Source organism: Micromys minutus (assembly GCF_963924665.1).
Source record: "Micromys minutus genome assembly, chromosome: 1".
Classification (NCBI taxonomy): Eukaryota; Metazoa; Chordata; class Mammalia; order Rodentia; family Muridae; genus Micromys; species Micromys minutus.
The window spans coordinates 128,673,396-128,745,484 of NC_137969.1; the positions used below are offsets into that span (position 1 = coordinate 128,673,396).

Consider the following 72,089-nt stretch of genomic DNA (forward strand, 5'->3'; position numbering starts at 1 on the left):
TGGGCGGAGTGCACCACCGTGGAAGGGAATCTCGTGGAGAGTGTAGTTTCTGGACTGAGTGACACACTAGAGCGGCATCCTCAGGGTGAGACCCCGGGGGCTGATAAAAGGTTCAGCCATCCATTTTATTACTTACTGCAACAGCTCGCTTCCCCTGGCTTGCTCAGCCTGCTTTCTTATAGAACCCAGGACCACCATCCCAGGATGGCCCCACCCACAATGGGCTGGGCCCTCCCCCCTTGATCACTAGTTGAGAAAATGCCTTACAGCTGGATCTCATAGAGGCATTTCCCCAACTGAGGCTCCTTTCTCTGTGAAAACTCCAGTTCTGTCACAAAACCAGCCCGTACACTGCTACTCTGTGGGGGCCATACCTATTCAAAGCACCGCACATCTGACACCTGCTCGGTCTCCCCAATATTTTAAGCTATACCTGGAGTATTCTGCAATGATAGAGGGATGAAGATGGATTATATCAAATCGCTACCCAGCCAACCAAACCTACGGCGATCCAGGATATCATTAAAAGTCTTTAGGCCACTTTCACGGTTAGCGGAGAATGGCCGAGTATAGCTGAGGATGTGGAGCGAGTGGAGCCCTCATGGCTGCCGCTGACATCTATGGCATCATCATTTGGGAACACTGCTTAACGCATCATGAAGGCTGAACGTGCACTGGCTTTGGCTCTGAGATGCCACTCCTCGGCATGTGCCTAACAAGAAGATAGACCTACTTTCTCCAAAACACACACACACACACACACACACACACACAAAGTCTTAGTAGTTTAAAAGTTAGAGGAAGTACAAATATCGAGAAAAAAAAAAGTAAGCCAGGTAAGTGGGGTGGTGCCATAATGTAAGCCAATGCAGAAATAGACAAATAAAACCAGATGAAGCTCAGAGATAGAACAAAAATACATGTAATTGAGTAACAGAAGCCAGGTACCAAAGAGTACTTTCTATAGGATCCCATCCATATAGATTTAGAGATAGCCCACATTAATCATTGGTATTAGATATCATGATATTAAAACTACGTATTGCTCAGTACTGTAGCGCAGAATTCTGGGGGCAGAGGCAGGAAGATCTCTCTGAGATCAAAGCCAGCCTGGTCTACACAGTGAGTTCCAGGACAGCGAAGACCACATAGAGAATCTCTGGCTCCAATACAAAAAATAAAAATAAAAGATAAAAGAACTCTGGGGTTTGTGGTTTAGATGGGGAGCACAAGTCAATTGGGATCCTGGGGAATGTCACTTCCTGGCTGGCATCTGGCTACGCAGATGTCTGCAGCAGTATGAATATTAGTAAGACTACATCGTGGGCTTTTTCTGTCTCTTAATTTTAAACTTGTTTCTAGTCAACACAGCTGCCACACTAGGCCGGAATTCAGATCCAAGCATTGCACATCCCCTGATCTGAGAAGCTTACTGCAGTCTCTGGAAATTAGCACAGAGACCCACAACTGAACTATGTGTAGAGAGTGAGAGACTCTGGCACACTCAACCCTAAATGGGATGTGATAATCAAACCTCTCCTCTCAAGGGTCAGAGATCTGGGCAGAAGGAGAGTCAGAAAGACCATAAGAGTCAGAGACAGCACCCGACTCCAAAAAAAAGAAAGAAAGAAAGAAAGAAAATCAGCCTCTCCCAGACACAACAGAACTGATGCTCATATGAACTCATAAGACCTGCATAGGTTCAAGTCAACTGAGGTGCCAGAAGAAAAATGGACACCGTCTTACTTAGGGTCTTATTGCTGTGAAGAGACACCATGACCACAGCAGCCCTTATAAAAGAAAGCACTTAACTGGGGCCGGCTTATGGATTCAGAGGTTCATCCATTGTCATCATGGCAGGAAGCATGGCAGCATGCAGGCAGACATGGTGCTGGAGAAGGAGCTGAGAGTTCTACATCTGAATCCACAGGCAGCAGGAAGAGAGAGATACTGGGCTTGGCTTGAGCATTTGGAACCTTGAGGCCCACTCCAAGTGACACACTCTATGAGCCTATGGGGGGCCATTTTTATTCAAACCACCACAGACACAGTCCAGTCCCTAACCAAGAAGCTATTTGAAATAGATGCCTTTTGAGAAAGGAGAGATTAATGTTATTCAATAACGTTTCACTGAATATGCCAACCACAGTCCAGTGCAGGTCCAATGCTCAAAAATATATGGCCAAAAAAAAAAAAAAAAGAAAGAAAGAAAGAAAGAAAAGGATCACATTTGTTTGTGTGTGTGTGTGTGTGTGTGTGTGTGTGTGTGTGTGTATGTGTGTGTGTGTGTAATTTTTATTTTGTTTTAGGTTTTGTTTTGTCTGATTTTCTTGCTTTTAGTTTACCTTCTTTGATTTCCGTCTTTGTTGTTGTCTTCCTTTTTTCTTTTAGAGAGGAAGGGATGTCAAGTTGAGTGGGTAGTGGGTGAGAACGTGAGGCAACCTGGGAAGAGTTGTGGAAAGGGAACGGGTATGCTCAAAATATGTTATATGAAAAATCAATAAATGTTTAAAGGTTTACTTGTTAAGACATATGAATAACTATTTGCATGTATGTCTGCCTTCATGACAAAAGAGGCCATTGGATCCTATTGTAGAAGGTTGTGGGCCACCATTTGGTTGCTGGGAATTGAATCCAGAACCTCTAAAAGAGCAGCCAGTGCTCTGAACTACTGAACCATCTCTCCAGCCCCAATACATTTTAAAAGAAAAGGTATTTTCAGTCTTCTGTGGTGCTGGAAATTGAACTGAGGACTTCATACATGATAAGCAGATGCTGTTTTGTCTGAGCTCTGTGTACTTCTGTATGTGGGAGTCAAGGATAGCATAGCAAGCCAATACATGTTCCTCTAAGGCCTAGAACTTACTTAGGGGTTTACTCCCTCCCAGCACCAGTCCTTCATAAGTGATGTAAATTAAATGGCAAGGCTGGGTGCCAGACATCTGCTGAATACATTGTGGGTCCTAAGAAGTGTTTAGGTAACAGAAGGGCTGGAGACCAGTGAACTGTTGACCTCCATGGTATTCTTAAAGATGAAAACCCAGGAAGGGGATTTCTCGAATCAAGGTGAACCACACCTGATATCATCCCAAGCCCAGCAATCGCTCCTGCTCTATGGGCAGGTGAGGACGAGCATGGGTTGGCTTCATGGAGACCGGGTGTGTGTTCACAGACACAAGAGGCTGTGCATGCACTAGTCCCTCTGGTATCCTTCTATAAAACAATGACAAAAACCTGGTGCTTGATTCAATGTGTCTTGAGAGTTTGCTTGCCAGTCTGGTGGGAGTGTAAACTTGTACAGCCAGTGAGGAAATCAGTATAAAAGCTCCTCAGAAAACTGGGACTCAGTCTATCTCAAAATCCAGCTATAGCTCTCCTGGGTGTAAACCCAAAAAACGCTTCATCCGAACACAGGCTCAACCATGTTCTTTGCTGCTCTATTCATAATAGGCAGAAACAGGAAAAAACCTAGATGTCCCTCAACCAAAGAATGAATTTTTTTAAAGTACATTTACACAATAGAGTATTACTCTGTTGTTAAGAACAATGACATCATGAAATTTACAGGCAAATGGATGGGCCTAGAAAAAATATCATTCTGAGTAAAATGATCCAGACTCAGAAAGATAAATACAATACGTATTCAATTATAAGTGGATAGTAGCCATTAACTAGATGATAACCAAGCTACACTCCATATATGCAGAGAGGTCAGGTATAGAGGAAGGCACTGGGTTGGGGGGACACATGGATGTCCCTGGAGTGGGGAATGGAATGGGTTTTATGGGAAGAGTAGGTCCCAGTGAAACCAGATCAAGAGGATCAGGTGGAGTGGGTAAAGGAGATGGGGTTGAGGGAGGGAATGCAGGGAGAGATAGCCAGAATACTGCATGGTGGCCAGAGCCAAGGACCAGACAGCCCAGAAAATTAGGGTAAAACCAAATACTACCAGTTCAAAACAACTAACAATAAAAAGACTCCTAATGAGATTCTGCCATTCTCATAGACTGGCCCCTTGTGGAGTCAGCATCGGAGATTTCTCCTGATGGGAAAAATACAGAGAGATCCATCCACAGCCAGACACTACACAAAGCACGATACCTTGGAACACACAGCTCCACATGGGATGTCTCCATCGAATCTCTCTCCTCAGAGCTCAGGACACCCCACAAAAGAGGAGACAAGAAAGAATGAAAGAGCCAAGGGGATGGAGTATACCAGGAGAACATGACCCTATAAATCAACTAAACAAAGGCCGTATGAGCTCAGAGAGACTAAAGCGACAAGGATAGAGCTGACTTGAGTCTGCTCCAGGACCTTGGCATATATAGTAATAATAATAATAATAATAATAATAATAATAATATAATCATGGGACTCCTGAGTGTGTGAACAAGTGGACTCTGGTTCTTGTGCTTTCTCCTTTTTTCTTTCTGTAGGGTTGCCTTGTCCAACTTCCATGTGACAGTTTTTGTTTTACCTCATTCTATTTTCTTTCCTCATATTTGGTTGTCATCTTTTCAAGACCTGTTTTTTTCTAATGAGAGACAGAAAGGGGTGGATCTGGAGGGAGGAGGTAGGCAGGAACTGGCAAGAGTAAACAGAAATTAGGATATAATTTTTAATAAAGAAAAGCCACTAGCCACAGAGTAAAAACACGAAGTATGTTCCCTTATAACCACCATGCAGGGAGGGACAGTGTGTGAATATTGGCTCCAACCAAGTCCCCTGCGATCAGTGTGACATAGTGCTCTTCTCATGGGGTTTCTCAAGCACTTAGAGTAATAAAAATTAATTTCCAATAAATTCTTACTAAGACTGTCCAATGAACTAAGAGCTATCCTGAAACTCACTATGTAGACCAGGCCATCCCAGAACTTACCTAGATCATCCTACCTCTCTCTCAGGTACTGGTATTAAAGGGAATGGACCTGGCCTCCTGCTCATATGTAGCAGATGTGCAGCTTGACCTTCATATGGGTCATGGAGCCAGGGCCATCCCAAGAGCTTTTGCCTGTACATGGGTGTCTAAGTTACGGTCTTATTGCTGTGAACAGACACCATGACCAAGGTAAATCTTATACATAAAAACATTTAATTGGGGCTGGTTTACAGGTTCAGAGGTTCAGTCCAGTATCAAGGCCAAAGCATGGCAGCATCCGGGCAGGCATGGTGCAGAAGGAGCTGAGAGTTATACATCTTCATCCAAAGGAAGCCAGGAACAGACTGAGCATCCTCAGGCAGCTAGGAGGAGTGTCTCCAAGCACATCCCCAGAGTGACACTCTTCCTCCAACAAGGCCACACCCACTACTCCCTGGGCCAGGCATATGCAAACCATCACAGTGGGATATGATCTTTAGCTGGGGTGCCTTGTATGGCCTCAGTAGGCGAGTAAGTATATAACCTTTCAGAGACTTGAAGTGCCAGGGTTGGGAGGCATACCCAGGGTGCCCTAACCCTCCCAGAAGAAAGAATGGGAGAGAGGAGGGGGAAAGGATTATGGGAAGGGGTGATGGGGGGGGCATTGAGCATTGAGCAGGATGTAACGTAAATAAGAAAAGAAAAAAACCGAGTGTGCCACCACACTGAGATAAACTAAGATTTAACTGAGACTGTTGATAGTTTCATTTGCTTAAAGTCACATCTGGACACCTTCTTGTGGCCTCCTTATTTGGATAGAATTAGACATCTTAAAGAAGGAACCAGAGACAGTTATGATGAAACGAGATGTCTTAGGTTACTCTGTCCCACATATACAAAGGATGAGCTATCAGAACTGAAGGTTTCCCTGATAACAGCATCAGCAATAGAAATGTTACCAAGATGTGTTTAAAGAGTTCTTTGGTTTGGATTTTTAAGTGTTTAAAACTAGAATGCAAAAGCTGAGGCCCCACAATCATCAAAATAGTTTATTAAATAACACATGGTAAGATTTTAAAAGACATTTCCAGAATGTTCACAAAAGCTTCCAAAGCCACGCTTTCTACAAACATTTATACAGCCCCAAACATGAAACTGTTGGGAAGGTTTCTTTATTCTGTGAGCTGGCATGAGTTGGCAGAATCTAATTTTTCCCCTCTCTGCATGGACCACTCCAGAAGGAATGTCAGTCCTGAGGGTCTCTATCATAAAGAAGCCATTTGGAGGGCTGATATGATGTACAAATGTGAAATGAGCTCAGAAGTCTCTCTCACACCCGCACAGAGACTACAAAAAAGTCAGCGTGACCTTTGCTCCATTACTAAGAGTAGCCCGAATAGAGATGCTCCCCACATCAGTGACACCCATGATTCCACCTTATGACAGTTTTGCAAGATGACCCTGTGGGCTGGCATTCCATTTAAGGTCACCAGGTTTCTGCGATCTCTGTGAGAACTTGAAGCAGTTCAGCAAATGTTGGACGGCCTTTAGGGTTCTGGAAAACAGAAAGAGATGATCAGCTTAGCTTGCTTCTCACTCAGACAGCAGCTGTGGAACTTGCAGAGATCCTCACCTATGCTGGTTCTGCACAAATTGAAGAACAGCACAGTGGCATGATTTACGTGTGTGGAGGCATGATTTATGTGTGTATGGACAGAGCACATGTAGAACATTTCTACCCCGACAGAAATTTCTTCTAGAAGATGACAGAGATTCAGAGGTCCCCAATTCTGCCTCAGTACTAGTTCACGATACTGGTCCCGTCTAGCAGGAAGGGTTTCACATAGCAAAAGGCATCTCCTCCAGGAACTCTGTAAACCCTGGAGCACGGTCTTCTTTTTTAAAATAGTAAATTCACATTATTCCAATTGTCTCCCAATCAAAAATAGGCAGTTTAAGGAAGCCACTCAAGCAAATGTTTACCTAGTTCCAAACTATATACATCAGTGAACTTCTATACAGTTAGATTGGCCATCCTTGAGCCTCAGGACTTCACTTAGGCTGTTAGACTTCCATAACTAATTACATTTTATTCACTTACCCTCTACATAAAAAAATTACAGATAGCTACGGCAGAGTTGAAACTAGGAGAAAAAAAAACAAGCTTCGTATCTCAAAGAGTGTGCATGCATTGTTTATGCAAATGTTCTGACTGCAATTTGAGACTGTTTCCTTGTTCCTTCTGTGATCTTCCTGTTTACCCCTCTTCCTCTCTAATAAATAATATACACGATTACAATGTTCAGTGCGCATGTGCATGCTTATTAATGCTCTTTGACTTAGGACACAGTCATCTCCTCATAAACCCATTCTAAGTTTAAAATGTCATAAGCTAAAGATGCTTTTTATGCAGGGACTCTCCCAGAAACCACAGCTTAGCAACATCTGCAGTGATCATTTTTTATCCAATCTTGTGAGCTGTGGCTGTTTGGAAGATGAGTTCCTTGCCAGCATCCTAATAGAGGCTCCTACTTTATACTGTTCACCCAAAGAAAAGGCCTACATTTGATGCTCAAAATATGGCATTATAAAGTTGGAAAATTCTAAGTGAAAGCCATTGAAGCCACCATCTGCATGACCTAAGCTATTTACGTTCTGATGGGAAAGACATTCCTCCTGTTGCTACTTAGAGCTTACTTGACAGTTCTCAGGCCTTTCAAGAGTCCTTGTGGAATAGCTAGTCGTGACCATTTTCATACACTGGGATCTTCCTAAATGAAACCCTTCTCTGGAATGTGAACAGTCCCATCACTCTTGAAATCCTGGTTTCCCCAGTGTGTGTGAATTGGAAATCAAATGATGCATGTGGGTTTGTTTGTATTTCAGGCAGCAGGAGACCCCACCACTGCCACCAAGCTGTGATTTTTCTGGGCTAAGCCTGTTAACTACAGAGCAGAAGTCTCAAAAAAAAAAAAAAAAAAAAAAAAAAGCAAAAAACAAAACAAAAAAAAAATCACAGTCTGATGAGAGCAGGAACAGGGCTGTTGAATAGATGCCCAGAAAAGGAGGTGGGGGAGACAGAAACCCACCCCTCTGGCTTCATTTTTAGTCTTGGCATTTCAACAAAAAGAGCAACTCCTAAGTGATGGTTTCCCAAGTGGCTGCTCCCAGCACAGTCGGCCTTCAGTTTCTATTCTGAGAGTTTAATCTCTCTATCAGGAGTCTTACACACCAGGGGAGATGCAAGCCTTGAGTGTGGAGGTGAACAGACACCAAGTGCAGTGGTTAAAACAGCATCCTCCTTATTCTGTGGGGAAGTCCAACAAACCAGATTCTGTCTTTAGGTCCACCATCCAGTTCTTTGGGATAATACATCATCTCGTCAAGAAGAGACTTTAGAAACATCAGGTTTCTACAAGAACCAATCTCAGACAGATAAGACTTGTTTCTCGTGAAAAACAAAATGGACTTGAGACTGGGGTGGGGGGTGTCATAAGAGAAATGGTGTTCTGACTCTCAGATCAGGCAGTTTTGGCTGCCATGGTGCAGTCTCGGTAATAAGGGACACCTACCTCATGCCAGCAACTGTACATTACTCCGTATATAGACATGGGGGCCAGGTGGGGACGATACAGCCGGAACCCTTTAGAGATGGCTTCCACCACTTGCAAATTTGACTTATTTTCAAACGGCATTTTTCCTTCTGCAAAAACTTCCCACATTACAACTCCTGCAAATAAAACATGTCAAAACAAGAGTCACTTGGAACCAAAACAACAGTTTCATTCAAATTGCAAGATGTTAATCTCCTTCAGCCTCAGAAGCCAAGGTGCAAGTCCCAGAGGCCTTGAAAGTATAAAGGGAAGGGTGTGGGCTATTTTTTTTTCTGATCCAGATGTTACGTTCAAATTGTCTGTCTGGAAAGCAGAGGAGCTTCTGCATAACTAAACAAGGGAGCTTATTAAACTCAGTGATGACGCAGATCCTTTCCTCCAGGCCTCTGCGATCGGGGAGCTTTGCCTGTATTTGTGGCCAGACTTCTTTTTGCCACTACATGACAAGTGCTTTCTGGAGCAGGAAAGAACCAGAGAGCTGAGCTGCTCAGGGAGCTGCATGACTCCAGTCGCCAAAGCAGTTACAAGGAGACTTGCAAAGAATGCTACATCATGTTAAAAAACTAACTAGAAAGAGTTGCAAAGAGAAGGATGCTACTGTATTGAACCTAGCGACAGCAGACATACTCACCAAACGACCAGACGTCAGACTTGCTACTGTACTTGTTGAAATGAAAAACTTCGGGTGGGGACCACTTGACAGGGAACTTCGCTCCAGAAGAACTGATGTATTCATCGTCCAAAACGTACCTACCACCGAGGGATTCGGGCACACCGTGTTAATGGCCTCCAAGGTCTAATTACTTCAAATACTTCAAAAGCTCTAATCCATTAAAACAGTGCTTTCCCCTAGAAGGGCTTGTGCACTGTATCTTCTTGATGGCAGACAGGGAAATAGCTCTTTGTTTCCCCCTCTAGAACCAGTCTCCTTGATTTCAATGGCTCTCTGAAAACAACAGTTCTACAAAACTGGGGAAGTACTTATGTTCTCTGGAGTCCAGTCTTAATTCTGCAAAGAAACCACCCGGTGCTCTAACAGCAAAAGTAACCGACAAGGGAGTCAGTGATAAGTAGAAAGCCGAGCATGTCATAAAACTTGGATTCAAATTGGTGCCACATTTTTCTCTCATGTACTTACATTTTGTGGTGCACGAAAAAGGGGGGAAATAACAGTGTGTCATTATAATACTTCTAACATAAAATATCAGAAGTATATATTTCTTCTATATATACTATATAAAATATATATAGAATATAGAATATATATAGAATACTATATATTATATATATACTATATATACTATATGTATATGTATATTTTGCACAGATTAGGAATAACTTTTCTTCTGACTCACATGCAGGAATATGAAATGCATGGGAAAAGCAACAGTTGACTTGGCCTCTTGCGTAGATAATAACATTTTTAAGTGATCTATTATTGCTGTCTCCATGTTCCCACTTTTTTTCACACGTTCTATCACATTTTACCTTTAACCCCTCCACTATAAAGACTCCCTAAGTGAGGTTGGAGAGATGGCTCAGTGGTTAAGAACTCTGGCGGCTCTAGCAGAGGACCCATGTTCGGGTGCCACTGGCTCACAGCTGTCTGTAACTCCAGTTCCAGGTCATCTGGTGCCCTTTTCTGGCCTCCACAGGCATTGAATGCATGTGGTACACAGACATACATTCAGATGAAGCCCCCACATACAGGAAATAAAAATAGCTTCTGAAGAAAAAAAAATGTTTTTAAGTACTGTAAGGATAGCTGTACTGTCTGGTGCACACCTGGAATTTCAGCCCATGAGAGGCAGAAACGGGGTGGTTTCTTTGAGTTCTTGGCTAACATCTTCCCTGAAACCTAAAGCAGTCTGAGCCATGTGACCACGTGAACACTTGGCCCACAGGGACACCCTCCCCACAGGGACGCTCTCCTCAGAGCAGGGTAAAAAGAGGTAACAGCAACTTCAGTCCGCAAGACTGAAAATGGAAGAGTTGGTTAGAGAAATGGCTCAGAGGGCATAGGTGCTCAATTCGAAAAATTCACAGGGCACAAGAGAAAAACCGATTCCCACAAACAGAGTCCACACCATCACAGGTGTGTGCATGTCACATGCGCACACACACACAATCATTTTTTGGTTTTGTTTTGTTTTAAGCACAAGACTCCCACTTACTAGTGGGCAAAGTAGACAGACAGATGCCACATACCTTGTCATCCCAAAATCTGAGATCTTTACGACGCAGGCAGAACTGACCAAACAGTTCCTAGCAGCCTGTAGAAAGAAGAGAAGCACCAACCATGAGTCTTTCTTCCACAAATGTCTACTTTTGTTCTTCTTAGTTTCTTTACATTACCTGTCTACATGAGAGGCCATATGAACTCGTGGTGATGTCCATTACCGATACACATAACTTAATGCTCTGCTTGTATGCCATGATTTTTAATGATTCTTCGATGTCACAAAAAGTTAAAATTGAATGGTAACAATTTTTAAAATTTAATCTTTTTCAACAAGTATCCTTATAAATATGAGGATTAGTTTAATAAATGATAAGCTAAGTACTTGGTATAAAACATCTTAAGTTTTTACTCAAGTGCTAAAAGTCAGACATATATGACCGATAAGACAGCTATGTTGTATCTTTGGGCCCTTCGTTGGGTAATAGAAATTAAAAAATCATATATTAAAACCTTTCTTTCGGTGAGTAGAGCAATTCCTAATAATTTTATATTTCTTTTAAAAATATTTTTATTTTATGTTTATGGGTGTTTTGTCTGTGCAGGTCAAAAACAGGGTGTTGGATCCTCTGGACTTACAGATGGTTTAAATCTGCCACATGGCTTCTGGGAATCAAACCCAGGTCCCCTGGAAGAGAAGCAACTACCCTTAACCACTAAGCCACCTCTCCTAACCCTTCCACTTCATTTATCACAATGAACTAAATATAATGCAAAGTCAATCCGGCTGCAGTCAGAATAACTCATTTTCAACATAGTACAGAGAGGACGTCCTCATCTTGATCAGCCCCATGTAGATGAACTATTTGGTAGATTTGTTCTCTTTTCAGTGAACGTGAGGTTCAAAGTATCTGGCCACAAAAGCAACAAGCTTTAAGATGGTGTCCAGAAGAGCCAGTTTGAAAGGTACTAGGAAGTACCAGAGGCTATCTCAAATTCAAACAACAAGAAAAGTACCCAACAGGAAAGGCACCCACTGGGGGCTGATGAATTTCATAAACAATGCAGAACATGAAGTAGAATAAAGAGAAATTTATCAATTGAGGGTAGGGGTTAATCTAAGGGCAGGAGAACTTGTATGAAGCCACCTGGAGCAGACAGGTTGCCCAGGATTATGGAACCATTGAGTTTTGATTCTATTCCTTATCAGGGAAAGAAACCTTCATGGCCAGGAAAGCAAGTGAAGTGAAATGGAAAGTGTACCCATTCACTGAGAGCTTCTTTGTGCTGGGTACTGGGGGATGTGCAGGAAGGGTCACTAAACAGTGATCACCATCCATGGTGGCAACAGCAATGCTGAGCCCTTGCGGGACAGCCCCTGCTTTGGGTACTTTCACACACTGATCCATGCAGTCCTCCCAGTGGACCCACATGAAGAAGGTCATCTATGGAAAACCATGTTCAAACTTAACTGGATCTTTTGGGACCACGGAGCTAGGAAGCAAAGGAGAGAAGACTCCAAGCCGGGATGAGGTAGCTTAGAACCTGGGCTGCATACTAATGCCTCCCTTTCATTCCCAGACTTCCTGGTTTAACCAGCCTGGTTATGGTCTGGGCTTTGAAACTTTTACTCAGTGCTCCCAAGTGATACACACAGCAAAGTTGAAGTTTGAGAATCTTTCCTCTACGAGCCATGTTCTTAACACTGTTCTTACCGCTCATAGGTATAGGCTTTGACCTCGAGGTGTCCTGGGTGCAGTATTCATGTAGAAATTTAAGTAACTGATGATGCACTCATAAAGTCTCACCAATATGCCTGCCCAAATGTATGCCTGAACAAGGATGGCACCGACTTGCCAAAGATGATGAGGAAATGCCCGTGAGGCCTCAGTCCTACAAGCACAGAGAACTGTAGGGAACTGAGGAATGCTGCGAGAGGCAGAGGTGCTCTTTCCCAGGGAAAAGCACACTCATTGGTCATTCCATGCCAAAGGGTCTCCCTTAAAAACACACATAGCAATAACATATTGTTGTTTAACTTTCCATCCTAAAGGAAGTTCCTTAAACAGGACGGCAAACAACTCGAAACAGCTTCAGGAAGTCCCTGAAACTGAGCAGGTTCACTAGGCCCCTCCCTGCCGGAGTAAGCAATGAAAGCTGAGTTGCAAAGAAGATGCTTGAGATCACACCAGGATGTGTGGGAAAGGCAGAAACCTGCTGAGCCCCCTGGAAGATCAACCAAGGCACCTCAGAAGGACACTCTCCGGTCTGTTCTGCTGCCTGCAGGCTGTACAGTGGGCTCCAGGACCCCAGCTTTGTGAGCTGTCACCCATGCCTTGGTGATGTAGCTGTCTTTGAGTTATCACTGCTCCTATAAGTAGCCCATATCTGTGTAAGTAATTCGCCCAAAAAAAACTCATTGTTTCGCCAGATTGGACTTTGATGGTATCCATTCTTTGGTGCATCGTGGATTCCCTATCTGTAGGAAAAATTTTGACACACACCAATTATATGGATCGAGCAGGTTACATCTGGGAATGCATATGCAACTACATATATATGTATACATGCAATAGCAATTAACGAAAAAAAGCAGCCGTGAATTTGAAGGAGAGCAGAGAGTGGTATAAAGAAGGTTTGGAGAGAAGAAAGGAATGAAATTATATTATCTCAAAAATTTAAAAAAACCTATAAAAAGAAATCTAAGTACTTAGCTAGCGTATGAAACTAAGTAATAAAGCCATGAGTGTTCTAAATTAAAGGCAAGATAAGTCCGTTTCCCACGGTGTTCTGGGATCTGTGTAACTACACCTCCAGCCTCACCCCAAGATCCTCCGGTCTCAAGGATGAGAGCTATAACGTGATCACTCTGGGAAAAGAGAGTCCAAAAGCGCCCGATGCTATTTCTAAGAGACCGTGTCAGGGATTTGTATAGAATTCTCACGGTTTCCTTTGAGTTAAAGCAGTGTGAGTGCCTTGAAGCAATGTGCAGAGTGGTCTGGATGCGTTACTTGGGATGCAGGAGCAAGGACCCAGGGCGGTACAACAAGCATCTATTCCGGGGTAAGAGCACTTCTAAGTAGGCATGTTCTGAACATTACCCAGCAGAACCACTGGGCACTTTTAGCTGCCATCATGAATGTCCTCAATATTCCCGCAGTACTGTTACAAACCACCTCTGCACAGGGCAACTTCCCCCCTGTGGTAAGCTTCACTGGGAATATCCTTCCTAGCTGGCCTCCATCACCCAGATCGCTCAGCATGTATGAAACACTTGGAACAAGGGGTCACTGCAGGTAAAAGGTCTGAGTTCACTTCCGGGTTTGAAAACCCTTGAGACTCCCACCAATCCCTGAGCTCAAAATCCCACCAAATCCCTTGGCTTGCCCCAAATTGGAACTTTAAAATCCGGGGTCAATTTTCCACCTGGGTAATCACCACCCTTGAAAGCTCTGCCCCCCAAAAACCCTATTTAAAGGCTGCCTCCAGCTCAGCTCCCTGATGCTTCTGGCCTGAGCAGAGGCCTCTTGTGTCTTTCCCAGTACATCTCTTGGGTGAGGTTTGTTGTGCTGTGTGACTTTATGGCATTCCTTGGCTCAGGACTGCAGGCTACCGTTCTCCACCTTGCTCCGTAATAATTACAGGGACTGTCGAGTTTGACATTGGCCGAAAGAAAGAAGGGTGAAAGGAAAGAAAAACAAGGAAAAGAAATGAGGGAATGAGGAAGAGAAGAGAGGAAAGCGCACTGTAGTGATCTGGGTCATTAGTTAGTTAATTAGTGAAAAACATTTTCTAGTAATTTCCTACATAGTTACAGCGTTAAAGGGCAATTAAAAATAAAGTTTCAGGGTTGGAAACTGTAAGTCAGTGATCGTGCGCAGCCTTAACATGTGCAGGGCCTTGGCTTTAACCTCCAGCGTTGCCAAATAGATAAGAAAATTAATTAACCTTTCACAATAAAAAAATGCATGAGTTAGAAGCATGTTCTAAAATGAAGCCAAAGGCACATTCTTCAAAGTACCAAAATGGATCCCCCTGCCCTTCTGAAGCCAGGTGCGTAGAGGAAGGCGGTCTGCCCCAGACTCACCAGATCCCTGTGAATGTAGCAGCTCCTCTCCAGGTACGCCATCCCTTCACATATGTCCTGGCACATGCTCAGGAGCAAGGCCTCCGGAAGCTTGCCTTTCCTCTCCCTGAGATAGTCAAGCAGACAGCCATTTTCCATGAACTCCGTCACTATGTAGAGGGGCTTCTGCTTTATGCACACTCCATAAAGCTGGACTAACCTCGAATGTGACAGTTTCCTGCCGAAGGGGGGAGGGGGGACACAGCTGTGAACCAGAATGTCTGTGTGTGTGTGCACATATGTCTGTGTATGTGTGCATGCAACATCACAGAGGCCAGAAAAGGGCTTCCGAGAAGTTGAGCTGTAGTCACAAATAGTTGTTAGCTATTATGGGGTACTGGGATTCAACCTGGGTACTTTGTAAGGGCAACTCTAATACCCATAACAGATGAGCAATCTTTTTTTTTTTTTTTTTTGGCAATCCAGGCTTCAAACTCCCCCTTGCCCCAAATATATCATTCAATGTCTAAATGCCTTATAGGCCGCCATGAGAAAACCTTCAAGTTTATGTTCTGTAATTTTAAAAGATGTATCATAAGCGGTTCCATTGGTCAGAAATGCTGTGAAAAGTACCATGAAGGTAAAGTGAGACAGAGAGACAGAGACAGACAGACAGATGGGGGGGAGGGTAATACATTAGACATACTTTGATCTATCTCTCAAGTCTATATAAGCGTATTTCCAGCTAAGGAATACAGTTTGCACATGTGCAGAATAATATCAGGACAGCAGATCTCAGAATGAAACATTTTCAAGCCATAAGAAACCCGAGACTGTAACTTTCTGGAAGTATTTGAGAAATGAAACATTGCGAAGGATTTGCTTACCAGGGTGACTGTCAGAATGTATCTGAGCTAAGACAGATGTCTACTGGAAGTAAGGCAGAAGCAGGTAGAGAAACCCTCATGGTTCAGCTGAACAAACAGGGCAAAAACTTCACACAAGCAGAGAAGCTAATGCATAGAAATGTGTGTTCCTGTTCCTGTAATGTTTCTTTCTCTACACACGTATCAGTCCCAACTCACTGTAGGACAATTGGTAGATGTATTTAATTCCTTTAAAGTATTTTCAAATGTTTCTTCAGCTTTCTTATAAGGTTTCTGTCCTCCTGTGCCTTGCCTTGGACGAGCATCCTGAGACATGGAGCCCAGGACTTCTCCTGATATCCTTCTCTAACTCTTCTCTGCCCTTGGTGACAGAATCAGGTTTCATGGTTCTCAATATCATCTTTGGGGCCCATTCTCAAATTCATGCCTTCTGCCTTGACCTCTCTCCTGAACTTTAGCCTCTTTTACCACACACACACACACACACACACACACACACACCTGGAGCTCCATGCACAACAGTCAGCTACACTAGAGAAAATCCTTGTCCTAGCAATTCCTTACTGTTTTTGTAACCCTGTGGAGGGGCTTGTTGTGACTCTTAGAAATTCCTGGACTCCTGAGTCACCTAAGTGTTATCAGCTTCCCAAGTCTTATGAGCAGCAGGGAACATTCCGGTCCCAAAGAAATAGCTTTACTGGTTACAAATGTAAATACGTCTATCACTTGTCCTACAGGGAGTCATGACCTGTCTCTAGCCAGGGACTGATCCGTGTGTAGAGAAAGTAAGATGACATTTCTACCCACACTCTTCTCTGCCTTTGAGAAGTTTTTCTCCCATTTGTGAAACTATTCATCCTCAGAAAGTCTTGGTTCCTGAGTTCCCAACCAGGGCTGTCTAATTAAAAAAGCTCCTCATCTCCTTGTGTAAAAAAACAAAACAAAAACTGTAAGATGGCTAGAACTCGGAGTCACACGTGTCATTGCTTTCATGCGGTGTTATTTTAATCCAGTGCACACTGCTACACTTCTGTTACAGAATTCCCTCATCAGAGAGCACAGGTCAGCAAACAGGTGTCCCAGGTATGTTGTGACGATAACCACAACAATAACAACACAACCACAATGTCCCTGGGAAGCTGATTTCCCAGGACAATTGTGTGTAATTCTGCTCGGCTCCATTCTCCTGTAAACCCCCCAAGTCATAATTAGTCTGTCTCTGTGGAGAATGGTTCTAGCTCATCACTCGGGCTGCTACCTAGTCTCTGCTCATTTTGCTTTCCTTTGGGCAGAACTACGTGCTCTGCACACCACAACAGTTGAAGTGAGAACTCTTGTTTCTGTTCTACTCGGATGCATTGCTGTGCTTCTAAATAAACACCGAGCAAATGTTTAGAGAACATTGATTTGAGCCTTCCTGGTCCGAGATCAGATTATAATAACAAATCACAACCAATATATCAGTGTGTGTGAGGACAAAACGAAACACCAGGGAACTAAAGAGCACTTATTCAGAAGTACCGTTATTCCCAATTTTATAGGTGAGAACTCAGGAGACTTTAGGGTGACACAGTTCGTGCATGCCACACACAGAGAGTAAGTAATTTGCCTGGGTACACAAATGTCTTGGGCGGAGTTGTGACCCAGGTGCAGGTGTGTCTGATTCCAAAGTCCAGGGTCTGTCCAAGACCCCAAGGGGAGGGGCCATGTGTATATGAGGTGTGTGAGGGCGGGCCATGTGTATGGGGGAGGGGCCGTGTGTATGTAGGGCGGGGCCTCATACTCACATCATCACCTTGGCTTCTTCAATGAAATCTTCTTCAGACATGGAACCTTCATTGATGGCCTTGATGGCGACCCGGATGTGTGCTCTCCATTCTCCTAAGTGGACTACCCCAAACTGACCACTTCCGATCTCCTTGACAAAAGCCAACTCTGATGGATCTATCTCCCACTTTTCTAGAAAGGCAAATGACTCATGTTAAAAACAAAACAACACAACAACAAAACTACTATGGTGAAAAAAGTAAAACAAATTGAAAAAAGATTTAGAAATTATCCAGTCCTATCTCCTTTTTCTTACATAGATGTTAAAGATATACGGGTGAGGATGTGTAACTTAATATATAGTCCAAGACATCAAGGGTTAAAAGATTCTCGTGCTTTAGAAACAAGGATATATAACATTGATACTACCAAAACATATTAAACATACCTGTATACTTTTCTAAACAATACAAGACAACATAAACATTGATGTTCCCAGCCTGGGTTTGTTATAGTGCTAAGGTTGGGGTACTTCCTCTTCCTGGGGTACTTCCTCTTCCTGTTTCAGTTCCTCCTACAATTCTCATTCCACTGCTAAACACCCTTCCTGCCTTTTGTAGCCTCTTCTTAGGAATGGGTCTAATTCCTACCATACATGTCCATTGCCAGAATGTTAGCCAACATATATCTAAGCATGCAGTTAGGATGAAATTTGTGTTATTGTATATTTCTCATTTCTCATAACCAAGCCAGGACGGGGGTGGAGGGTGTTTTTAAAATAATACCCTTGAAACTTTGAAGCTTAACTTTTTAGCACCTACTTTTTCTACAGCAACACTTCCATCTGCTGGAATGTTGGGGTAATGCACTTAGCAGAATTCTTAATTCCTAATACTATGCTGGGAAGCCGTCCCCATTCCAGAAGTGAAATGCTGTTGTAAAAATGACAGGAGAAATGGATTTATGACCTTGGCAGTGGCACAGACTTTCTTGATAAAATATTATCACAGAGGAAAATACTAATAAATAACAACTCATACTTTTGTCTGCTCATCCGCAGAGACGACTCTGTGGTTAAGAGCACTTGCCACTCCTGAAGAAGAGTTCAATTTCCGGCACCCACACAGTGGCTCAAAACCATTCTTAGCTCCATTTCAAGGGAACCTGGTTCCCTCCCTCTTCTGGTTTCTGCAGGCATCAAGCATGCATGAAGTACTGTTACACACATGTAAACAAAGTGCTCTGCACACATAAGACAAAGATAAATCTTTAAAAGAAAGTGTTAAGAGTAAATCAACCAGAAAAGGCATAGAACCTACATTTAAGGACAAATATGATGAGAATTTGATCCTAAAAGAGAATATCTAAATGACCACTACACCTATTAAAAGGTGACCAAAACAACTAATCATGAGGACTCAAAATTAAACCATAAAGAAATACCACCAACACCAGAATGGCTACAGGGGAGTTAGCAAGGGGAAAGGGTAGAGCTGGTCTTCCTATACATTGCGGATGGGGTGGGATTGGCTATAGATTCTTTGGAAAATTGATTCTTCCTAGTCAATCTCACGTGACTAGCTCTTGACTCTACAAAACTACTCTAAACTATGCATTCAGTGGGGCATCAATGTAGATTTACCATCTAAACGTAAATAAGGCTTTTGTAACAATAGTATTTATAAGGGCTGAGCATGAGGGTCAGCCCTAGTGTTTGCAAAAGGAAGGTTGTAATTCTAACAATGTAGCCCTATGCCCCAATGCAAATGAGCCAGCCACACCCAACACAGCAGATGAATTTCAAAGAAGTGGTGAGAATAGGAAGAGGCCGGACCCATGAGTGTGTAGTTTCTCATCTGATTACCTAAAGTGCTCAAAACTTGGTAAAAATGAACTGTGCAGTGGGTGTGTGACTTATGCTTTATTCTGTTAATAAAAAAAAAAACAAGTTGAGCTTGTTTTAGGAAATTAAAAAGCACAACAGTCAACCACGTTGCTGATTACATACAGGAATGATAGATGTGCCCACAACACCCTGAAGTGTGTCACCCTTCCAACATTCTTGAACTGAGACCCAGAATCTCAGTCATGTTTATGCAATATAATTCTCATTGTTCCTTGGTTTTTCCCAATACATTCTGAGTCCTATTAATGAGAGGAATTCAAGGGAACAGCATTTTCAAGAAGTCCAAAAAAATGAGATTCCCCTGATTGACATTTATTCTCACAGACATGTAAATATCACACCTGCTAGAAAGTGATTTCAACTGAGGGTGGCCATTCTGTTTAAACAAAGGTGACCTGGAGCCGTTAGCAGCTCTTTCCAGTAGGTTCTCAAGGAAAGCAACGATTTCCCAGCAACCCTTGTAACCAGAAAACAACAGCCTCAGCATCCAGAGAATATAGTTATTTTTCAGAGCGGGAAGATGACAGGTCCAAGTAAGACGTGGTGAAATTCGAAGTTGAACCGTAACATTGCTACTGACTTCCCATTGCCCTGGGAGATGAATTATTCAAACGTCTCTTGCAGGAGATTTACATTTTTAAAGGAAACATATGCAGATAGACATTTCAAACAAACTGAAAATTTAAAGAATCTTTGGGGTGGTTTCTGGATGGATGGATGGATGGATGGATGGATGATGGATGGATGGATGGATTGATAGATGGATGGACAGACAGACAGATGGACAGATCCCTCAGCACATGTGTGTACTTTACCATAGCTAAAACCAGATGTGGCTGGTAAACAGCTGCCCAGGAGTCCAACAGGATATCGGAGACGAGACATGAGACCTAAGGATAAAGAAAAATGAACATATCAAACCTAGTTACTAGTTACAGAAAGAGGAAGTGGGTGTTCTAGAAGGTAGCATGGGCCTTTAAGTAATTAGGTATAATGATTCTGCGGGTCATTAGAGTTTTCTAGTCTCCTCTTAAAAGCATCTTCATAATAGATACTCAGTGTACATAAAGTTAACTCACTGGCAGTAGCACTGAGGTAGATTGAGGGAAAGTGAGTTTTGCAATGAGAATGTTAAGAAACATTCTTGGGGAAGTTCCAAGATCTGTGATGCTGAGGTAAAAAACAGCCTCCCCTCCCCCAGCTCCAACTGGCACAGATCTGGTACAGGTTGAAGACTGAGATGTGTCATCGTGGTAGATATTTCTGAGACCCTCTTGTCTTTTCACAAATGGTAGATTTGCATGAGGGGAGATGGGCGAATGACAGCCGAGGAGAGAGTTCAATAGTCTGGAATACTTACGTCAAGGTGGAAGAGAGAAAACCTGGCTTCTGTATAACTTTTGTGTTTTCTCACAACAAGAAAGACGAGAGGCTGAGGAGCCTAAAGATGATTCCCTGTTGCGATTATCTAAACAAAAGGGCAGATTGGGGGAAGCAAAGGAAAGCAGCCTCCCCACTTAGAGATTTGAAACTGTATTTCATTTAGCCCTCTGTAAACTTCCGGAAGAAATACATAACTAAGTCCCCTTGACTCCTCGGTCATCTACGGCGTTTATTCTGTAGAAATCAAGAACTGCAACTCAAGTCTTGCTCTTTAACTGGAGGGGGGGGGACATATCAATGAAAGCAATCATTGTCCAAGGAAGATTGTAATTCAAGCCCTGGATGCCCAGGGACGTTTGCTGCTGTTGGATATCTGAGACCACGAATGCCTTCCCTGATCCCCAGTCCGCCCCACCAGACCTAACCCCTCACTTACCAGCTGCATTGTACTGGTGATACTGGACCAGCTCGGGAATGGAGGGGAAAAGGTGTCTCTCGGTGACGTACCACTGTCCTGAGTCACTCTTCTTAATCTGATAATGTTTTACTGAAGACTGGGTACATCTAGAATCAATAAAAGGTCAGTTACCAGAGAAGCAAAAGACAGCTTTAGAATTAAGTCAGTGTGCCAAGCAGTGGGGCTCGGATGCTCGAGTTCTCTTTCTGGACAAACTACGTGCTGATGAAAGAATGGATGGGCTCAAGAAACACCTGCCATCCCCCCACTGTCTTACTGGTACCTCATAGTCAACATAACTTTAGGAGAGAAGCCTCATGCCCAGTAAAGCGACGCTCATGAAGAAGTCCACATAAATATTTATTGAATGTTAAAGTATGACTAAATGAATGAGAAATTCCATTATGAGGGATCGGAAGATGACTGGGACGAGGAAGGCCAAGTCCAGACACAGAACATGGCTGAGCAGGCAGCTTTGGGCAGCTAGCCGTTCAGTATGAAACTTCAGACAAACTAAAATATTCGATCCTCAGTCTCTTCCCTCACTAAGGGAGGGACAGGACATTCCTGAGATGCTGCCTCTCAGGTACGTTTAGCTTCATCACAAGTTCCCCTAGGCACACAACAGCCTAGGCCTAGAGGTGTAGGAAGCTGTGGAACTCAGGAGCCCTCTGTGTAGCCACGCCCACAGGGGGCGGACATGTCTGAGGGCCATGCCAACAGTGCCAGCCATGACTAATCTAACTTGATGGAGAGGATTCCTTGGGAAAACAAAGAGAAGGGGAGTAATAGATTGCAATAGATTTATCATGGCATGTGTCCTGTAATAGATGTACGGGAGTCACAGCGGGTCCGGGTAGCTGTCCCAGTTTCAAGACTAGCAGTTTCCTCCCTAGGGTGAGCCCTTTCTCATAGTCCGTATGTTACGGTATCGCTACAAATCAAAATCGACCCAAGAATTAGTTCTAAAGTCATCAAAATCACAAATGCTTGCCTACCTTCCAGCTCTCGTAAACACAGAGATTGTGTAAGACCCCAAATGTCTCGAATCTCTCACGATAAATGCACCTTCTTTAGCCTGTGTGAATAAAATGTATCTGTTATACAAGTATATTCCTCCTTAGAAAAACAAGCTGAGGTCTTTCTGATGAAAAACAAACCGAGACAGATATACTGTAAGTAGTAGCTTCTATTAAAAAAGTAAGTGCCTCCTCTACTCTCAGTGTTGGAGAATGAGATTGCTTTCACAAGTGTGTACTACCTGCTCTCTCTTACGGATTTCAAAATAATATTCCTAGGAGAAGGCAAGTTAGCTACGAAATACATCACGTGTGGATGTTTTAAACCATTATCCTTGTTTGTTTGGTTTTTTAAATCTGATTTTGACAACCTTTTACCTAGCACATAGTGGGTTTTGTTGTCGATTGGAATAACAAATAGAACTTAGAAAGAGCTCTGAGACAGATGGACAAGGCTGTATGTTAGAAGAGGCAGGTGAAGGATACGGGAAAAACGTTTCCGGAAAGGCAGAGAAGAGAACGAGAGGTCAGAGTTCATGAAGAAGAAGACAGGTCGGGATCCTGGTAGGATGTAAGAGAGAAGAAGGGAGAGATGGCCATGCAATCCCAAGGATGAGACATGCTAACACTTTGAGTGCTCAGTTAAGAACTAAGTCCCTGTGAACAGTCCTATAAAGAAACTCCAAGAAAGCTGGAAATTGCTTTCCGATCATTTTGACAGTTAGACTGTTTTGTTTGTTGTTACCCAGTTTTCCTGGTCTATTGGGTGTGTTTCTTTATGTTCCTGAAGGCAGAACAGCAGTTGGATCTCTCTCTTACCAAACCCAAAAAGCAGTGGTTCTCAACCTTCCTAAGGCTGGGACCCTTTCATGTCATGGTAGGCCCAACCATAGAATTATTCCATTGCTACTTCATAACTGTAAAGTTGCTACTGTTATGAATCACAATGTGAATATCTGATATGCAGGATGTCTGACATGTGACCTCCCGAAGTGGGAGTTAGGAGCCACTGTTAGAGAAGGTTCTGCTTAGGAAGTATCATGGCATTCATGGGGCATGTATGGCCACCCCTTCACAGTGTACTCAAGATACTAAATAGAGCCTCCTCCCACACTTGCATGAAGACATTAGGGTCAGTCCTCAATTGAAGTCCCTCCGAGGCATCGCAAATGACAAAGTCTAGCCTTTATTGACTTCCTATGATGTACAAGTGACATTTTATATCCCAAAGGGGAACACAAGATGTAAACAACCAAAGTGTCACAAGAGAAGTTACATGTGTGCTTTAAGTGTTATAGTAGGTATGCACATTGATGAATAGAACAGACACACAACAAAATTGTATGTTGAGTGGTCTCTGCTTAGGAAAAGAAGGAACAGCACCAAATACAAAACTAGAAATTCCTAACAAGTCTCTGAATACAATATCTTTAGCATCTCCAGATTTTGCATTTTCTTTTATCTAACTGAAGGAAACTGAAATACAAACAAGAGGTTGGAGAGATGACTTAGGGGTCAAGAATACTTGTTTCTCCTCCAGAGGAGCTCAGTTCCCTGCACCCACCTTGGGAGCTCATAAACCATCTGTAACTCCAACTCCACTAGATATAACACATTCCTCTGACCTTCACAGACACCTGTACATGTGTCATACAGTCTCACACACACACACACACACACACACACACACAGACACACACGTACACATACACATAGGTAAATAAATAACATTCTACATGAGAGACTCTGCTATGTAGTTCAAACAGTGCTCAGAACTAAACCTATGCTTTTATTGCTTACATGGTGCTATACTGAGCCATGGAAAGATTGTCTGTGAGTGGGCATGTCAGTGCTTCAGTGGGGTGAGCAGCACCATGTCCTGGGCAAAAGGTTCTGGGCTGTATAAGAAAGCCAGATAATCATGGCCCGGCAAATAAGCCAGTAAGCAGCATTCCTCCAAGGTGTCTGCTTCAAGTTCCTGTTTGAGTTACCACCCTGACTTCCTTTGATGACCGACTGCAGCTTTGAAGCTGAAATAAAGATCTTTGCTTCCCCAAGTTGTGTTTGGCCAGAGTATTTGGTCATAGCAACAGAAAGGAAACTGGAGCGATAGATAAATAAAAATAAGTGAACAAGTAAATAATTAAAAATAAGCATATCTAACTCCAGAAGTTAGAGTCAGGATTGTAAACTAAACCCAGCTGTCTGAGTCAGGGTTATGATGCTTGTAAAGAAACATGTTGGCCAAAGTAACTTGGGAAGGAAAGGGTTTTATCCAGAGTCATAGTCTATTGAGAGAAACCAAGGCAGAAACTCAAACTGTGTGGGAACCTAAAAGCAGGAGCTGAAATAGAGACCATGAAGGGATGCTGCTTGCTGGCTTGCTCCTCATGCCTTGCTCGGCCTGCTTTCTTATAGAACCCAGGACCAAAGTCCAGGGATGTTCCCACCCACAATCAGGTGGGCCTTCTCCCATCAATCACGAGTTAAGAAAATGTCCTACAGGCTTGCCTAAATATAGATGTTATGAAGGCATTTTCTTAATTGAAACTCCCTTCTATCAGACAACTTTAGCTGGTGTCAAATTGACATAAAACTAGCCAGCACACCAAGTGAAGTTAAAGAAGAAAATTGATAAATGTCAAAGTAGAAGATAATAAATTAAAAAGATGAAAATACGATATGACCAGTAATTCAGTTCAAAATCTGGTTGTTCAAGGAAAATTACAGATAGGCTAATTAACCTACTCAATAACTAATTGTGAAAATTATCAAAATTTATGTCACAAGATGAATTAAGTAATGATCTGTAAAAAAAATAATAAATCTTCATTTGCCTGTAACAAACTTTAAAACTTGAATGCAATGGATAATTAACAAACCAGTTTATCAAGATTGAATCCAATTAAGCTAAAAAATCTTATTGGATCCATGGGTTAGAACAATGGGCCCAGTTCTTAAAACACAGCATTAGAAAGCATCACAGTCACATACTGAAAATTACTAAACATGAAAAGGAAAACTAGTGTAAAGATTGACCTATTCCAGAGCAAGGGAACCAAAGCTAAACCTCAAATATGCAAGGTCACCTTGGCACCAATAACATCAACCCTACCGAGGCTGTACTAAAGAAAATGAGCAGCTTCATTCCAGAACACATACTAAAGAAAGTGTCAGTAAATTGAATCTACTAGCATCAAAGCCCACATGTTCCACAGCACACTGATTTATAGTGCCTAAACGTTTTTTCCCTAGGGTAATCTCTACAATGAGCACAACCTACAGGAAGGTTTGTTTTCAATGTGTTGTGGTGATCCTGAGAAAAGTTAACCACATCAGAGAAAGCCTCTGTATTTAAAATAGTTTATGAACACACACACACACACACACACACACACACACACACACACACACACACCACCTTGTGTTGTTCCTGATCTTAGTGGACATGTTTTGAGTTTTTCTCCATTTAACCTGATGGTGGTCATAGGTTTGTCATATACAGGCTGCTGATTGCAGACAAGGTGAAAATAAAGATGTAGTTCAAAATAAACTATTTTTACCATTTTGAATGTGGCAACTCAGGTGAGTGCAGAAGAAGAAGGTTCTTGGTAAATATGTAACCACCCCCCTCACATACTCATTGCAACAGGAAACCTTTGGAATGAACCAAAGGGACAAGTTCACCAAATAAAACCACTAGACTCATCCAGAAACATGGGGAGTTTTCCTGTATCCTTGGAATGGAGAAAGCAGTTCAATCTCAATACAATCGATCAACCTTCACACACACACATACACACACACACACACACACAAAAATGTGTGTGATGAATTCAAACATGTAAAACTCAGATATCTTGTTCATGCCAAAAAAGAAACACTGAGCAATCAAAAACATATAGGAAATATATAGGAAACACATGCCACCAGGATGTGTTTCCTTAGTTATAGCCACATAGATTCTATAGATTCTGAGAAAGCCATAAAGAAAACCATGAGAGAATATGAACAAAGAAAAGCAAACACATAAAATTTAATTTTTGAAAAATGCTTAGCTTCCCTAGGCTAAGAGACTGCAAATCAAATTCTCCATAAGATGAGGCGTCAGGAAAGGATCCAGATGTTGCACGTGAAAGGCTGAGAGAAACAGATGTTCCTGCATTTCCAATGCGTATCTAGACTCATGTGACTCCTCACCTCTCCTACAGAGGGCGCCTTGAGGTCTACGGAGGTCAGAAATGCATAATCCCTTAGGCCCTGGATTTCCACTTTGGAGATTTGTCTACAAAGACTCATATAAATAGAAAAAAGGAAAAAAAAAGTGGGAGAAGAGAGTGGAAGGCAGCATCGTTTAATAGAAAGGAGAGTACATCTCACTTACTTTGCATAAGGAGTCATTGACTTACAAATTGTGATATATTTAAACCAGGGGATGATTCGCAGATATAAAGTGAATGAAATACTCTTGTGCACTGATGTGCTACAATAATGACAGGCCTAGAAAGCTGTCCGCATTAGTGATGTGGACGCTATGGGGGAGGGGTCAACAACTGCTTTCTGGTGGGATGTAAGGGCCCTTGCTCAGGAGGAAACTTGGAGTAATCAAGAATCTGTTGCTGGGGGGATCGCATAAATCCTAGGGGTGAGCACACTACTATTATTTTGAAAGATGAAGAGTATCAGCTTTCCCTCCAAACGTGTATCTCAACACCCGTAGCTTAGTGCAACTCTCGGGCCTTATCCAAGAGGAATCTTTGTGTAGTGGATGGCAGTTAATACAGAGAGATTCACAGCTGACCAAAGCACAGAAAACATGGGTTGGAGGGATCCTCAGGCATCCTTGAGACAGCTATGCCACATCCACTTCCCTCCAAGAGTTGGGGAACAGAGGATAATGGGGACAGACAAATTGTAAGAGCCAGTGGGGTTCGGAGGGGAGGTGCAAAACAGGGTTGTGGCTTGGCAGGGCATTCATGACCTCACAGCAGCTGAGGCTGCCTGTAGAAGCCTGTGCTAGACCAATCCATTCAACACTGCAGCACAGAAGGGACACGCGGCACCCACCCCTAGCTAAGGGACCATTGACGGCTGAGAACAGGAAGTGGAAGGAAGGTCAGTTCTCATTAGGAATGTGGCCCTGGTGCTCCAAGGGCTTCACTCCAGTGGATGTGTGGGCAGATATGCTTAGCAGTTTATCTTTTAAAGGATCTGGAAGGAGATGGAAGAAGGGGGAGATGGATATGATCAAAATGTGTATGAAATTCTTAAGGAATAAGAATGTAAACTAGTATCTTACTGTTTATCAAAGATACTGTAGCTGTCTTCAGACACACCAGAAGAAGGCATCAGATCTCATTACAGATGGTTGTGAGCCACCATGTGGTTACTGGGATTTGAACTCAGGACCTCTGGAAGAACAGTCACTGTTCTTAACCACTGAGCCATCTCTCCAGCCCCTGTATCTTACTCTTCTATATCCATGGCAAAACACCATGAGCAAACTGTGATGGTTGTATATGCTTGGTCCAGGAAGTGGCACTATTAGGAGGTGTGACCTTGTTGGACTAGGTGTGTCACTGTGGGTGTGGGCTTTAATACCCTAGTCCTAGCTGCCTAGATGTGAGTCTTCAACTAGCAGCCTTCAGATAAAGATGCAGAACTCTCAGCTCCTCCTGCACCATGCCTGCCCAGATGCTGCTATGTTCCTGCCTTGATGATAATGGACTGAACATCTGACTATGTAAGCCAGACCAATTAAATGTTATCATTTATAAGAGTTTCCTTAGTCATGGCATTTCTTCACAGCAGTAAAACCCCAGCTAAGACACAAGGCAATTTGTAAAAGAAAATGTCATTTGGAAGGAAGAGGCCAGAGGGCTATAGCCCATGGGAATTCTGGGGAGGGGCAGGGTTTCAGGGCAGCAAGCAAGCGTGGTGCTGGAGCAATAGCTGAGAGCTTCCATCTCAGCCATAAGCACAAAGCAGAAACATCTGACAGAGAGACAGAGACGGAGAGACAGAGAGAGAATGGGAATAGTGTGGTCTTTGGAAACCTCATCATCCCCTCCCCCACATATACACACGTCCAGTGACACACTTCCTCCAGCCAGGCCACACCTCTTGATCTTTTCTGTACAATTCCACCAATTGAGAACAAAGTATTTAAATATATAAACCTATTAAAATTATTGGAAACCAAACAACCACAACTAGTCAGACTATTCTGAATCAAGGTTTGGAAATACCAAGTAATATTACATCTGAACATTCAGTGTGTGACTGTGTATGCAAGATGATTTTTATAAGGAAGCACATTCCCTCAATATTCCTAACAGTAAAAATTTATAGACAATTTTGAGTGCTTATGAACATTAAATACATTTTATATGTGCCTATAGTGAAATATTACACAATATGTTGACTCTACTTGCACACATGTGAATGAACATGTTTTCATAAAAATCCAAAAGTCTGAGATAATAGCTCATACCTATTACCCTAGCAACAGGACTGCCTTGAGTTTGAGTCCAACCTGAGCTACAGTGACACTTTGTCTTAAAAATAAGTGAATATCAGTGTATATGACTGTCTTCATTCACGTAGTGAAATTATTCATGTAGACATATAGATAGCATCTATATAAACAGTTGAACAAATGAGAATACATTTTTTATTGCCTCTAGTGAGTACAGAGAAAGAATGATGGTGTGGGCTTCAACTGTGTGTGTGATTTTCGACCCTTCAGAAATGTCATGGCAGCTGAGCATAGGACAGATGCTTGTAATTAGGACTTGGGGACTGGCTGCAAGAATTTTACAGACTAAACATTATTCTCAGCTATGTGGTGAGTTTGAGGCCAGCCTGGACTATATGAAGTTCTGTCTCAAACAAGGGAAAACAAACAACAATAACAAAAACCTTTGAAAAAGTCAGGGTCAGCTTTTTCATAGATCTTCAGCGTGGCAGGCATGGGGGTTGTTCTATAACTCCTTGCTCTGGTGTCTTCAGTGAGATGAGACCTTCCAGTAATAGGAGCTCTTGTGCTGGACATACACAGTGCTGGAACTGGGATCATGTGACCTATGTCACCTTACTCATGTGACGCTGGCCCCAGCTTTCCTTCCCTTAACCTTCCAGGATGGAGCTACTGAGTTCACAAGCTTTTGCTAGCATGCAGAGATAGGTCTTCCTGGGCTCCATCTGAGGCCTCACCTGGGCTTTCCCTCCTCCACACATTCTTGGGCCACTCCTGACATGGACTTGTTTATAGATAGGTACAGAGCTGATTCTCATTCATAGCTCTAGAGTCCCTGATGGCCTGAGGCCAGCAGAGAGGAACACAACATTTCCTCTCCAGGGTCTGTGTTTGACTGTTCATTTCCCCACAGTGACCATGCACCGACAATTGGAAACTTAAGCTCTCTGTTGTTTTTGTCTTGCTTTGACCTAAATGAGTACTTTTGATATGAATTTAATATCTTAACTACCAACTCTTCCCTTTGTCTCTAAAGACTAAAGAAACTAATGCCACATCCTTTTCTGTATTTGTGCTTTTTGTGGATATAAGCAGAGATCACTAGGTTAGAGTCTGTTGCAGCAAAGCTCTCGTAGCAGTGGTTCTTAACTTCCGGGTCATGACCCCTTTGGGGTTTAACAACTCTTTCACAGGGGTCCCCTAAGACCATCAGCAAGCACAGATAATTGCATTATAATTCGCAACAGTAGCAAAATCACAGTTATGAAGTAGCAGTGAAAATAATGTTATGGTTGGGGGCAGGTCACCACATGAGAAACTGTGCTAAAGGGTGACAGCCTTAGGGAGGTTGAGCAGCAGGGTCGTGGGTGACTCAGGTACAGACCCCACTGAGAGAGTACACGTCGAATGAAAGAATCTGAAGTTGACATCACTTCAGGAGAAACCCGGTTCTGAAATGATGATAGTCAATGAAAAGGTGATCTTGTGCAAATATGTCTGAGTTTTGACTTAGAAAAATATGCAGAGGGCTGGAGAGATGGCTCACAGATGACAACTCTTCCAGAGGTCCTAAAGACAGCTACAGTATATATATATATACTATATATAGTGTGTATGTATATGTAAATATATTTTTAAAGAAATATATTTTTTAAAAAAAAGAGAAAAATGTGCAGTGAGAATGGGGTTGTGAGGGTATCCTAAGATTAGAAAGAACACAAATATGCCTCTTTTGAATGGCTACAATCTCTCTAATAAACTTCTCAGCCTTCTTCTGGATACACAGACTTACCTCTTGCCTCAGTAGGCGTTCCGTCTGGTTTCTAGTGATGTTCTTGTGATACCATCTGGAAAAGTAGCAAAGAACACATTTTTAACTTCTTATTTTTTTCTTTCAGCCTCTCCCTCCCAACCCCCCCAAAAAAAACCTACTCGAATCCCTTCAGTTTTAAGTCTTTATTTTAGAATTCAGTTTAGAAAGCTGCTACTTAAATTCAGATAAATAACTTTGTTCTGTTATATTGCCAGTTCTCAAGCTGAATAAATGTTTTTCTCATTTGAGGCCAAAAATAAAAATGTAGTTCATTCTACCATAGCTCACATCCCTCTTCTGGTCTACACAGTACTTAAATACAATGTTCATATCTTTCTTACCCCTCAGGAAGTTCCCATTTGCATACTTTTAGAAGCCTTGGGTCTCTTTCAAAGCGAAAGTCACCCTGACTTATCTAATTTTCCTAAGTCACCCCGTCCTCCAATATGGTTAGTAATTACCAGAGTCTACAGACTATCAACCAATGTTCCTGACGCAAATTCTCTTGCCAGCTCTCTTACCACTGTCTGCCCTTACTCACTAAGCCATGCTGGGATTCTTTCCTTCCTTAAATCAGCATGTCTCCTTCTACTTTCAACCCCTCTCTTTTCTCTGCATTCGATGTGACTATCAGAACTACACACAGTAGGCATCGTTAAATTATGTTATAAGGTTTGATATGACCAACCTTAAGCAGGAAACAGATATTGTACAGAAAATAGAGAAAGATGATCAAATGAAGGCAGAAAGGCTGAGAAAGTTTCAACTTCAAAGCAAAGATATTTACAAAGAACTTTAAATGTAATGGAATACTACCAGAAATACCGCTCTGTGGAGAGCAGAGAGGAGCAGGCAGCATTGAGCAGGGACTGGGTCACTGAAACCCCTGTGAGTCACAGAAAGGAGCCCTTGGCATATGCACGTCCCCCCTCACCTGGTGGTGAGAAACTGAGTCAAAATCTGGATGGTCAGCTATCTAAACCACTAATATCATCAAACTGAAAAACAAACAGTAGAAAAGATGAACCACAGGAAACAAAAGGCGATGGCAGTGGATTTGAGACAAAGCGATGAATTGGCTACTCAAGATGGGGACTTGGGGAGAGTGACGGCGAACATCCGTTGGGACTTTGAGGTGAATGTTACAGTATTGGAGGAATTCCAGGATGGTTCTGAGATCTCTTACAGAAAGCCCTTCTGATGAAATGAGGCAATATTAAAGACACAGGAAACAAACGTAGAGACACAGCTGCCGTTTAGGTTGTTAAATCTGCATGTTAAAGGGAAATATTGGTAAGAGAGTGAAAAACTGAATCTGTGAAGGCCAAAGCTGAGGTCTATGCAAGGAAACAACAACCACTGTGTGTACACGAATAGTGGACTCACAGGGACACTGTGAGACCTTCATGCCTCTTTGTGGGTCAAAGCCCTGTCACAATGAACAACATGTGAAGCTATATTTGTCACTTCTGTCCTGGATAGACAGGTGCCCTGTGTGAGATGGACCTGAATGAATACATAGCAACCCCTGCCAGTTGGGGAAGAATGTGCCGAGCTGTCCTCAGAAGTTCTACACCCACACATTGTGGATCTGTCTTCCTCCTTCAACTACCTTCGAGCCTCAGGCCATGCATGTATCTGACAGCCTGTACTCACAGACAGAATCCTAGTATTACTGTCCTCTGAGAGCCTCCACCCAGAAGCTGAACAAAACAGATGCAAAGGCCCAAAGCCAAACATTCGACAGGCTCCGGATGTCTTGTGGAAGAGCCGGGGGAAGGACTGAGGAACGCAGAGGCATTAGGGAACCCCACAAAAAGACCAACAGTGTTAATTAACCTTTGGGGGCCACCAGTCAAAGAGGATACAAGGACTAGACTGGTCCCCCTGTGCATATGTAGCAGAAGTGCTGCTTGGTCTTTATGTGGGTCCCTGAACAACTGGAGCAAGGGCTACCCCGACTCTGTTCAGTGCCTGTGGATTCTGCTCCCCTAACTGGGCTGCCTTGTAGGTCCTCAGTGGGAGATGTACCTAGTCCTGCAGTGAGTTGAGGTGCCAGGGTAGGTTGGTTCCCCCAGGAAGAACCTCCCCCCTTTTTCAGAGGTGAAGAGAAGGGTAAAACATGGAGGGGCCATGTGAAGGAAGACTGGGAGGAGGGGAGGGCTATGATCAGGATGTAAAGTGAATAAATAAATGGAAAAAAAACTGTAAAATGATACTCAAAATGAAAGAAGTTCATACAAATTGCATTCTCAAATATGTTTTCCACCTGCTACAACGTTGGTGTTAATTTTAGTGTCTTTACATTTGTTCATTATTGTGATTAATAGCAAATGTGAATGCATTCATCTTGTTTAAATATGAATTAGAAATTTGCCAATATGGAAATGTCACAAGAATAACTTCAAAGTGGTCAGTAGAGAACTAGGCAGAAGCTTGTGATAAAGTTGGGGTCTTTAGGGGACTTTATTCTTTCTAAGTAATGAAGAGGTGCAATGAGGGTGACTTGAGATTGGGGACACAGTGGGGGAGCAGAATTACATCCATTTACATCATCCGCTAAAATTTAGAAGGGCTTATAAAAAAAACGAGGTAAGACCATGTCTTAGTTTCATTTCCTGTTGCTGAGCTAAGACACCTCAGCAAAATCGAGGAAAGGTTTATCTTGGCTAGATGTCCAGGTTACAGTCTACTGTCTCCAGGAAATCAGGGCAGTGGGAACTAGAGGTCCATTCGGTAAGGAGCTTGCCCTCACTCTTGCTAGCAAGTCCATTCCTTCGCTACCATTAAAGCCCATTTCTTTGGGATTCCAGTGTATTCAAAAGGCCAGCTGAGACATCCAACTTCAGGGACTGACAACTACTGGTTTCTTGGATCTTCCATTGGTAGACAGTTATTTTTAGACCAGCTGGACCACAACCTGAAGGCCACCATAATAAGTCCTCTTTTATATACGTAGGAGATTCATTCCATAAATTCCGTCCCTCTAAAGAATCCTGACTATCACACCAACTCCAACAGTTGCCTGGTCCTATGCAGTTAGGGAGCCCCTGTGTAGGGAATGGCACCAACCACGATGGGCAGATCTTCCCCACTGTATTGATGGAATCCAAACAATCCTCTGTAGTTGTGCCCTTAAGCCAACCTTATTTAGTGAACCCCTCATTGAGATTGTCTTTCCAGGTGATCATAGATTGCAGCAAGTTGACAATTAGAACCATCATAGACTATCTTCCCTATCTAGACACTTTCTACTAAACTAATTCCAAATAGTGGACATGTAATAAGCAACCCAACATATGAAGCTACAGTTAAGTAGAAACGCCCTGTGTGTGTGTGTTATTTAAGGCCTCGAGCTTCACATGCACAGCCCCTAGCATTCTGATAGTGAGCCTGGATGAGTGTGGGGTAGTGTGGCCATAGATCACTCTTAGATTTCTAAGTAATGGGTAGCACTGTTGTGCTCCTCTGGTTTTGGTTTAGAAAGACCGTTACATCTGAAAAGGTGAGTTTGCCTCCCTTAGCAGGTGACTGTGTAGCTCTGAAAATGCCAAAGATTCAGTACAGAGGGAAAACAAAGATAGATCAACAAGTTCAACTCCTAGATTAGATTATCAACACATTTAGCATCTTAAACGTTTATAAGAAGGTAGGGAGAATTCTGGTTTTGCTGGTTTCAAATGCATAATTAATTCTAAACTTTTGTCATTACAGCAAAAGAGAATTTAACTCATTTGTAAATATTTGCATAGTTAGAAGAACTTAATTCCCCAATCATTTAAACAGTCAGGTTTCCAGCCTCATTTAAAGGACTTACTTAGGACTTACTACAAATATACATTTGCTCTGCCACTCTCGTGAGGTACTTAAAACCATGACTGACTCTATCCAGTTGGATGTCTCAGGAAGTTTAATTAACTGGGCTCATAAGTAGCACTAAATATCTTAGTACACTTAACAAATAGAACCCGAATGACAATGACTATTCCTATTGATTTAAATGTATAAATAATACATCAAGATGGGCTTGTTGAATGTAAAAGCTTACTGAAAACTGTTAGTTGAGCAGTCTGTTGGTAATTTGAGTGTGAGTTTAAAACAAAAGCGGCCATCAATGTTTCTAAATATCAGCTCTCCCCCAGGATAGTAGAAGTCCTTCATCACCTTTTGTGCTGCCTCCTACCACCTCGAGACTTCATGTCACATTCTTGTTCATGTCTTCCCCAACCCACCTCTTCCATCTACATCCATTTCCCCGTTTTCTCCTGTGATACCCTACACTACTCTTTTAAAGCTACAATTGAGCACTATAATTTAGAATTATATATTTGGCTTCTTTTTAAATATAGGTTTGTTTTAATGTCTATTTCCTCTGTTAACTGTAAGCCCCATTAAAACAAGGGATGCTCTGTGTGTTCTAAATTGTATAACTAAGGCTCAAAGCAACTAAGATCAGATACATCCCCAGTGTACCACACATGGGATTGAACACATAAACAGAATTCAGATGCTAAAGTAAGTAGGACATGCTGGTGGTCATCTGAAAAACTAGGAAGGGTGGGAAAAACTATAAAGGCCTTTCCCATGATCTTCATTGTTCACAGAAAAAAAACAATAATCAATAGACTGTATTGAATATTACTATGTAGCACATGAAGTAGGTGTCCCCACTTATTAGAGCACTCAGAGACAGCACTGTAACGGTAACACTGTAGTTTGTACTCGGTTGCTTCTGCACCCAGTAACTCCATCTATGTAGGTTCTTTTGTGTAGTGATCACAGAAGTATATGGCGCATACTAAGTGATCGGTAAGTTCTAGTGATTAATTATGATAACTATTATATTCCTATACTAATGCACCTGTTTAAAAAGAAATAAAATTTAGTGACTCATCCTAGAAGTCGAATCATTAAAAAAGCATGATTTAAATTTCATGTAAACCAGAGCCCAGAGAAATGAAATGGAAATTCTAACCCTAGAGGTGTTCATGTTGTATCTACAGTATAGACCCGTCTAAAAGCAGAGGGTTGCCTTAGTCTAAACAGAGGAAGCAAAGAGCAAATGAGACATGCGGGAAAGAAACGAAGGTGGCTTCGTTGGCAGTGAGTGTCCATTCAGTCATCACCAGGCCTGTGGGCATTGTCACACCTGTCTCCTTTGATCTGATGGAAAATCCAGTCTTGAACAACAATCCTATTGTTGAAAACTGTCCTATTTTTCTAATTGCTCTGGACTGGTTTTTGTACACAGTCTCCTTTAAACTAGACTTGTGTTGCCAGCCAGCTTCAGCACAGGGGGGAGCAGTGAGACCCCATGGGACAGGTTTGAGTGACCACACATGGCCATGACACTGTTTTCTAAGGGAGGTGGCTCAGTGCCCCAAAGAGGGTGGACAGTAGAGACTGGAATCTAACGGCCGGGTCAATAGAAAGGACATTTGAGACAGAAAAGAGTGAAGACATTTTGTGATGAAGACCGTAATACAAGAAAGGAAGAGAGAGCCACCAGAGCAGTCTGGGAAATCCTGTCAGATGTGCCGCATGCCCTGAGATCATCTTCCTCTGTGTTCAAAGATGGCCCTGGATACTCATAAAAACTTTTGGAATTGGAGCTATTTTAGGGAAAGGTGTACTGGATCTTTTCTAAATAAGTATTGCAAGGCCAAGGAAGTGTCTTCCTCTGCATTGGCTGTCTGGTCTCAAGAAACACTTGACACAAACTGATGCCTGTTGGAAGAATATGCTAGTTACGAGATGAGTGCCCAAAGGGAGGAGAGTGCATGAGTCCACACTGAGAATCTAACTTTATCTGTCACTTTGTAGCTGTGACTTAATCTATCGACCTTATGTGCTCAACTGAAGAATGAGACCTACAAAGTCACTGCTCAGTTCTCCCTGTTCCAAAGTCATAATTGTTATCTAAAAGAGAGGGAGGTTTTAAAGCATAAATTTGGTAAGGATACTTGGGGTTCTTTCAAACAATATCATTAGCCTACCTCTTATCCTCAGCCATTTCTAAAAAAAACATTAAAACAAGAGCCAACATCTAAGAAGGAGGTGGTGCAGACTGTCAGATTGTAATGTCATTTTGAAAAATACATGTTCCAGGTAGGACACACAAAACATCATGTGTATCAGTGTATCTAAGGCATGGCCATGCCAAACAAAACAAATACAAGCTTAAGAGGGCTTTTGAGAAGCAGCTGTGTTAAGAACCAAAGGTCTCTTCCTTGCTAAGAATATCGATTGTGTTACTTTCTTTTTCTTTTACAAACTTGAAAACTGTCTATACTTCAAAGTTCCTAGCAGGTCTTCGATTTTTCTAAGGTTAATATGATACAGTCTTGTTGGTGGAACTTACTCATATGTTTCTAAATTGGTGAGTCTGTTTTCTGTCACATAGTTGCTTGGGATTAAGCCTTCATTCCTGCAACACAGTACAAAACAAAAAACTTAAGATGGGAGACTGGTTTGTAACATTACCTTGACAAGTTACTCAACCCCACCCGGGAAGATGTAGGGAGACTCCAAAAGCCTCTCACTCGTTACACTGTTGCAAACAGATAAAAATTTCCTTTCCAACTGTACAAAAACCTCTCTACAGTAGATACCAAGATCCTGACTTCCAAATGAACTATTTTGAGAGATTATATGGCCCCATTTTCTTTTCTTTTGTTGAAATAATCTTATGTAGCCCAGGCTGACCTCAAATTCCCAGCCACCTCCAGAGTACTAGGTTTCAGGCAGCTGCCACCACACCCAGCTCCAATATGCCAATATGCATTTTAAAGGAGAAATGGGTGTGGTTCTGTGTTTACACTCAACATGTTCTGTTCCCAGGGAAGGGTGTTGTATGCTGAGGATGTGTAATTGGCCCTTGCTTCAGGTTGGAATGTCTCAGACTGAAAAACAAGCAGTTAGCTTTTTATTTTGCAGTTAAATGTGTAGGGTTTATAAAACACTGCCAGAACTCTGCTTTGTCTCCTTTGGGTCCAAACAGTATGCCATTCCATACACACACCCCCAAAAATGGCAGGCTAACTGACTCATCCAGTATTGAGTCTATGGTCAGTTCAATCTGGACTCTATGGGAGGATCTCTGATAGATTAAAAGTCAGCATTCTTTAGGAACTTAAGAAATAGTGGCCACCTATCAAAAGGAATCTTTTTGATTATCATTATTGCTTGCAGATGGGACAAATGACTACCTTTGGTTGCCTATCAAAGTGCAAGCCAGCCTCCAGACTCCCTCAGTATCACAGGTACCTGTTATATATTTCACAATCCACGCTAACATCCTTCCCCAGGTACTCCTCCTCTGAGAGAGACACTGGTTTGTTCTCTTTATAATGCCAAGGTTTCCTTCACCCCTGCTATTCTCTGTCTCTGTCTGTCTGTCATCTATCTGTCTTTCTATCATCTATCTACCTGTCTATCTATCTATCCATCCATCTGTCTATCATCTATCCATCTATCTATCTATCACCTCTCCTCTTTTCTCTCTTCTGTCTATCTATATCTATCTATCTATTTATCTGTCTGTCATCATCTATCCATCTATCTATCACTCCTCCTCTTCGCTCCCACTTCCCTAGCCCTGGGCATTTCCCGTTCACTGGCCACATTCAGTCTGCTTCCTTTTCTCTCCGCTGTTCCTCATCTATACAATCAACACCTAGCCATATCAGGGAGTGGTCTCACTGGCGGGTTCTTTACTGAGCCCCCTCATATACAGTCGCTACTTCCAAGCAGTCTATTTCCTGCACACACCACCACTGACCACTCGGTGGTAATTTTCAATGAAGTACGTGGAGTTGTTATCATAGTTCAAGCCTTGTTCTGCAGCTCACTTTCAGCTGGTCAAGAATACATCTCAGGGGTCTTTTGGTCATTTCAAATGGAGGTAAGGAGTAAGGAAAAGAGAAGCCCTGCCCTCCCTGCTGACCATTTTAGATGCTGAAACAGAATCTCTCAATGATCTTTGAGTTCCTTGTGTCCACTAGTCTAGCTAACCATCTAGATCCAGGGGTTCCCTTTCTTGTCCTCTCTCTAGTGCTGGGGTTACAGGAGGGCCACCAGGTCCACAGGACTTTTATGTGTGCTTTGGGGACCTGAACTCAGTCCCCTCCTTTGAGAAACAATTCCTTTATGGACTGAGCCGACTCCCCAGTCTTTATTCTTCCTATTCTACAAGTGAAAGGCTCAGGTGTGTGACCCCCGGGACACACAGGGGGCAACTGGTAGTATGGGGAGTGAAGGCTTGGAGAGTCTACCCAAAGTCGCTGTGTTCTAATGTTCTCTTTCAAATGGGGATGCGGAGACTGTTCTATTCTGTGCAGAGGGAATTGCTGCAAACCTGCCGCCAACGAGCCACTGTGCAAGGCCTTTTCCATGTTCAGAAGTCTTCAGAGTTCGGGCCCAGGAAACATTTGATAAGGATGAATCCATTCGCTTACCCAAGGCGGTCTCTGGCCTTCCACCAGTGAGGATCACACCTCTCCAATATCAGATATTCCTCTGCTCTCTTCAGTGCTAAATTACAGGGCTCCCGAGGTAGGAAATCATAAAGAGCCTTGACCTGGATTCTCTCTTCTGTAAGCTCCTGTGGGAGGGGGGGCAGTGGCTTTCGCTTTGAGGGTTGCATCCTTCCTCCTCTAGACTGTAAAAGAAACAAGAGGTCCCTTATGGTTTCAGTCATTTGTACCCAAAACAAAGATACAAAACAAAGCAAAAACCCCACAAAGAACAGGACATGCCTCTGCCTCCCCCTTCTGCCCAGCACCAACAAGGCAGAAGCCAGGACAAGTTCTGCAGATGGCCTGACCACAACATGGCACTGGGGACCTGGGACTACGCCTGTCATTTTGTGACTTTTTGAAATCACAAAATCTCTCCACAGCATGGTCTTGGTGCTCCTTAAAAGATCCCTTAGTCTCCGTTTCACTTGGTGGTGATTCTTCACTTTTGAGAAGAGAAACACCCCTACTCCTGCCCCACCCCTCCTACCCCTTCCCTTCCCTGTCTCTCTCCCAATCCTGAACTCAAGACTGCAGAAGCCACAGCGTGTTTCCTTCCAATCACCGGCTTGTTTCAAACTCTTGTGTTTAAGTGTGGTGGAGTAGGCTAGCTTAACTGGATACCCCCGCCCCCTCACTTTCTTCTAGAACATTTATTGAGCACTTACTGTATACCAATCATGATTCTAGTTTGGGGGCATGGTCACAAGCAGGACTTGCCTACAGCCCCTGCCTGTGAACTGGGATTCCCCAGTGACAATGGCACTCACTTTATTTTTGCCCATCTGCCTGGAGAGCCATGACCTCTGATGGGGATGTTTTTCTGAGCCTTCTTCGTCTCCACTCAGGCTTATCTGTGTTCTCACTTGTCTGCCATAGAAAAGCAATCGCGTCACACAAAATTATTAATGGCAACCCCACCTTCCCATGTCCTCTTAGATTCTTTCAGAGGTAAAACAATTTGGGTGTCTTTTCTTTAAAAAAAAAAAAAAATTGAAATCTTCCTAGTTCTAACTCCCCCAACAGATTCTGAGCTGGAACCCTGAGGACCTTGTTTTCTGTATCCAGAGGTCAAGAGAGGCTAAGCGAATTCACAGTGACTTTGAAATAAAGTTGCTAGAATTTGTCATATGCCCAGAGCATGGTTCTTATGAGACTCTCAAAATTATAGTCAATCCGACAACCGCTTACTCTTGAGTCAGGTGGAGTGCAAAGTGACGTCTGGGACACCTACTGTCATGCGTGCACGGGGGGGGGGGGGGGGGGGTGATTAAGAGCAGGGTGAACCAGGCCTCCACCAAGTCATACCCTGTGACTGCAGACAAAGAAAGCAGCCTCTCTCTAAGCCTTGGGTATTCTCGGCTACAAAGTTGAGAATTATAAAGGAAAACACCATGGGAAAGAATAAATGCAACCCCACAGCACAGCGTTTATCCAACAGTCACATACCAAAGGGTAAGGCTCTCAGAATGAGTCTTGTATAAATTAAGACAAGAATCTTGTGCTTACACGGGGTGGGGAGGGGGGTTAGGATGGAGGGGGGTACCGACTGGAACACAGACAGATAAAACAAACAAATTTCAAGAGAAGAACCAAGCAGCAGCATTCTGTGGGGACACATCATAGAATTAAAATTGTATGAAGGAGCAGGGAATCAAGGATCAGAGCACCCCTACAGTTTGATGTCTTTAAGAAGATGAGCCATGGGGCTGGAGAGATGTCTCAGTGGTTAAGCACACTGGCTGCTCTTCCTGAGGTCCTGAATTCAAATCCCAGCAACCACATGGTGGCTCACCACCATCTGTACTGAGATCTGATGCCCTGATCTGATGCCCTCTTCTGGTGTGTCTGAAGACAGCAATAGTGTTCTTATATACAATAAATGAATAAATAAATCTAGAAGAAGAAAAGCAGGAGGAGAATGAAGAGCTGTTCACTGGGGACCATGTGGGAAAGAATTTCCCAGACACAAAGCACCAGACACAGACTTAAGAGCCAGGAAACTGCGCTCACTCATTTCCAAGAAGTTGCCCTCAGAGCAGACTCACCTCTTTTGCACTGAGCAGCAGCAGCAGCAGCACAGGATAGACTGGAAGGAGCTATCTGAAAAGGAGACCATTGTCACAGTATGGAAGCCACAAGTCCGTGACACTGTGGATGACTCTGGCTCTGCTCCCGAAAAGAACAGGGAACAATATATGGTCGGAGCGTGGGAACATCACAACCGTCTTCAGGAGAAGAAGACAAAAACTGTCACCAAGACGGCAAAAAGAAGTTCAGGCACCCTGACCAGTGTGGTTTCCCTTCTCGAGCTGTCTCTCTGGCCTGGTTTCTGCATTTCCTTTGTCTGTGAGTGGCCAGTTTACTCTACATGCTTTGCCATGGCTACTGTTGGCTGTCGGTATAGAAGGATGAACAGGTTTTCAGAAGCGGTGTTCTCCAAATGTCTTAGCAGGAATTCTAAATTAGGCCCATCACTTTTTGTGGATTTGTTTGTTTGTTTGTTTTTCAGAAAGCAAGCTCTGAACTTTCCTACAGACAGCTGATAAACTTACCCTTTATCTGATTTTTAAATTAGATCGGCAATCTCCCGGCCATATTATTTTCCTAGCTCCTGATTAATAAGCCACCTCATTGGCCATCACCCAGGAGCCCATGTCTGGTAACAGCTCAGAGTACCTCTTTCCCTAAGGAAGCAAATGAATGGGTCCCTGCAGTCTCAAAAGGCCTTTTTTCAACATGAATTGCCAAGCTGCTCCTGACTGAGCATCTTACTCAGAGGTTGCTTAGCTCCTGCATGTACAGGCTAGCGTCTTTCCTTAGCTCACAGAGATCGAACTGGGAATCTGCTGGCAGGCAGGGGTGAGGGAGGATGCTGAGGAGAAATAGCCTAGTGTGTCTCCTGATCATGAAGTTTCTGTACCCTTCCTGGGGGAGGGAGCTTCCGTAATGCCTCTGTCACGTTATAAAAGGTAATATCCACCAGCTTTTTTAAACAGGTCACTGAGCCAGATAACACTAGGCTCATAAGAAGACAGTTTGAACCATGCAAGTATTCCACTCATGACGAAGAATCTAGTCTTGGGACAAGAGCTATATAGCTCAGTAGGCAAGATCACTGGTTGTTCTTTCAGGACCAGAGAAATTATGTGGGTTGGATTCCCACATAATTTACTACCATCTGTAACTCCAGGCTTGGCACATTCAACACCCCCTCTTCAGGTCTCTGTGAGCATCAGACACCAACATGATACACATACATGCAGACACAATGCCAGGATACATAAATAAAATTAACTAAGATTTGAATGATAAAAATGTATTGATTTATTTATTTAAAAATCTAGTCTTGTCTTGCCTAAGCTGCTGCCAAAGTTCTCAGGTTTTTCCCTCACTCCTTCCAGTGGTAGGCACAGGATAGGGTTAGGTCCACCCATACCAGTGCTTCAGGTTCCTAGCTCACCTTGCTGTTTCTCGCATGGTGCTAAGAACCATGGCAAAGGAAGAAAAAAAAAACGTTGCCCTCCTTAGAGCGGCTGATGTCAACATCAAACCCTTTGGGCCTCATTTGTTTGCAAACACCCTCTCCAGTGTCAATAGTGGGACCCTCATCAATGTTGGAGCTGGCCGACCTGCCCCAGCGGCTCATACCTCGCCATGGAAGGTCTTGTCCCCCTCACTGATACCCCAGCGAGAAGAGCAGAACCCACAGATGAAGAACATGACATAGACTTTGTCTTTTGACTGAATGGCCTTTGAAATCTATTCTGTAAAACACTGGACTCAGTAAAGAAAAATCTATGGAATCCACTCCGCGCTCTCAGCAAGCTGCTAGTTCCTTTTCATAGAAAGGGTGGTCAGCAGCCTGAGTGCAGAAATAATTCCAAATTCCGGGGATTTTTTCAAAAGCTCTGTGGACAGCACTCACTGTTGCTGCACTCTGTCCCAGGTCACCACCGGTGACGTTTTGAGAAGTAGACATTTCCCCAGTGAACAGGATTATCCCTGATAATATTTATCTGTGACCAAACAGATCTTAGGTCTGACTTTGAATCTGCCCCCTGGTATCACTGTGAGAGCAGCCACCACCCCAGGCAGGACTCCCATAGGAAAAAGCTGGGTTTTTTTTTTCCCATAGAAGAGCTATCTCTGCTGGGTGTGGGGGCTCACAGCTTTAACTGCTATAGTCAGGAGCAGAGACAGGTGGATCCCTGAGTTTGAGGACAATCTGATCTACATAGCAAATTTCAGGCCACAGCTAGACATTATTAAAGAAAGAGAAAGAGAGAGACAGAGATAGACAGGGAAGGAGGGAGGAAGGGAGGGAGGGAGGGAGAAAGGAAGGAAGGAATGAAAAAAGGAAAGGGGGAATCAAAAGGCTTTTTTAAAAAAGAAATTTAAAAGAGATTTGTTTTATTTTTATTAGTGTGTTTGTGTTTGTATGTGTTTGTGTGTGAGCACGCATGCATACATGCACACAGACTCAGATGCCAAAGGAATATAGAAAATGGACAGTAGACATGCCCAAGCTCATGTAGAAGTATTCAAATGTGAGACTTCTGCCAACATTCCTCCTCCGGAGTCACCATTTTTCCTCTTCTCCTTGGACTGTTTCTATGAGTATGAATACACTCTTCATTCAGTCCCTGCTAACAGATTGTAACATGTGGCTCCGAAATCTTAACTTCTCCTCTGTTACTCTGCTAATGGTCAAATCCAGAGATGAGTAGCCTACACTTGTCCCTGGTTGCTTCCCTTCTATTTCCTTTCTTCTGAGGTCACTGGTGAAATTCGGTGGCCAGTCCCAAGTCCTCCTCTCCTGTGCTCTGTGCAGCATCTGACACTACACCGGCTTAGGCTTCATTTTGAACCATTTCCTTATCTACTTCTCTCTAGGCTCTTAATTGGCCTCCAAAGCTTTGGTCTTTTCTTTTCCTCGTCTCATTCCCTCCTTTGAATCTCTCATTTCCTTCTGTAGCTTAACAAACTATTCACCAGCTCATGACACACGGACGTACACATCCAGGCCATTTTTAATGAACCCCAGCTAAACACACCGAACAAACTCTCAGATTCCTCACTTGGATGTCTAGCAGTCACCTCAACTGGATGTTGAGATAAAATATGGAGTCTCATTCTTTCTCCATTGCCCAACTTTCTCTCTCCACTCTTCTCTGCTTTGTCAACTGCAAGTGTGAGTGCGTGTGAGAGAGTATGAATACGTAAGTGTACACACACACACGTGCTTAGATCTTCAAGTTTTTCAGGACTTCAGTTCAGGGAGATAAAATGTTCTAGAAATGGATTAAGATTGTACAGTGTGAATATACTTATTGTTTCTGAAAACAGTTAAAACAGCAAATTTTCTTCAGAATATTGCTACTGCTTAGATCTTGACCATCCCACCCCAAAGTCTGCAAGTGAAGGTCTGATTTTTGCCTGTGGCATTGCTGAACTCTGCTGCAGGTCAGGAGGGGGTATGCTAAGGCATAACTGGGCTGTTGGTCACATATTCTTGAAAGAGGTATTGGAACCTCAGCCCCCTCTTCCTCTGCGTTTCTTGAAGCCAGAAGCAAAAACCAGCCTTCCCTTCTTTTACATTGATTAGCTTAGGCCTTTCTGTTCCAGAAACAGAAAGCTAATTGCTGATTAACATATTTTCCTCCACAAGTACCCCAATTTTACACATACACACACACACACACACACACACACACACACGCACATGCACGCACACACATGTATACACACACACACACACACACACACACACACACACACACGGGCAGGCACACACACACCCATGTGCACATGTGCACACACAGCTTTCCTCCAACACATCTGTCGCTACTATGGTCAAACCACTGTTACCTCCTCTGGCTTCTTCCTATTTCTACCCTAACCCACTTCATTTGGTCAACGCAGTGACCCAAGTAACTTCTATTTAACCCTGTCAGATCGTTTTACTCCTGCTCTGCAAACTTCTCCGAGGCTCCCGTTTCACTCAGAATTGTAGCCAACAAAACCCTCCAGGATCTGCCATCCTTTTGTCCCCTGACTCTCGACCAGGCACCTGCTCAAGTCCCTCCAGTGCCCAGCTTCCCACAGGCAGCTTCTGGAGCATGCCAGCTCAGCTGTGGGGCAGGCTGTTGCTTCCGTTAGCCTACAGTGTCTTCCCTCGGGGCCTGCAGCACCAAGACCCTGCAATCCCTCCTTGCCTTTGCCTGAATCTCGCCTTGTCACCTTGTCAGTGGGAGTATGTGGCGACTATTACAGCCAGCTCCATGCTACTCTGTTCTTTCTTCCTTCTTTCCGCTCGTGAGTTTCTCTCCTTCCAACATACTACTCACTCATTCGTTCATTTGCATACTTGCTTTCTGCCCTCCCTTTAGAAAGGGAACAGAGATTTTTGGCTATCTGTCTTATAGTTATGTCCTACGAGACTAGAACTGCTCTTCGGGAATAATATATGTAATAAATATTGTTTGGATAAGTGGATGGATAAACATGTTTGAGGGAGCACCAAAATCCAGACCATTTTCTTGGGGTTTGCAAACTGTATTTGGGAGCAGAGTGTTGGAATACAATGAGGCTCACAGACACAGAGGATTAGATTATGAAAGTCTTTGGAGCAAAGGAAGCCCAGGCCTGAGACCTTTCTTCCTTGCAGTAGTGGGTTGTAAGCAGACAACAGAAGGGCACAATTCACAGTATCAAAGCACAACCAACTGTGCTCAGCCTAGAAACTTACGAGATGGTATAGCCTGGTCTGGTGTGTTCTAGCCACATCCCATTTTAACATAACCTAAAATATTTAATATAATCAGAGCTAAGAATAGTTGCTTTACATAGTTTCTGTTTGCCAAAAATGTTTAAATTTTAAAAATCTATAAATTGAAAAATAAAACAATCAAACAAAACTATCACTAGGTAGGCAGATGTTCTAGGACTTTCTACATACATACGGTTTTCAGTGATAGATGTGAACGGGCTTTGTCTAATCCATCCACCTTCTTAGGCTTGTATGATTTGGGGTGTTCATCTGCTCCTTTACCCTCGGTAAGAACCCTAGCTCATGTCTCCTTCTCAATCTTCTCGTGTTTGTCAGACCAGCACAGAAACCCACGGTTCTTAGTGAGACCCTTCATGGATGGCTGGTCGGCCATCAGTCTGCTCCACCTGCTCAGCCCTTGTACCTTTTCCGTCTCTCATGCACATGAGCATTCATTCATGTGCTCTTCCCACAACCCTGTGGAAAAGCGAGTACTTTCCAGACATGGAACATGAATCATAGAGAGGTTACTCCCTACAAGAGTCGGAGAGGTACTCCACAGAGATCTGGGACCCAGAGTTAAATTTGTACCTTGATGTTTGTGCCTGACTCTAGGGTCTTTGCTCCGAGTGGTCTCTTCCTGTCATTCTGTAATCCCTGACACAGCCTCGGCCAACAGCTCGTTGTCTTCAGTATGATACCGTCCCTCATTGTCAGAGACTCCTCCCTGGACTCTGCTGTCCACCAGTTCCCACCGAATTCCCATCACTTTCTCTCTTCTCAGACTTTGAACACGTCTGAAAAGAACTCCCACCGCAATCCACTCCCTTGTTGTGGCTTCCTGAAGCATACATTGACTATCCTGGCCCGGGCTACCTAATTAGGTCCCACTGTACACGGTTATTTCTTTACATAGGCTTCACCTCTCTCAGGCATCTAAGTCACCAGTGCCCACCATCATCCTTTATTGTGGGGGGGGGCTTTTCCGTGTACCCTACTTAGCACTTAGTGCATACAAGATGCATGTAGCAACACCTCCTCCCTTTGACACCCATACCACCACCACCCTCCAGCTGTGAAAACCAAAATTCTGTACACTATAAAAATGTCCCCCCCCGGGGGGGGGGAGATTATCCTAAACTGAAAGCTACTGTGTTCTAAGCTCTCATGCATCCTTCTGTTCTGAGGGACCAGACCCTACATCTTTATTTTTCCCATAGCATGTAGATCAGTACCTGCCATATAGTCAGAGCTCAGTAAAAAACTGCTGAAGAGAACCCAATGGGGCTTCTCACCACTGTATTATGCCTTGGCAGTAACCCTGTCATGCAGGGTCTGGAGCACACACAGACAATCATGTGCTGACCATGACCTTTGACTAGGGAATCATGTGGGACAGCAATCATGTGGGAGAGCCTTGGGACCTTTCGCTAACATTTGTGTTCTGGGTCATGAGCCTAAGACTCTATCCCAGATCTACTAAAAAAAAAGAAAAGAAAATAAGAAACTGAGAAAAGTTTATCCAAAGTTATGCATCAAGGCTGGTCTGGTAGTAGTGGGTTATCACCCAGCATCAAGCATTGGATCCGGAAATGCTAAACAGAATTATTTAAAATTCAGTTATATCAATTCTATTAGGATTAGCATACGGGTGTTAAAGAAGACGTGCCCTATTTTCTTATAGAAAAAGGTTTGTCCTTGACAACTAATTAAGAGCTTTATTTGGGAGTAATAACAAAAGTAATAAAAGCCATCTTCTAGAAATCCTATTCCCAACTTCTACCAACATGCCCCTTATCACATACTTGGCAACATGTACCCAAGCTATCACTACACCCTGTGCTAGCCTATGCTAATGGACTCAGCACTCTCTCACTGAAGTAGCTTCTATTACTTTATGACGTGATGGTTTATCTTCATGTCAACTTCAGTGAAGAAATTTAACAGTGGAGACTGCTGAGGTCCACCTTTAGATGTGTCCCTGAAGATCTTTCTAGAGAAGAATAACTAGAGACTTAAGACCTACACTGAATGCAGGTGGCACTATTTCATAGGCTAAAAACCCAGACAGCAGAAAGGAACCAAAGAGGTAGGGCCAGCCAGTTGTCATCATCCTTCCTTCCTGGTGGCCATGATGTCAGCAGTGTTTCTCCTCTGCAGCTCATGCTACCAAGATCTTCTGTCCAAGCACACAGCACAAGCAACCAGTACTGAGCCCCTTGAAACTGTGAGCCGAGATGAAGTGTTCCTCCCTTAATCTGCCTGTATCAGTTATCCTGGTGACAGCAAAAGTTCTAAACATATATGGAGGTAACAGGACCAGCCTCAACACTGACAAACATTAATGGGTGGTTTGGAGTTTTGTCAGTCACATGGCATCCGAATCAGAATTTAAGCCCAGAGAGCTTGCTCAGGGTCCAGGAGCAGAACAATAAGGTGAAATGTGATTAAGACAGCTGGGAGAAGCACCTGCTAACGGAAGCCACGTCCTCAGTTTTCCCCACCAGTCCCCAGCACCCAGTCAGCTTCTGTTCATTGTGTCCTTGACAAACAAATTTAAGGTAAACAAGGAACAGATGTGGTCCCCTCTAAAGACAGACAGAAGAGGGATGAGGAAGCCAAAGGAGTCTCTGACCCCCTACAGCTCCTCTTGTTTGAGCCTGATCCAGCCCCTGACTGAACAAAGATGCTTCCATACGGGATCTAGTGGGCATACCTCTGCTTACTACTAGGAGAGGCTCATTCTGGGTAAGCTCCTATGGTCAGTACAGTGAGAGACCTATTGGGTTCTCTGGGTAAAGGTACTTCCAGGTTTGTAAGCCTGACTTCTCTACAAGTCACGACCAACAGAGAGATTGGTATTATCCATGATGGCCCACAGCATTAGCCATCACAGTACAATTCAATTCCAATCACAGAGACACTCAGAGAGTGAAGTGCATACTCTTTAACCCGAAAGAGCCAAGTTCAATTCCTGGAACCGATTCTACAAGGTACCATGGCACACACGTGCACCCATACATACATACATCATATACATACTCAATAAAAATCAAAATTGTAAACAGATAGATACATTTTTAAAGCATACAGCTCTGAAAGAGAAACCTCATTGTCAGCCTGCAGGCAGGACTATCTGAAAGTAGGGAAAACTGTCCCTAGTTCACTGAGCCCCAATTCATGGATGCATTACCCCAATACAGTGACCTGAAAACCTAACAGCATTCTCCTAGCATTAGCTTTGTTCCCTTCTGCAACCTGGAATTTGGGAGGAAGGCTTTTTGGAAAATATCGATTATTTCCTGATTCTGTAGCAAAGGCAATTTGCCTTTATATAAATAAAGCACAGCCTGCCTTGCTACTGCTTTAATTATGTAAAGGTTCTGGTCTATTACTCCAAAGATCAAAAATAGTCGCAAGCCAACCAGCCAACCTCTGCCTATTCATAGACCTGCTCCTTCCAACACCGCTACTGCAAGCAAGCAGCTGCCACCTCGTCTGCCCTCGCTGAACATGCGTTCCCAAAATGCTAGACATACTTATTAAATGTGAACATACTCGACCAAAATTCTCCCCGGAGCAGACACCAGTGATCATTAGATTCAAGGGCATTTCCTGCGTACGGTGTCTAGTTCTTCGGGGAGAGTGAGTGAACAGGTGAGCTCCCTTCTACACATTCTTGAGACAGAAGTCATTGGGTATCCTGTGACAATGAACCTGCAGTGAGAAAGCTCTTGCCCTTGTAAACAAATCCCCGATTTCTACAAGAACTCATGAGGCCCTTGACCAGAGACACAAGCCGCCTAAGGAGTGAGCAATGGCCATTTGCTTGCTGAAAGGTCCTGTGGGAAGGACACTTAGAACTGAGGATATTTTGCAGGAGCCCAGCTTTCTCTGCCAGGATTATGTCTGCACTGTTCTGTTTGCTTCTTGTTCTCCAGCAAAGACTCTTAATGATATGCCATGAGTATCCAGACACAAATCTCTGTAATCTTTTCACACTGGGACATCTCTCCCCAGGCTAGGTACTACCTGGACTATTTGGTACCTGTGACCCCTCCTCCTTTTGTCTGGGATGGATGCCCCAGGAGGGGGTTCTTCCTCCCAGGAGGCTCATAGTGACCTCCACAGAGATTTGATTCACGAAGGAGCCTCAGAGCTGGTGGATTGGGGGTGGGGTGGAGGGGAAAGCCTGATTTCCCAAAGCAGTGCTTATAATTGCCTCTGGGGAGACAAAACCATAGTGACGAAAAGCTGTTGATCAAGCAGGTTGGGAAGTAATCACCGGTGTCCTCAGTTTCTGAGATTTACCAGCAACGCCTCAGTTTAGCTGCTGGCGTAGGCAGTGTTGAGTTTCTTCTGGATGGGTGCCTCTGAGGAGATCCATTTCTACTAAGTGTGGGCGTCATAGTAACTGCCAGGTGGTTGGTGATTTTTTTTTCCCCTTAAAAACAGGTTTAAAAATCACCCAGTTTCAGAAACTGCCCTGAGCTAAAAATTATGAATACTTTAAGGTGAATTTACTCCAGAGATCTGGGGGAAAGAAACCCTGCAAACCTGTGGCCCCAGATGGACAGAGTGGATCTTTTGAAAGACTGTCTCTTTTTATATAGCTCGGTCTGTCCTAGAACTCACCAGGCTAGGTTTGAACTCACACCACTGCCTCCACAGTGCAGGGATTAAAGGCGCATGCCAGACTGGACGCTGTAAATTCCCTATAAACTAGGCATCGCCTCTCCCCAAGCCCTCAAGTCCCCAGGAGAAAAGCCAAACTTCTTTGCCACAAAAGCTCATCGCTAGGTTGAGCTTTATGGCTGTCTAGGAACAGGCACATTTAAAATGAGTTGACGGGTAGTTTGGGGAGGCTCAAAGCTGGTGGCTCTTCTTTAGTTTCCTGATATCAAACCAGTAGTACACACCAATGGAAAGTCTATATGTATGTATATATATATATATATATGAGAGAGAGAGAGGGAGGGAGGGAAGGAGGGAGAGAAAGAGAAGCAATAGGTTGCGGTTTCCATGTGAATCTTTATCCAACTTTAAAAGGCTATTCTTTGTTCAATGTGCCCTTTATACTTGTAGAGGGTTAATTATCTTGTGGGTAGATCTACATACTTTTTGTTTGTTTGTTTGTTTGATTACCCTTTGTTGAGTTAGTCTACCTAAGTGGGCCAGGATAGTCTTGAACTTTAGACCCTCCAACCTTTGCCTTCCAAATGCTGGGTGGCAGGCAGGTTTATGCCAACATACTTGATACCTTTCTAAGGACTGATGGTCACATGAATACTATTTATTCTAAAATGTTAGCCAAGGAGGGAATGACTCTGTAATAGGCCCCACGCCACTTTGTTTTCTTCTGTTTCATATTAGACCATGAAATTTTGGTGAATTTCACATTTTGGTGAATTTACATTGGGGAATTCCACTGTAAGAGAAAAGAAAAAAAAATGGGTCTGGGAATGGATACAGTTGGGTAGTTAAGAATGGATCTTGGTGGGGCCAGAGAGATGGCTCAGTGGTTAAGGGCACTGACTGCTCTTCCAGAGGTCCTGAGTTCAATTCCCAGCAACCACATGGTGGCTCACAACCATCTGTAATGAGATTTGATGCCCTCTTCTGGTGTGTCTGAAGACAGCTACAGTGTACTCATATAAGTGAAGTAAATAAACGTTAAAAAATAAAATAAAAAGAATGGTTCTTGGCCTGCCCTGTGGCTGAGATTCAGTGTTGTTGGGAAAGGAGTATAAGGAAGATTCTAGAAGCCTGGGAGTCTGGATCTGAAGAGAACATGAGGAGGTGTTCCTGGGAGCAAAGGGTGAGGAAGGGCTGAGTGTCTCCCACCGGTGGGTGGCATCATGTGTCTTCCTGACCATTGTCAGGTCCTCCATCTAACCTTCAAAGAAACTCCTAGAAGCAAGTGCTCCAGGAGCTCTAATCCCTGCCTTTGGTTGTCGTTCCAAGACCAAGTTTGCCTGGAACATACTGTGTAGTCCAGAGTGACCTCAAACATACGACCTTCTCGCCTCTCCCCACCTGGTGTGCCCAGCTGTGTTTGCAGAAATGCTGATTCCTTCCTGTGTTGAGTCCGTGTGAGCTGGGCTCTGCAACCATCTTACACACAATCTCTACTCTGCCCCACACCTCAAGGTCCTGTTTCCTAGAACTGTATTATCTGTGGGCTCAGAGGTCACAGGCTCACCTCCATCTCCAGCCAGTTTGTGAAGTAAAGAAATGCTGGGCTACCTGCCTCTGGGTGGACAGAGATGGTGGGAGAGCCTAGCCATGGAGGGTGTGGGTGGGCAGGGGTGGTGGGAGAGCCTAGCCATGGGGGGGTGTGGGTGGGCAGGGATGGTGGGAGAGCCTAGCCATGGGGGGTGTGGGTGGGCAGGGGTGGTGGGAGAGCTTAGCCATGGGGGGTGTGGGTGGGCAGGGGTGGTGGAAGAGCCTAGCCATGGGGGGTGTGGGTGGGCAGGGGTGGTGGGAGAGCCTAGCCATGGGGGGTGTGGGTGGGCAGGGGTGGTGGGAGAGTCTAGCTATGGGGGGTGTGGGTGGGCAGGGATGGTGGGAGAGCCTAGCCATGGGGGGTGTGGGTGGGCAGGGGTGGTGGGAGAGTCTAGCCATGGGGGGTGTGGGTAGGCAGGAGTGGTGGGCAAGCCTAGCCTTGGGGGTTTGTGGGTGGAGACTCCTCAGAGGAGGTGCGGAACCTGCAAATCAGCACACAAGAAGACAGGGAAGCTTCACAGAGGTGGAGTACGAACTGGCCACAGCTGCCATTTTATACATGCTAGTTACAGGGGAAACATGACATTGCTCCAAGACAAAAGGAAACAGATGTGTTGTGTTTGTGCCTATTTTAACAGTCTGTGTGTGAGAAAGAACACGGACTTCAGCAGAGGCAACAGTAACAGTAGCAAGCATTTGCCTTGGATTTGTGACACTCCCCATCCTTGCCACTACAAACGTTTTCTTTTCTTTTATTTACTTTTATTTATGTGCATTGGTGTGTTTTGCACACATGTGTGTCTGTGTGAGGGTGCAGAGCCCCTGGAACTGGAGTTACAGAGAGGTGTGAGCTGCCATGTGGTTGCTGGGAATTGAACCAGGGTCCTTTGGAAGAACAGACAGTGCTCTTAACCACAGAGCAAGCCATCTCTGCAACACCACTATAAACATTTTCTATTTCTGGGAACAAATCTGCCTTCAGCCAATCACTTTTATGTTTGCTTTGTTTCTGTGGACCAGTGTGGGTTAGGGACCCCTAAAAGCAAGTTCTCAACACAAAGGAGATTTGCCCCAGAAGGACAAAGAGCAACAAACAAAAGAGGGGGCCGAGGATGAGGAAGAAGGAGAAGGGAACAAGGGAGGGGGAAAGGACCACCTCTGGATAGAGAGGAGACAGACACGTGACCTATAGAAAAAAATGGCTACTTATAGAGGTAAAAGGGGAAACCTCCTTCCCCCACCCCCCACCCCCGCATTAGAATGAGGTGTTTAATTTTAATGGGCATGTTAATTAGGCGAGCCAAAGGGAGTTTTTGATTACTGGACTTCAACACTTTCATAGGGCCTTGGTAGTCAGTCTCAGGAGGAGGACATGGTCAAATAAATAAATAGACCTTGGGGGTCTGTTTAGGCTGTAATCTCACTAATGGTTCAGTAAGGCAAGGCTGGGGGATGGAAAAGAAGGGGAAAGGCCTGCCAGAGCCACGTTTGCTATGCTTGGACCAACTAGAGCCTCTTTAAGCTCTGTAACAGTTCAGCAGGGCTCACAGTCTCTCTGGAGCTGCAGTCAAACCATGCTGGCCTAGAGCTAGAAAACCACTTCCAAGTTCACTCCACAGCCACTGGCAGACACTTGGTTCCCAGACTCTGGATTTCCAGAGCAGCTGATGATCCCAGGGGCAGGGAGGGCCTAAGACGGCCAAAACAGAAGCCACATCTTTTTTGCACCAAGTCTCAGAGGTGACATCCCATTGTTTTAACATCTTCTATCTGACAGAAGTGAAGAGCTAAATCGGATTCCTAAAATGGGCGGATTGATTGCTCCTGAGCATGGCTGCCTAGTAGTTAGCTCCACAGGTCAGCTTAGAGGACGCCTACCAGGCTACCCTGCTAACCCTCATATTCACGGCAGTCAGAATGGGCCATTAGCTTTGCACCATTGGTGTGCAAGTGTTCTGGGAATGGAGAGGCCCTGGAAGTGAGGTATGATCAAAGGTCCTTACTGTATGTACCCTAGATCAAATGATAATGAACCCAGAAACCTGTATTGAAACAGAACCCCAGGCATGCATCAGGTAAACTGGAATTTAAGATTATATATACATATGTATGTGTGTAACATTAATATAAACATATAAATATATTTATGAAACATTTTATATGGTTTTTCTTTCCGCTTTATAAATTCAGAACAATAAAAAGGCACAAACAGTAGACTGAAAGCATTTAAGAAAAGTTTCTAACCCCTAGCTGCTGCACCGCTTTCTTGGCATCTAAAGTAAATGTCTGAGCTGCCGCTGCTCTCGTGGTATCTTAGCTGCTAACCACACTGGCAGTTCCAAATACATATCACAAATGTAACCTCACTGGAGCAATGTCCTTGGAGCCTGTTCAGAGGCCGCCATCTTTGTTTAGGATCAAAATCCCATCCTATGCAACTACCCCGTCTTCCCTTCCAGCAGCCTGGGACTCCAGGTTGCCCTGGTAGCCTCTTGAACAGTCAATGTGTTTGCTCAATAACTGGTATGTACAAAGAAGCATCCTTAAGTTTCAAATACCCTGGATCGAGCTTGGTGGTGCCCTGCTGATGGCAAATACTCAGTATTTCACCCAGAAGAAAATGGAGCGTTGGCAGAAGGAAACAGGTGAGTCTTGTCATCTATCAGACTCTGGATGGTTCAGGGACATTGCATTATAAACCATCCCCCTCCAGGCCAAGTGGAAATCTAAGACCCCATAGATCACGAGTCTCCCACTTCATCCCTAGACAGACAGCCTGTGCATCTACTTGCTTTAATGCAGCCAAGCATTTGCTGTTTTAATGCACAGCCTTCCCCTAGCTCTGGCCTCATGAGAAACAATCAAAGCCCTGAGAGGTCCGTATTTTACGTCTGCCCAGTATTGCTTTGCCCTTGGGGAGGTGGGGACTCGTAACAATTCTTTGTCTCTTTTTCAGTCTTGAGCTGCTTGGCCTATTTCTGTTAACAAGAAGCTTTTTTTTCTTGTTGTTGTCATTGCATTTTGTTTTACTTTGGTCTCAGTGAATCAAAACTGTAACTCATATTCAGGAAGGCAAAACTAAAATAGCATTTGCGTATTTTATAAATCCTACCAATGTCTGGGGGTCCTAACAAAGTGCTGTGGCTTGAAGAGATATGTAATACTCAGTCAGTTTTTCCTAATGCCGGCTAAAAATATATCAGAATTCTGGCCTAATCTGGAATGACCGAGTTCTACTGACACTTGATTCCAAGGGCATCTAGAATTAAAATCTGAAATCGTCTTTTTTTTTCCACTTATAAACTCATATACATAATAAGCCTCTCTTGAGTCTTAAAGTTAAGTATGGTGTGCTTCTAAAAACTGTGCTGAGGTCTTTCAGAGCAACTCTCAAATTCAGTTGATGTGCTTGCCATCTTTGCCCACTGTTTATTTATGCTAGCTATGGGAGGAGGCAGAAATCAAGCACTCACATTGTAGACGTATTCATCCAACCCAGGTGCCAAAGGGAACCTGTCAGAGCTGAGGCTAAACCAGAAGATCTCCTCTCCTGACCCTGAACTCTGAGTTCTTTATCACTCTCGAAACAGACCCATCACACCACACATGACTGCATTTCCACACATGCAAGTACACTTTTTTTTTGTCTTTTTTCTTTCTTTATTTCTTTTTTCTATTGCCGTTTGTGTTCTCAATTCTCAAATATGTAATTTTATCAGGAGATGGTGGTTATTTAAATAACCCACAAAATCCTGTCACTACATCTAAAGAAATTATCTTTGAGATTTCACAAATCCCTTGTTTTTGCGAAACCAGCTCCTAGGGTCCCACAGTAGGCAACATCCCCATAAACAAGCTGTGATATTAAATGGCAAAACCCATCTTACTCACAAGAGGACAGGATCATGGCTACCCTGTTGGCTGGGCATACACAGAAGCCTTGGTTCTTCAGCTGTGTTCCACTCACAGCAACACATCTTCCAACTGAACACATAGTTGGCCCGTGACGTTTCTCACAGTCAAAGTTTACCCCACTTAATTTCCTGTTCTGAAAACCTCAAGAGTGTGTGAATGACAACCCAGTGGCCTATATAAGAAACTTAAGAGTTCTGTATCCAGATCTGAGGTGTTGGCACTTCCTCACACCTACATCTGTGGGTGTGTCTAGAAAACATTTTGAAAAAATCACAGAATTTTGGTAAAGGAGACCTTAATAGCAATCAAGTCAAACTGTCTTCTCTGTGCAGATGTGGCAATAAAGGACAGACAAGAAGACTTTTGATTTGCCCAAGGGTTCACAGTGGTACAGGGAAAACCGAATTCTAGGATCTTAAATATCCACACTAGGATGTTTGGTCCTCTGACTCAGGACTGACTCCGTGGACCTGATTTGGGATTTTCGGAGAATCTAAAGATCTCTTTAAAAGACTGAAGCTAGGCGTGTTGGCAAAAGTCTTTAATTCCAGCACTGGGGAGGCAGGGTTCAAGGCCTGCCTCGTCTACATAGAGAGTTCCAGGACAGCCAGGGTTACATAGGGAGACAGAGAGAGAGAGAGAGAGAGAGAGAGAGAGAGAGAGAGAGACAGACAGACAGAGAGGGAGATAGGGACAGAGACAGAGAAAACAGTTCCCAAGTTCTGCCATGTATCCATTGGTTCTGTTTTCCCCTAGAAAGTATTTGTATGGCTAGGGAAATGGCTCAGTGGGCAAAGTATTTAACACGAAAGTTATGAGGACCCAAGTTCAGAGCCAGAAAAGTCCCACGATTGACAAGTAGGCACGGTACCCCACCTGTAAACCAAGTGCTTGGGAGGTGCAGACAAGAGGTCCTGAGGGCAGACTGGCTACCTAGACCGGCCAAATTAGCCAGCTCTGAGTTCAATGAGAGATTCTCCCTCCCTACACATGATGGAACGCAATCAAAGAAGACACATAGCATCAACTCCAGCCTACATGTGCATACACATACACACACACACATATGTACACACACACCCTGCCACCCCCGACATACATGTGATAAGAAAGAGTATTCATTTCAAACTGTTCACACAGGAACTCTACCTTCTAACTTTCCTTAGCAGCCCCTGGTTCCTCTCTCAGCTCATCCAGATAAAAGAAGACCCTGGGTGGGACGCGAGAGCATTGGTACATCACCAGCTCCTTGAAGGAGACATGAGTTGATTAAAAAGTGTCTACGGTTTTGTGGTGTGGGGAGTTGGAAGGAATATGGCACATTATGACAGGAATATTTCACTTTTAGCCATTAGAAAAGAAATGAGCTTCGCCTTCAGTGCAGCCTTCAAGATAGCAGCACAGACTCTTGACCGAGGAGGTCAGAGAGGGAAGCCAGCTCCTGCCTGTGTGCGCACCACATGCTCCAGCCTGGGAGAGATTACAGGGGCCACTGACCTGTGAAGGAATGGTTCTTAACTTCCTGAGCTTTGGGGGCTCTCAAATACCAAGAACAGTGTGTTGGATAGGAAGCGGTTTCTACTGATAGGAACTGGGCTAGCTTCTTCACCTGAAGCTCGTAAAGAGGAGGAAACTGTGAACGAGAAACGCACTCAGAGAAACTGGACATCAGGCTGGGATGGTCCACTAATCCAGGGACCCAAGTCCAACCAGGCATCTTGGAAACCATACGGCAGCTCAAAGCACTTTCTCCCTCGCTCCCTCGGCAGCACCCTGGGCTCCCACAGGGGACCTACTTGTGTTAAATACCACTTGGTTCTAACACCTCTGATGCAGAGCCCAGCACTTCAACAGGAGCATCCAGTGCTCTGGAAACATTCTTAGGACCTCTGAGGTAACTAATTCTGACCACAATGGTCAGGGTCAGTTAGTTCATCATCAGCCATGCTGTGGCTCAAAAGGGGCAAATATTTCTATTTGTATGAGTCTACCTGTGAGTCAAGTATCTAACAACCGCAGGGCCCAGGCAGTCTTCTCTTCAGAAAGCCATATTTGATCCCCGGGTGAGATAGAATTGGCGTCTGTCAGATTTGGGACTAGACAGTCTCTAATCCTCAAATTTCCAATTAAAGCCAGATCTCTGAAAATTCAAGGACACTATGGTCTACGTAGTGAGACACTGTCTCAAAAACAAAAACAACAACAAAAAATCAGCTAAGGAGACAAACTTATGTTACTTATAAATATATAACTTTATATATTATATGTATTTACAATATATACAGTATACAGTTTTTAAATGTACTACTATGAACGGGTTGGAAAAGAGATGTTTTCAAAACAGAGGATTACTACTTATCCAGGTGGGTTCCTGCTTTACCTAGAACTCAGTGGTAAACAACACCCCAGGCCCGGGTTTATATAGAAGCCAAAGGGCATAGAAGAGTTGTTGGGACATGGCTTGTCCTCATCTCAAACACCCTGGCTTTCTACTAGTGCCAGCTAGAATAGTCTCACGTTCATCTCCTGGGGCCTGGGCACAGGGCCTGGTGCATGGCTGGCGCTCAAACTCCTGAAGGAATGAGCAAGATTAGTGCCTCCCGTCACCAGCTCCAAGAGTCCATCTGTGCAGCCTGCAAAGCAGCCACGGAGCTAAGGCTGGATCCGAAGCAGATGTTTTGGAGCCTCCGCACTGTAAGTAGAGCAGTCTGTACTCCCAAGCACCAAGTGGATTGCATTCCAATGGCATGCCATTTCTTCCTCTTGCCTTGGAAACTGGAGCCCCCATTTATCTTCCAAAGGTTTCTTCGCATTCAACTAGCTCATCTATCGTACGCAGCAAGTCTTCAAATGAAGGCCTTCCCTCTGGTCTCTACAGTTAGAAAAGTCAAAGAGAAGCTGTGAGTTTCAGAACCCACCCCACAGAAAATTCTCACTGCTCGAATCCTGCAGAACACTGCAGAGGCCAAGACTCAAGGAAATGGGGAAACCCAGAAAGACATCACTTTGCCCTAACCAACCCCATCGCTGCTGGGTTCCTTTTTGAGCCCTCACTATTGTGTACCAGTTCAGAGACCTACAAAGATTCCATGGTGTTGGAGAAATCAAGTCTTACTTGTTTTGAGGGCTCTCTGTGACCCACCCCACCCCCAGCCCCTTGTCAGCTAACCTCATTTCCCACAATTCAGACTAAGCTCCACCCTCGGGCACACACACCGTGTTTCTAACCAAATCCTCCACCTCGGTCGGTCACACTGCTCTCCCTGTTACCACTTCCTGCCCAGTCAGCCTCTGCGCATCCCAATCAGTGCTGGTGGGAGATGTCACAGCAAGGGCTTTGGTGCTGGATGGGCCTCTGATGCTCCGTAGGTAACTGGCCCCGGACAAGTATCACCCTCGTGAGCCTTGTGGTCACAGTACAACTATCTATGTCTCAGAGGGTTACTCTAAAAATAAAATGTAAAGGACTGTATAAAACATATATGTGAACTGAAGTCTTTCAAGAGTCTCTGTGGGGTTTAATGCCTTCTGTGGAGGTGACATTTCAGTGTTCCTAGAGATTAAAGTAAGATACCTAGAGACAGTGAGCTTAAAGAATCCCACAGTTACTGAACGGAAAGGAGAGAAACAAATTCTCCAGGCTTATTTCCCAGGCCCTGGCTGTGGAAGGATCCCACCTGGGAGGGAAGCATACAGCCTGGGTTAAGCTATAAGCATTGTCCGTTTCTTCAGATTCCGGTCAATATTCAGAACCAAGACGAAGCTTCCTGCTAGAGTTGGACATCCCTGTGCAGGAGGCACACCCTCACTGGCCCACAAGAACTGTCCAGTCCCCATTCACCAGGCCCAACCATGAGACATTTTACAGACCAGAAGACAGCACCGAGAAACAGCCATACCTCTTGCCAGCACCTCAGCATCACCTCATACAAATATTTGGAGGCCAACTTTGGCCGCTGGAGTCGGTGGCCTCGAGTAACCATGGTTACCACTTCATAATTGGTGTTCTTCTCAAAGGGCATCCTGCCTTCGGTGAATATTTCCCACATTAGCACGCCTACGAAATGGTAAGGTTACTCAATGACGCGTCCGCTTCCTCTTCAGACAGAAGGGGAGGAGACGTGCATCATGGACTTACCAAACGACCAGACGTCTGACTTGCTGCTAAAGCGGCTGTAATTAAACACTTCCGGGGGACACCACTTCACGGGGAACTTGGCACCAGAGGAACTTGTGTACTGATCATCCAGAACGTACCTAGGATGAGACACATCCTGGGTCACACATTTGCATGTCAGACGTGAGCTTTCATTTTCCCCCTAACAAAGACAGGCCAAGGCCATAACTGAAGTCTACCACGCAGGCACCTGGGTGAAATGAGACTTAGCTCTTGGCCTTGCCTGGTGAGGTCTATCTAGCTCCTCCCAGTAAGTTAAGAACAGGAGAAGGTGACCTAGTGTGTGTACTTTTATTGCACTGTTGTTTATCTTATGAGGCAACAGAGGCAGAAGACTATACAACTGTTGCAAACTTTTGGGGTGTGTGACATTGTTCTCTGAACAAAATTTTATCCAAAGGCCCTGTATGTGAAAGATCTAAAGAAAAGCTGCTTACAGGAAGTGGTAACAAGTAACTAGAGACGCCCGTGCTCTGAGCCCTACGGCCCCACAATTTAAAGCTATGGCATTTGCAAGCAACAAGAGCACAGCAGAAAAACAGATTAGAGGCAAACAGAAGTATACAATGTTTATATACCAGAATACTGTCCCTACACACACACAAACAACGCTTTGTCATTTTTCTATGTGAACATATACAGATCCATGCAGAAAGACACACGGAAACTGTAGCACCAAACTACTATTCTCTGGGGAGAATCCCTGATGCCTGACGGATTCCGGGACTTCAGCCCCTTTGCTGTATATTTAGCATGTATTTATCAGTGGAATTATTAATGCATTACATATTTCTATGAAATTAAATTCTAAAGATGCCAAGGGAAAAGATTCAAATGAGCAAGATGACTTTCTCTAGTACAGACAAAGATGGTATCTGGCGGAGAATGCCATCTTGGGGTGGATCAAATGGTTGTCAGTCAGGTAAGTCTGAATTTGGTGCATAAAGAGTAGTTCTCAATGAAAGGCTGTGCTTGTATATCAGCTGCACAGGCTCTTTTCCACCAGGACCAGTGGAGAGCCTGGGGCACAAGCCCGGGGAGGTCTCACCAGGAGTTCTCAGGGCACAGAGAGCGTGGTGCTCTCTGGAAAACGGTTCTTTTTGGCCTAGAAAAAGAGCGGGGTCTCTGGCAATAGGACTCAGGACCTGTGGGCAGAGGGCTGAGCTCCCAGAACAGCCTCACATGAGCTCCCACACCTGAGCCCACAAAGACAGAACTGAGTCACTGCCATTAGAACTCACCGCTTGCCCACAAAGAGCCAAACACCCAGGAATAATTTCCTTCCTGAGCCCACGGGCCCTCAGATCCACAGGAGAGACAGGTGCCAGTCAGTGACAACAAGACCATCTATAATCACAGACAACAAGATGGCAAAAGAAAAGCACAAGAACTTAAGCAATGGAAACCATGACAACCTGGCAACATCAGAACCCAGCTCTCCCACCACAGCAAGTAGTGGATTGCAAAACACTCCAGAAAAACAAGACTCAGACTTGAATCATACATCATGATGATGATGGAAATCTTCGAGAAACACATGAATAATTCCCTTAAACAAAACAATTACAGGAGAACCAAAAGATATCACTCAAAGAATTACAGGAAAACACAACCAAACAGATGATGGAATTGAAAACAGAAATAGAAACATTAAAGAAAATACAAAAAGAGACAACACTAGAGATAGAAAACCTAAAAAAGAAATCAGGAGTCACAGATGCAAGCATCACCAACAGGTTACAAGAGATGAAAGAGAGAATCTCAGGGGCCGAAGACAACATAGAAAACATAGACAAAAGTCAGAGAAGATGCAAAGACCAAAAAGCTCCTAACCCAAAATGTCCAGGAGATCTAGGACACAAACCTAAGGATAATAGGTGTAGAAGAGGGCAAAAAATATCAACTAAAAGGTACAGTAAATATCTTCAACAAAAATTATAGAAGAAAACTTCCCTACCCTTAAGAATGAGATGACCATGAACATAAAAGAAGCCTACAGAACTTCAAATAGATTGGATCAGAAAAGAAATTCTTCCCAACACATAATAGTTAAAACACCAAATGTTCAAAACAAAGAAAGAAAGAATGTGTGGTACATTTACACAAGGGAGTACTACTCAGCTATTAGAAACAATGACTTTATGAAATTCCTAGGTAAATGGATGTATCTAGAGAATATCATCCTGAGTGAGGTAACAAAAGAACAGACATAATATGCAGTCACTGATAATTGGATACTAGTCCCAGAAAGCTCTGAATACTCAAGAAACAATTCACAGACCATATGAAGCTCAAAAAGAAGGAAGGCCAAAATGTGAAAGCCTCAGTCCCTCTTAGGAAAAAAAAAAGTGAATAGCACTCAGAGTGTGGTATACCTAGACCTTAAATCATTAATAATCCAAGAGCTAAGAATACGGCCTTGTGGCAATCCTTGGTATTTAAAAATTATTATGTTTAATCTTTACAGACCAAGAGAACTTTGACTATTTCCATGTTATATTTTGTTTTACATGTACTTTATGCTCATTGTAACTAGTAAGTTTTCAATGCATACAATCAAACCTTTAAAGAAAATCAAGTACTGACAAAAATATATATTCATATAGTTTTATGCAAAAAAAAAAAAAAGTAATTCTCGGGGGGCTGGAGAGATGGCTCAATGGTTAAGAGCACTGATTGCTCTTCCAAAGGTCCTGAGTTCAATTCCCAGCAACCACATGGTGGCTCAAAACCATCTGTAATGGGATCTGATGCCCTCTTCTGGTGTGTCTGAAGACAGCTACAGTGTCATATAAATAAAATGAATAAATAAATCTTAAAAAAAACAAAACAAAACAAAGAGTAGTTCTCTGAGGACTGGCAGAAAAGTGCCGACTTTCTGCAAGCCAAATATAAGAAGAGTGGCAGTAAGACAGCTCAGGGCCACCTGCCCGGTAACACACATCTTTTCCTATAGCACATTGAAAGGACTGGAGTACTCAGGGCTTCAAGAGTCAGAAGCTGCTAATGATAGTGTTGGAGCCTCCAGAGGCCCGCATCTTCTTAAAAGCTGGCCTTGGCCCCGAGAGGACCCAACACTTCCCTGTCTTCTTGGCTTTTCTTAGCTCTCCCTCTGACCAGCTTCCTTGGCCCTCTTCCAGTTTCCCTGGGCAGGTCACACTAGTCCCAGACTTCAAGTGGCACCAACTGTGGTGTCCACTCAATGTTCCCATGTGAGAAAAGCCTTTCTGGTCACCAGTTCTCCAGCGGTTGGCTCCACCCCCAACCACACACACCCAAGTAAGCCTTTTCAAAGAAGACAGTGGACTTTTTCTGAGAAAAACCAGATTATACAGAGGATTTCAGATTCGGCGGGGCACGCCATCCTTGTGACAGCTCAAGGTTTTGCCTCTACAGTATGAAAGTGACCACAGACAGCATCAACAGTTGATCAAGACTGAGAGTCTCAATAAACACTGTGTGTGTTTTTTTAGTAGATGGTGACTTTAACTGGAGAAAATCCTCGGGTGTCCTGATGTGCTTTTAGTCTCTTCTTAACTGTTTTTAAATAAGAACTCACCAGATGCACAAAAAGGCACACACTGGACTGACAGTCACTGTTTGCTGACCCCCCTGCTTTGTCACAGACATTTACTCCAGGTCTATGTCTCTCCTTTCTCTAGCATTTAGGCTACATGTGGGCTTCAGTTTACTCACGGCTGTGGCTCATAGGGTTAGTCTCTCATCATACACTAGACACCTGATTTTTTTATATACGCATGACTCGGTGGAGAGAGGGAAAAGAAGACAGACAAACTGTTTCTTAAAAGTCTATTCTAATACTATTAAAATTACAAACACTAAGAGATTAAAAACACGGCAAAGGAGGATACATGAAGCACTGGATCAAATTCCGAAGAAATGAGAGATAGAGACTTAATGGGCTCTACTGCCATCTAGTGGAGAGAATTACTAACGTCACAATATATACTTTGTCTTCTTTAACCTTACAGCAGTTGAATTGATTTTCTTATTGCTTTATTGGTACAAATTATTCCCACATTAATTTTTCTTTTAATGCATGGTCTCATGTAGCCACAGACTGGCGGCAAACTTGGTATATAGCCAGGAGTGACTTTGAAATCCTGATTCTCTAAGAACTAGATTAAAAGCGAGCATCACTATAAACAGGGCCCAAGCTTTCGTTTCAGTTTGGGGAGGGTATGCTCATGGGGCGGTGGGTGCAGAGAGAGGACAGAGGTAACCTTGGATGGTATGGTCAGGAACACTGTCCACCTACTTTGAGTCAGGTTCTTCTCAATGGCTTAGATTCTATCAGTTAATCTAGGCTGGCTAGCCAGAGAGCTTCAGGGATTCCCCCAGGCTCTGCCTCCCCAGTTCTGGGATTTCAAAGCATGAGCCACCACTCCTGAATTTTTTTCTGCCTTCTGGTCAAACTCAGGCTCTCATATTTGGGGGGAGGGGAAGCAATTTGCCTACTGAGCTGTCCTACTAAGCTATCCTACTGACCTGTCCTACTAAGGCCTTCCCATGCTTATTAGTTATTCAAAAATATCATGATGGTCACATAGTACCCAGTCATCCCTTAAAAGCACACCGTACCTGGCCATTCCAAAATCAGACACTTTGACAACTCCTGCTTCATTCACTAGACAATTTCTGGCAGCCTGGAAAACAACATTATGAGGTTACGTTTTTTTAAAGTCCTGCAATAAAGGAAAAGCAGTGGCTCGATTTTTACTAAATATAATATAGTCCCCATCAGAAAAGATGCAAATTTGTCCATGGAAACTGTTTACATCCTTATAGAAGGTACCTCCGACATAAATCTCAAGCAACCTGGAGAAAGATTGTTAGAAATACCACAAGGCATTATGATACTGTCTTTAGCGATACCGCACTTAGTGAGGACCAATGGACATTCAAACCTCCTTCCTCGTCCAGGCCTACGGTTGGGTGACCATATTACTGTGTGATTCTCTCACTGATGGTGACAACACTCTTGAAGTCTTTAGTCTAAATCAAAGATGAATTCTCTCTACATGACAGTAGAAACAGTGTCACAGTGACCAGTAACCTGAGGGTCACTCCAACAACCAAAAGAATAGACGGGTGTCAACACAGGACCTGCTTTTATCATGTCATGATGACGTTTCTAATCTATTAAGACACGGTATACTTCTCTGGTAAAGCACAAACATAGGTTTTTTTTTGGGGAGATTTTGGTCTATTCTTGAAAGTTACGTGAATGAATACAATAATTCGGTGGAATGACAAATTGCTTTTTAACACAGCGGATGGGGCAAGGTTTCTCCCTCCCTCTTCAGATGTTTGCTTTGTCCTGTGTGTCAATTCCCCAGAGATCATTTCTTTCTTCTGAGCACATTTGCAACAGACAGTGCCCATTTCCTGAATTATCTGTCACTTTCGAGCCCAGGGAACACTTTACCCAGGGGAAAGGCACATCAGACTTTCTTTTGTGAGGGCAAAAGTTATGTTTTAAGTTTTAAATTGCTGTGCTTGAAAGATCTATCAATTAAAAGTGTCTTTAACCTCTAAGTTTCACTTGCCCAAGGACAGCACCTTCCTGGAAGGCTGAGGACTGTTGCCTCATATAAGACAACAAGCCCTGTGTTCACACTTCTGTCAGTGAGGCTGGTTGTCCCAGATGCACAAGATGTGCTTGATCACAGGTAAGCAGAGGCATATACACTAGGAACTACGCTTGCCCCTGATTGGACAAAGTCCAAAGTCCATAGCTCATTGGTTCGCCTTTACAAGCAGACTAATGTAATTAGCAGCCACTCTGGGAATCGTGGGTATGGACCTGGCCAGTGTCCATCATCCTGGTCAGTATTTAATAAAGCTTGCTTCAAATCTGGCTCAAAAACTATGTCAGTAATCTTATTCTTGCCTGGCAGGATTAATACTTTAAAGGGTGTTAAAAACCTTCCAGGATTTCTTATCGGTATCATGGCCAAGAAAAAAAAAAAAATCAAGAAAATAAATTCTGCATGGACAAGTGCAAGAGTCATGAAAATCTTTCGTCTGTATCCGTTCAAGGACAAAATTAGGACGATGCTTAATTCATGAGTTTCAACAGGACAATTAGCTGCTGTCATAGCGACACATAATCATCAGAACTAATGTTGTATGTCACATCTACTTCACGGAGCCCTATGCCTCGATTATGTGCTATGAACTTTAACATGGTGTGTGAGCCAAACAATGAAGTGCACACTGCAGATCTGGTTTACAGAATGGGTTGGGACCAGCTGACAGCACACATACTGCCAATCAGTTCAGTGCTCTGCTTTAAATCCAGAGATGACTTCGGAGTTACAACACAGCCTCTAAAGGCAAGCTCTGGGCCCAACTCCTCCGCCATCTCCCCTGCTATTTTATCTAGTTTCACTCACTTCCTTTGTATGTAAGACAGAGCTAGGAAGGAATGACGTCAGCTTTCTAATCAAAGGAGCTTATAAGCACACGGTACAAAAAGCAAGGCCCCTTCAGGTGATGCTGTAACAAAGCACCCTGCCGTTCCTGCTCCAAGGATCCACACTCTATCATAAGGCGGCTAAAGATGGAGACGCTGAGAATTCTGGTGGTTTGGTGGCATAACCAAGGTTGAAGGTGGCACCACTGTGGTTCGACAGTGGTTACTTGTGAAGGAGGGCTAGGAAGGGAATGTAGAAGGGAGAGAAGATCGGAGGGGAAAAGAGGGAACTGAGAAACTTCTCTGTCACAGACCTTTAGAACAGGATTGGGGTTTTTTGTCTTTTCTTCCTAGTATTTTTATTAGTACTGAAAACTCCCAGAATATCCTCTTAGTTGAGAGATAAGGACAACAGCTCAGGGTTTCTCCAGTACTTTCTGTTCAGTGTGTGTAGCAGAGAGAGCTAGAGACTTGGTCTGAAGGTCAACGGTGAACCTAACTTCCTCATTTCTCACAATAGGCAAGCCACACTCCCTTCCCCGAAGCTGACATTCCCATCTATATTACACAATGACACCGAATAAATCTGCTATGACTAGCTATCTCCTGGGAATCTCCCAGAGCTCAAATAATTAATTCACGGAAACTTGCTTGCAGATGATATGTCTGTATGCTATTATATTTAATAAAGGTCTTTTCCTTCAAAATTATCAAGTGATTAAAATTTACCCAGTTTGAAAATAATGAAATCTTGTTAAGGACAAAGACAGGGAACCAATACAACGGGCTCACTGTGTAACCCTACAGGACAATGGAATCCAGCCAGGATGTAGGAAGCCAGGGGAAGTGAGAGCCCAGGGGGACCCTGGTTACCAGGTCTCTGTGAATGAAGCTGTTTCTCTCCAGGTACTCCATCCCTTCACACACATCCTGGCACATGCTTAGCAGCACATCTCTGCTGAAGTGGCCTTGTCTCTGTCGGAGGAAATTCAGAAGGCAGCCCCGTTCCATGAACTCAGTCACGATGTAGATGGGCCTCTGCTGGGTGCACACACCATAAAGCTGTACCAGCTTGGGGTGTGTGAGCTTCCTGGGAATATGACAGACACACAGAGTTACCAAGGGGGTGGGGGAGACATCAGGCATATGTGCCGGAAGGGTGGGGGCAGTTTTTAATGCAAAAGAAGGGGGCTGGTGGAAGCTAGAAACTTACATCATGGGGGCTGGAGACAGGACTCAGTAGATAAGAACACTAGCTGCTCTTCCGGAGGACCTGAGTTCAATCCCTAGCACCCACATGCTGGCTCACACCCACTGTAACTCCAGTCCCAGGGCAAACTGATGCCCTCTTCTGGCCTCTGCAGGCACTGTATGCATATAGTGCACAGACATATGTGCAGTCAAAACTAATAACAACAACAACAACAATAATAATAACAACAGCAGAAACTTACATCATGACTTTAGCTTCCTCTATGAAATCTTCTTCACACATGGCACCTTCCCGAATAGCTTTGATGGCTACTTTGTACTGGGCCCGCCACTTGCCAAGCCTCACCACTCCAAATAGTCCACTCCCCAGCTCCCTCATAAAGGTCAGCTCTGAAGGGTTAATCTCCCACTTATCTGTAAGACAGACAAGGGAAGATTGCCTTTACAAAGGAAACAGCCTACATCCATGGGGAAGAGACCAACCCCACAGTCCTAAATAACACAGTAATGACTACAAGACACAGAACTGCAGCCTGTACCCAGACACCCAGTACCCAGACACCCAGTACCCAGACACTTAGTACCCAGACACCCAGTACCCAGACACCCAGTACCCAGACAGACACCCAGTACCCAGACAGACACCCGGTACCCAAACAGACATGCAGTACCCAAACACCCACTACCCAGACAGATACTCAGTACTTAAACAGACACCCAGTACCCAGACACCTAGTACCCAGACACCCAGCACCCAGACACCTAGCACCCAGACACCCAGTACCCAAACACCCAATACCCAGACAGACACCCAGTACCCAAACAGACACCCAGTACCCAGACACCCAGTACCCAGACACCTAGTACCAAGACACCCAGTACCCAGACATCCAGTACCCAGACAGACACCCAGTACCCAGACAGACACCCAGTACCCAGACAGACACCCAGTACCCAGACAGACACCCAGTACCCAGATAGACACCCAGTACCCAGACAGACACCCAGCCAGTACCCAAACAGACACCCAGTACTCAGACACCCAGTACCCAGACACCCAGTATCCAGACACCCAGTATCCAGACACCCAGTACCCAGACAAACACCCAGTACTGGGACAGACACCTAGTACCCAGACAGACACTCAGTAACCAGACAGATACCCAGTACCCAGATACCCAGTACCCAGACACCAAGACTGCATAGCCAGTGTGTCGCGCGCCCACGCTTCCCGCCGATAGGAACAGGCGTGCAACAAACAACAAGATTCTTCTGCGGACAACCTTTATTGTACAGCACTCTGAGCAGGGGACTTCTTGAGCAGGAAACTTCTCTCTGAGCCGGGGACTCCCTACCGGGGTCTACTGTATAGGCGACCTCTCACGTGCAGTCTCCTACATGCGATCTCTCTGCCTAGTCTCTCTCCACGTGGGATCTCTCCGCAATCTCTTTTACCGAGTCTCTCTCCACGTGGGATCTCCTGCAATCTCTCCTATCGGGTCTCTCTCCACGTGGTATCTCTCTGCCATCTCTCCACGTGGTGTCTCCCGCAATCTCTCCACTATCTCTCGCAATCTCCTCACGTGGGGGAGAAATGCACTACTTATAAATGCCTAAGAGACTTGTGTTGCTACCTGATTGGTGCATCCTCCTGTAGCTCAATCACGTGCCCCGAGATTGGGCTGTGACTTATGTGGTTGCCAAGCAACACGAGGGGAAAGGTTTTTGCAGGCTGAACAATGGGCAGGAAGCTGGCGCCATCTATTGGCGCCAATGGCTTCCTACAGCAGTGAGAACCACCCAAATGGCGACTATTTTAGCAGTGACAGATTCAGTTTTTACCTATGAAAAGTTTTTGTAAATAACGATAAAAATAGAAAATCTAGTGTTATTATAAAGTATAGTCACCTAAAAACCCACTCTATCAATGCATTAAAAACAGCTGTAAACTTTCACCCAGAGAATTCTTTGGCTAAAACTGCTGATGCTTCCCCACCGGCCTACAAGGGCAACTCCAGCACAGTGAAAGGTTGACATCTCTGTCTCTGTTTGTACCTGTCTCATTACTTCTGGTCATATACCTATACATGTCAGCATCTTAATCACTCAAAGAGCATCCACAGAAGACCTGCCAATAGCTCATGGATGAAGGCACAGAGAGGTAGGAGAAACTGTGGCATTTTACAGGTTTCTAACACCCTATTCTGGATACTCCCAAAATATTACACTAAATCTCTCTAAGAGCTGTGCTAAACCTACAGTCTACAGTCTACCTTAGATTCCATGAATAACCATATCTCCTAAAGGCCAATGGCCCACCAGGTAAAGGCAATTATTCAAGATAGCAAGTTGCATCCTGGAGCAAGAGCAATCAGCTCCTTAGAACCTGCTTGTCCCCTCAAGCAGTAAAGGCCTCTTTGAACCACCTTGCAGGATTAGATCTGAGATAATTATCAACCAGGCCACACTTGTCCTTTCCCTGTTGTAGCCTTTGATGTGCGCACTCTGAAGACCCTTTCTTCAGTCCCTCATCCTAAAGCACAGCAACTGAGCCTCCTCTCTCTTTCTCATCGTTCTTCATCCTTACCTGGCACTGTGAGCCAGTGGAAGAGCTGAGGCTGTCAGGGCTGCCAGGACCTAGGCTTGCACTCTAGAATTCTGGCTCCAGGCCCCTGAGTTAAATTCTACACACTTACCCCTGTCCTGCAGAGCTGAATTCTTTTAGAAGAAAACTGCCAAAGCAGTTACAAAGTGAGCCTTACCGTAGCTGAAGCCAGCAGTAGTGGGTGCGTTCTTCCCCTTTGTACTAACCGGGTACCGCAGCCTGGTGACAAGTCCTAAAAATAAATTCTACCTTAATCATTCTACTCAGTCAAATGCTAAACAAGAAAAGCACGGGAACCAGTATCCGCCTCTTATTGAAGCCTCTCTTCATACACACATGGCGTCCACAGCACACGTGCACACATGACACTTAAAACACATATGCACACACATGGTGCCCATAGCACACATGCACACACAGCGCCCACAGCAAGCTTCCAACCATTCTGCACATTTCCTGTTTAGTACGGTGTTCATCTGGGACAAGGCTAGCTTCCTCTCTCCTCTAATACTGTAAAGGATATTAAAAGATGCCCAGCGCTTATCATCAGTGAGTTCATTATCTTTTTTCAATATGAGATCTGAATGATGAAGGAAAAAGTTATTAGTCTGCTAAAAATTAAAGCAATTCACCCGATGTAACTCAGTGTTCCTGACGGTAGTACTAAAATCTGGGGTGAGGATTAGCAGCCACTGGAAATCGGGAAGGTAAGTCATTTAAGTTGCTTAGAGCCCAAAAGAAGATATGGGGGCCTTCTTCCAAGGAGCACCCAGATAGGGCAGTAACTCTTTCATAGCACGTTTCATACTTTACGACCGCATGTGCATCTGGATCGATCACCATTTAATAGTCGCTGTTCTCTGTTCTCTCCTCAAAGACTTGGTTTCTTATATGAAGCAGGCACTAAATACATGTCAGTTAAATAAATTAAGACAGTGGTAAAATATTTAAACACATAAGAACACAAAGAATGGGGAAAGAAATACAATAGGAGACTATCAGAACAAGGTTATAATAAAGTTTTGTGAAAAACTGTTAAGAATTAATTGCTCAAGTTGTTTTTGTTTTTATTGGGTTTGGGAATTTTTTTTTTTTTTTTTTTTTTTTTTTTTGGTCCGTTATTTTTATTTTGTGGTTTTGTGTAGCCCCTGATGTTCTGGAACTCAACCTATAGACCAGCTCCAGCTGTCTCAAACTCAGAGATTCCCCTGCCTCTGCCTCCTTAAAGGTGTGTGCCACCATGCCTGGCTTAATTGCTCAAGTATTGAGCACAAAATTTCAGAAAACCCAGCAAACCTACTCATAGATGAGTATGCTGAAGAAAGAAAACCCTATCTCTGTGAGAACACATGAACACAAGATCTGTCAATAAAAAGGAGTGGGCACCCTCTCTGACTGCCAGCCTGAATTTCCAAATTTCAACTTCCTCAGGATTTAATTTCTGGGAGCAGGTCAGAATGCACAAGTCGATGTCTAAGAATGTGCTCAGTGGGTTCGTCACAGAAAACAAGCAAAATAAACAAAGCAAAACAAAACAGCAAAGCCCCTGGGGATTTCCACTGTCCATAACACCCTGCAGCCTTTCTTCCAGTATCACGGCATCTGGAGCCTGCGCAGACCCAGGCTGCATCCCGATTTCCACAGGAGAAATCTTGTCAAGGGAATTGTGTTAAGACAGCTTCCAAGACTGCAAACTAGAGGCCGATTGTCTGTCTCTCCACTTCGCAACATCACACTGACACTGGGAATAACTTAAAAACTAAACACAGATTTCTAACTCAACTGGGTGCCTAAAGCT

The 72,089-nt window shown here is 43.9% G+C and overlaps 2 protein-coding genes across 8 annotated transcripts in view; both read right to left on the reverse strand.

Annotated features, from left to right (window-relative positions):
• Positions 1–6,347: 6,347 nt before the first annotated feature.
• TXK (TXK tyrosine kinase) lies at positions 6,348–41,065 on the reverse strand (the record flags this gene model as incomplete). 2 transcript variants are annotated; one of them, XM_080910175.1, is made up of 14 exons in its annotated part: positions 6,348–6,416; positions 8,434–8,591; positions 9,107–9,225; positions 10,684–10,748; positions 14,742–14,958; positions 17,395–17,566; positions 20,096–20,170; positions 21,100–21,227; positions 22,119–22,198; positions 30,410–30,464; positions 36,792–36,857; positions 38,887–39,089; positions 39,717–39,816; positions 40,995–41,065. In XM_080910175.1, 14 exons carry the CDS (start codon positions 41,063–41,065, stop codon positions 6,348–6,350), a joined length of 1,578 nt encoding a protein of 525 aa, XP_080766301.1. The 2 variants fall into 2 exon arrangements, with proteins under 2 accessions (XP_080766301.1, XP_080766302.1); XM_080910176.1 differs by lacking the exon at positions 36,792–36,857.
• A 17,090-nt stretch (positions 41,066–58,155) lies between these two features.
• The window catches only part of TEC (tec protein tyrosine kinase), a 99,621-nt gene continuing 85,687 nt past the window's right edge, over positions 58,156–72,089 (reverse strand). For all 6 annotated transcript variants that reach the window (XM_080936427.1, XM_080936428.1, XM_080936430.1 and 3 more), the window contains 7 exons: positions 70,449–70,523; positions 67,929–68,100; positions 67,348–67,564; positions 64,638–64,702; positions 59,997–60,115; positions 59,758–59,915; positions 58,156–58,730 (listed from right to left, as the gene is read on the reverse strand). In XM_080936427.1, coding sequence (XP_080792553.1) covers positions 58,647–58,730; positions 59,758–59,915; positions 59,997–60,115; positions 64,638–64,702; positions 67,348–67,564; positions 67,929–68,100; positions 70,449–70,523 — 890 coding nt within the window. In that variant the 3' untranslated portion in view covers positions 58,156–58,646. The remainder of the gene's footprint in view (positions 58,731–59,757; positions 59,916–59,996; positions 60,116–64,637; positions 64,703–67,347; positions 67,565–67,928; positions 68,101–70,448; positions 70,524–72,089) is intronic.